The sequence below is a fragment of the Mercenaria mercenaria genome, unplaced genomic scaffold (genome assembly GCF_021730395.1).
Source record: "Mercenaria mercenaria strain notata unplaced genomic scaffold, MADL_Memer_1 contig_4439, whole genome shotgun sequence".
NCBI classification, from domain to species: domain Eukaryota; kingdom Metazoa; phylum Mollusca; class Bivalvia; order Venerida; family Veneridae; genus Mercenaria; species Mercenaria mercenaria.
The window spans coordinates 1-66,514 of NW_026462667.1; the positions used below are offsets into that span (position 1 = coordinate 1).

Sequence of the window (66,514 nt, forward strand, 5' to 3'; positions counted from 1 at the left end):
GATCAAAATTTAATCCATTACTATAGTTATTGAAAGTATTAGTGTCAACATTGGCCAGCTCCCTTTATGATTTATCTTAAGCTGATCTCAAGTCAAAAAATATTAATACTTAATGTCCGCTGAAGGTTGAATTTCATGTATGGTCTTGTAAAATCCTGCACAGACTTGCATTAGGTATCAAGAGTGCCACACACGTGTTGGTTCATTTTAGCGCGAGATATCGAGGAGTAGGTAATATCTTATCTTATAATTTAATTTTACGAATAGAATATCAATTATTCTCATATCGTTTTAATGCTCTTTATTTTAATGGTTGATCAAACCATAGACAGTACGTAATTATATCATTATTAAACATTTTGTCTCAAATGGATTTTTGTACAAAAAAGAGGTTAAAATGTTCTATTTTACGCATGAGTGATTTCACATGAGGTTTAAGTTTATTGCCCTATAGTATTTATCGAGACCTGATTAGACACCCTACATGCCTAGCTTTTGTTCAATAATGAAGGAGTCAGCAGGGTTTTAACGCTTGAAAGATTTTGGCTCATTATTTGGAAACATCGTCGACAAAAATATAATACTTTATTTTCAGTTAACGTTATTTCTAACGTAGCTATCTTAAATAAAGCTTAATGGTTTTAATTAAAAATATAATAAATATTTTGCTTTAAATTAACATTAATAACTTCTTTGATTACCATACAATGTATTTATTCATTTAGGTTATAGATAAATCTATATGTTCAAATATAATTAATATTTATTTGATTTTCTTGAAATATTTTGTTTTCGTGTTATCTCCCCGTCTAGGGCTGAGCACCTGACCCTCAATGTGCGCGAACACGCCCTAGATAGGTATATAAGTCAGCTCTATATACTTCTGGGAGATATAAATAGCAGAGTGAGGTCATTCTTAAAATAGGAAGATGATGTCATTCTAAACATAGAATTCAAAATGGCTGCCGCGCATGACGTCATTCTCGCGCATGCGCAGTCGTGGCGTTAAACCGATGCCTGTACTACTGAGAGTTATGGCAAGATTAACTAAAACAAAGAAGATATGTATAACTTTACAACGACAAAAGTTTCTAACTGATACTTATTTTGGCTGTATACCTAGTCATTTGATGAAATACATTGTTTCTTCTTCTGTCGAATGTATATCAAAGGTGATATTACACTCTGTTCAGTTTGAATCTTCAGTTTACCTCAATCTACCTCAAATCTAGTACATTTAAAACTCAATAAAACCAACACAAAACGCTTTAAAACGTTTAAAAAGTCTTTGTTTTAAATAAGTACCAGTAGATAATGAAATTCAAAACATATCCTAATGAAATTCATTAGGCAAGACGTTTAATGATAATATATAATAGTTATTTTTAGGAAATAATAAAGCTACAAGGTCCCTTGTTGATGTTTTATCCAACGAAGGTCTTTACACATTTCCTTTAATATTTCGTCATACAGTACAACCTCTCCTGAGCGGTCTTCTCTTAAGCAAAATCCTCTCTATAAAAACATCATTTAAATTTCCCTAAGCTGAAAGGGTGTTGCTCTACAGAGGTTGTATTGAAATAGTTATTGTTCATTAATGTGTTTAAACACTTAAAGCGCTATGCAGTAGAATCAGAATTCTAAGATGACTAACAATGCTTTAATCATCACAACGATGTTATGTTGACGTCACGTGAACGTGATATTTAGCGCCATGTACGCATCAAGAAATAGCGCTTTCAAATCATGAAATATTTTACATAAGAACATGTTTTAAACGAAATGTCACAATGCAAACATGTTTTGATTAATTTATACTCATACTGAATTAGTTATTTGCTTTGCTGAATAATTCGTAATCATTTTCGCTCGAACTGAATTCTGCCGCAAGACGTATTACCGTTTCCGGTCCTGACGTGTTTTAACAAATACCTATTTTTTTGTCATATCCGTATTTATTTCTCAATTTTATTTATTTCTCATGGGAGTCTAACAGATTTGCTTTTAATATATATCTTACTAATAGTTTGAAATTGTTCACATTACTTTTCTTTCAAAAGACAAATTTAAACAAGTAGCGACCTGTGCAATTTCCACTGTTTCTATTTTACAACTCACGTGTCTATCACGGGAAAGATAATGTGTTTTCCTTTCGCAAACAAGTCGTTATCAAATGCACTATATAGCCCTGTGTGCAATTCACAGATATATAAGGCGTACAAAAATGCTTGTTTCCGGTATCCCGACCTACCCTAAATTTTTGGCCATTGCCTTGGAGAATATTTTTTTCAACTTTTTAACAAAAAATTGCAAAACTGCACTTTTTAGGCTTTAAATATGGCCATGATGTTAGAAATCAACTTACTGATGCTCTAAAGGCATAACCCCATTATTTGTATTCATTTTTTGACACAAAAATAATTTCCGAAAAGTCTCCCTTAATAAAAACAAAATTTAAAAAAAAAAAAAAAAATTCCGACCTACCTTCCCTAATTTTTTAGCATGTTATCGGAAACAAAGAATATTTTGTTAGGCCTAATGACTTTTCCTTTCGTTAGCACATTAGTATCAAGTGAAATATATAGAGATTAGAGAATATTGAGTTACTTTCCCATAATTTAAATTTATTACACATTTAGGCGAGTTGTAGAAAATAAGCTAGGCGAAGCTCTTCCGAGCCTTATATTTTTTTCGTAGACGAACCTAATAATTTTTTTTTCAGACAGTAATCTAATATTCTATTTATCCTACCTGCTCAGAAAATGGGGGAAAAGTCGTTGGAAAGAGCAACAGCGTGCAGACTTGACGTCATATATGACGTTTGCGAGTGCAATTCAATTTATGGATAAAATTGAATTTTTTGTTTCTGGATAAAAAAAACTTTTGATACTACCACTTATTTTCTTAGTTAGAACAGTTCCAATACACCGATAACAGTTTCAATAAAAATAACAATGAAAAATTCGGGGGAAAAAATCAAAATTTCCGGCTGATGTGATGTAAAAGTGAAAAATCTAGCGATAACTTTTTTGTTTCAGGATAAAATAACCTTTGATTTGACCACTCATTTTCTAAGTTTAGACATTTCCAGTACAATGATGATGGTTTCAATGCAAAATTTTGATAAAATATGTGATTTCAAAAGTTCCCGCAAAAGTGATATCTTGACACTGACTAGATAAAGCAGGCCGATTTTGTGCTGTATCTTGTATGAGGGTAGAATAAAACACTCGGGCGCAAGTCAAAAAGTCAACAAGTGTAATATCATGCTTAAGTGCAATTCCCAGAAATTTAAATGACTTTTCGATAATGTGACATGATTGATCAATGACCATGCATTCAGGGTCTACCAAATGTGAGATGATCTTATTCTGAAAACAGATTCACGCATTCGTACGAACAATACACTGATCATGGCAGTAAGTTAGTTGCGGAAGTTTGATGAGAGAACATATATAATAAGCAATTTCCTAGTTTATTTCTAATTAAGAGTCTTTATGTAAAATATATTTCGCTTATTTCATACATGTATATTTATCTTAAGTTAAGTCAAACTCCTTTTTCTTTCCTAAATCGATATTTTATCACTATGTATATATTCAACCCTTTGAACAAACACTTTTTGTCATCTGTAAAGTTATAGAATATCATCATTATCATCATTACCGCCAATCACCTGACGCCTTCCTCGCGCATATGAGGTTTATTTAAGAAATAATTTATAGCAAAAGAGTGCTTTAACACTATTTATGCACGATCGGGCGTAATAATTTCCCGAGGGCGCAGCCCGAGTGATATTATTAGTACGACGTATTACCACTCGAGTGTATAAATAGTGTAAAAATACGTTTGTGCTATAAAATATTTCGATTCTAATATGCCCTTAATCTTAAACAGTAGATAAAACATAGAGGCGCTCTTTTTTGGCCGCAACAAAAACTTTGACGTCATTGCACGTTAACGTGACGTCATTCTAGCGTCAGAGTGTTTAAACGGAGACAAGCATATAAGAATTAAAAATACATATTGGAACTGAAGCAACGATCATTATACTGATTTCTGCAAGCGAAAATATCACAGTTTAAAGCATTTAATTTCATTATCAAGTTGCATGTAAAATTAAAAAATATAGGCAGAAGTAAGCAACTAAGGGCAGCTGATGTTGTTTTCAGGTATTAATTTAACTATTTATTTTGGGCAAAGTTTCGCTATAGATTTGTTTGCAAGAATAGGTTTTCTCGTTGTAAATGAACGAATAAACAAGATTCTATCTTTTAGATATGTTAAATAACATCTAATAATAATCTCTGTAAGCATATAATGCAACCCAGCACGAATTAAAAAATTCAATTTCATTAATTTAATGTGTCAACATCGCCTATGTCTCCTAGTACAGGCATTCTATTTTAAAATTACACTTAACAGAATGACCAGTAAACATAACAATGCTAAATCCAAGAACAATGTAAATATATCTGTGTAACAGGAAGCAAACCGTCGGTGGGTGTAAAAGAAATAGTCGTGTCCCTGTTTTAAAGCAGTTTTGTCATCAACTAGTTAATAAATATATACAGGAAATATCTTTTCCGACTTCTGAGAAATTCAGAGTTGCATGTTACATTTTTCGATGAAACTAAACCTGTTCTTACTTTACTTGGCTATGTCATATGCTGTTTCTGAGGGTATTGCGTTTTATAAGAAATGCTGTCGAATATGTTAACATAAAGTTATATTTATGTCGACTATTACAACAATCTATATTGAATATTTGTTTACTTACCACTTTGAAAATCCGATTCATTTTAAAATACAACTTGCTACCACGACCAAATTCACTTTTGTACAAAATGATCCTAAAGTATTAACCTGACAAATGTTTTAATTTAGCAGGAAGTGAAATATTAAAACCAATGATATTTCAAATATTATACAAACTGCATTTGTATGAAGATCAAGTTTAAAGACGACACGCGATTTCGATCTAGTTGAGCAATTTTGAATAGTATCATATTCATTACCGTCTTTCATAAAACGTACATGGCTATTCAAATCGACAAAATGAGGGGATCGCAGTATTTACAGTCAAAAACGTAAAATATGTACCCAAAACATTTATATTAACGAGACAAAATTAATAAACTACAACGTACAGTCCTTCTTCTACAAATAGATTGGACTAAATAGTGTGAGATAAATACTAGTAATTGTTTTCTGAAAATGTTAATTATTTAACATTCCCAAGTGTAAAAAATAACAGCTGTCCATTATATAGCGTTATTTATTCTGTCAGATTTCAATGCCTACAAAGGCCAAATTCAAAGATGACCAAACTAGTCGAAAACTATGACAAACTCTGTGCATTTCTCGTAATCCTAACATGCATTACTTTTTTACGGAACAATCCATAGTCAAATAAGTGAAATAATATAGATGTCAAAGCCGCTTACAAATGTGAAATATTTGTAAGTATAAGATATGTGAAGTACATTTGGCTACATATGAGCACTTTATTAAAAGCGGAGTAGAGTAAAGGCTTCATATCATGTCCGATCCCCACAGACCATTTCCATCCGACCGTATCTCAACACACAGACATATCCGTATGGGTGACTGTAGCTACGCCTAGACACGGATAGAAACGTAGTAATCCGTATCGATCCGTAACTGAGCTGTACCTCAAAGTAGTAATCCGTATCAAACCGTACCAAAACGTGGTCAAAACTTATTCAAAACTTGCAAGTTTCTCCAACTTTTGAACATGCACAAAAGTTTGAGCGAACCGTAGCCATTTGAGCGTGACTTTAGTCCAACTTGGCTGAAACTTATTCATCCGTAGTTAAACGTACTTAAACGTAGTTATCCGTGCTGTTACGTACTTCGTCGTAGCTGAACATAGTTATCCGAGGGTGCTCGTACTTAAGCATAGTTCAACGTAGTTTACCGCAGACCCGTCCGTGCGTTGGGCAAGTTACAAGGCGCAGTAAAACGTAATTCAACGTAGTACCTCGTACCTATCCGTACTTATTCGCGTCCTGTATTGTTTTGTTTGTTTCCTGTTTCTCACCATTTTTCCCTTACTAAGACGTACTGCTCCGTAGCTATACACTCACAGACTAAGCCTATCCGCACGTACCTTAACGCACGGACATATCCGTATGTGTGACTGTAGCTTTTCTAGACACGGATAGAAACGGAGTAATCCGTATCGATCCGTACCTAAGCCGTACGGATTGGTGCTGATTGATACGGATTACTACTTTAAGGTACGGCTCAGGTACGGATCGATACGTATTACTACGTTTCTATCCGTGGCTAGACGTAGCTATCCGCGCCGTATGTGTGACTGGTGTATTAGTACGGATAGGTACGGTGTACTACGTTTACCTACGATTTACTGCGCCTGGCAAATTGCCAAGCGCGTAGACGATATGCGGTGGACTACGTTGAACTATGCTTTAAAGCCCAGTCACACATACGGCGTAGACAGACACGGATAAAAACGTAGTAATCCGTATCGATCTGTACCTGAGCCGTACGGATTGGTACGGATTGATACGGATTACTACTTTTAGCCGCACCTTAAAGTAGTAATACGTATCAACCTGTACCAATCCGTACGGCTCAGGTACGGATCGATACGGATTGTTTCTTTTCTATCTTTGGCTAGACGTAGCTATCCGCGCCGTATTGTGACTGGGGTATAGTACGGGCAGGCTCGGATAACTACGTTCAGCTACGGATCAAAACGCTTGACTACGTTTGCATTAAGGTTTAGTAACGGGTCGATAAGTTTCTTACTCATAGGCCACGTGCAGCCAGAGTTTTCATTACGATTACCTTTGACATCATGTCAAACAACGTTAAGGTACGTTTCAGTACGGATAACTACGTTTTGTACGTTTAACTACGGATGAATAAGTTTCAACCAAGTTAGACTAAAGTCACGCTCAAATGGCTACGGATCGCTCAAACTTTTGTGCGTGTTCAAAAGCTGGAGAAACTTGCAAGTTTGGAATAAGTTTTGAATACGTTTTGATCACGTTTTGGTACGGATTAATACGAATGACTACTCTAAGGTACGGCTCAGGTACGGATCGATACGGATTACTACGTTTCTGTCCGTAGCTAGACGTAGCTATCCGCGCCGTATATGTGACTGGGGTATTAGCTTTCCGCGCCGTATGTGTGACTGGGGTATTATTCGCGTCCTGCATCTATTTGTTCCCCGTTTCTTACCATTTTTCTCGTACTAATTATACTCTGCAAGAACTTGCTAACAATTTAAATATTTACCTGATATTTATCTAAGAAAACCATGAAATAAAAATGACGTCACAAATACTTAGCAGTTGAATACTGGTCTAGCCTTACATTGGCCTAGCTGGTTGGGCAATCAGTTGAAGGCCTGTTTGTAGTGTCTTGATAATCATGCAACAAAATGTCCAATAAATTATAGTCCGGAAATATGGGCGGGGATAAATTTAACATACTTTTATATGATTCAAATGAATTAAGAAAGTTATCTAATCGCCATCAAAATAATCTACGACAATTCAAAACTTCATATACCATCAGAATGTTCAATATATTAGTACACTTAACCCTATAAATTAACAATATTGCGTAGTGTATGCTTATCTGGTGCGTTACGTTATTGGTCAGCTATCATTCAAATTACACGAGCGGTTTTGTGAGTTACTTATCGTTTGTTTGTTTTTTTGTTACAAGCACATAAAATGTGAAGTATAACTTCTGCAGAAACAGATATTTTGGTTGCTTTGAAGAGGTGTTGTTTTGAGGTTGTTGGTCTGAGGTACTAAATAAACTGTTCTAAAATATGTGTAACAAGTAGAAAAAGTACATTTGTACGAAAACCCCGGGGGGACTTCATAGTTTGCACTTCATACTTCGCAGTTCACACTTCACAAAGTAATTACATATATAATATATATATGAACTATGAAGTATGACCTGGTAACTGTGAAATATGGACTGTGAACATTGAGGTATGAACTGTGAAGTGTGAACTGTGAAGTATGAATTGTGAACCGTGAAGTATGAAGTGTGAACCGTGAAGTATGAAGTATGAACTGTTAACTGTGAAATATGAACTGTGAACATTAATGTATGAACTGTGAAGTGTGAACTGTGAAGTATAAATTGTGAACCGTGAATTATGAACTTTGAAGTGTGAACCGTGAAGTATGAACTGTGAAGTATGAAGTGTGAACCGTGAAGTATGAACTGTGAAGTATAAAGTATTAACTGTTTTGAATTTTAGATTCAGTAGAGATCAAGGAAAACTCTAATGCATGTATTGGAAAATTCAGTGTTGAATCAAAGAAAACTCTTTAGTAGGACTGTCCAGATAAAGCTTAGGTCAACTTTGATTATGATTTGATAAGAAAGGAACAAGGTCACATTTGAATTTTGGTCATTGATGTCACTTTATTATACATTCTCATAACACAAGCCAACTGGAAGCCAGATTAATTGAAAAAAAAAAATCAAATGTACTTAAAGAACCATAATTCTAGCTTGGCCCGTTATAGAATTTATAACCTTTATTACGACACAACATACTAGAGCATGTCTGGATCGACTTCATATATACATTATACACAAACCAAACGGGATATGCTTATAAATTATATTTGGACGTCACTGTTCTAACAGGATCTGTATGGGCAGGTGATGCGTTGTCTAGTGACGAGATCTCTGACGTAACTGAAACGTCATAAAGGTATCAACAAAGTTTGAAGTCTGAATTATGAGGTGTGAAGTTAACACTTCACTGTTCATAAGTCATAGTTCAAACTTGATAGTTCACTCTTCACAGCTCACAGTTCTGGTATGAACTATGGAATCATCTCCGACCTTCTGTACGTTTGCAATTATTTCTGTAATCTATAAATTGCAGAGAAAAAAATAATCTTCATCTATTTCACTTTATCATTTTTTTGGCCCGTAAGAAATTAAAGCTTTCTAACATGATACGACTTGTTATTGTTTCTGTATGATCATAGTAGCTACCCTGCAAATTTTGTTAAGATCAACATTGTTACACTGATTTGTTTAAAATAATAATTTGTTACAGTATAAAGCTAATGTATATATATATATATATTTGTTAAAGTTCGTATTCAATTGAGGATGCAAATCAACAAATCAATCTAGACTCTTCTCATCTACACCAGCGATATTTCCATTAATTCATTAGAAACTATAATGTCAGTCCTTGCAGTGCAAAATAAAGATGCATTTTATTATTATTATTATTATTATTATTATTATTATTATTATTATTATACCAGATTTGTTGAGCGCCCTTTTCATATGAAATATACGTTCAAGAGCAATTTACAATTAAAATGATTGTGACATATCACAGATATGTAGTAAAATCACAAAAACATAGATATGCAATATTAAGACTAAAACTGTAACTGAATAACTTGATTAAACACCCATTTTTATAAATGATTTATTCGAAGGCGTTGTACATAATAACAAAAATAATTATTATAAAATGATTAATAATCACAATGATAACAATTACAGCCATTTTGTAACTAACAGTCATGACTGCACCTCTCCCCTTGAGGTCATTTTACCCCTATTGCCAATACCAGTGCTTAAAGCATCTGGTACGCCCAGACGGGCTGCAAACAGAGGTTCAAACCCCACGGTTCATGGTGCCATCATATACTGTATTACATGAATTGTCTTCTTTATTTATATATGTTGAGGCAAGACTGTGTAGGACTTTTTTGTGAGGATTAGTACTTTGCGCTGTACTCTATCGAATTCACAGCCATGGACTAATTTATGACGATGATAACTCGTATGATGATAATTATGGTTAAATCTTTCGTGTTCTGTGCAAGTAATTTAGAAACACAACTGGCAAGCATGTAGCAACTCGTCTTGCGGTAACCAGGCAATTACTAAATTACTGTTCAGGTCTTATATGACTATTTTTTTGGAGTAGAGGTCCACTAGATGATGCTGCATACCAAATATCAAAGCCCTAGGCTCTGTTGTTTTGGACAAGTTATTTCCTATATAAATCTACGTAAATTATAAAAAAAAATAAACAAATGGCCATAACTTACTCAAAAATTGTTAAACCAGTCTGATTATCAGGGGGACACAACTAGGTTACCAATACATCATTCTGACAACGTTTGGTTAAAATCCCCCAGTAGTTTATGAGGAGATGCGATAACGAGAAATTGTTATCGGAAGGACGGACGGACGGAAGGACGACGAACCACGGACACAAGGTGATTTGATGATGGTGGTCTAAAAATCGAGCTACCAGTTGACTCTAACACACTTTATAACTGCATGGTACAACATGCGTCTTTCTATCGCTAAAGCGCGAAGCGCAAGGCCTTAGGTCTGGTCGGCTTCCGAGCCACCACGTGGTTGCTGCGTGAGCGTGCGTCTCTTTCAGTTCAGTACGACAATACACAATTTGCTTCCATATTTATACAGACTGGTTAAATACGCCATTTACATAACCAAAATTAATGAATTCTGGTACAAACCGAAAGTAATAAACATTAAAAATATTTCTCTTAAAATATAGATAAATAGTCACTCAAGATACACCCTATGTCAATCATTTTACTGCACTATAACACTTATATGACCTGACAAAATATTTTTAGAGGCACTTTATGTGCACTTCGTGAGAAAAACAACATGTTTTTCCATAGTGACGCACTATAAATTAACCTAGATTTTAATATGTTTAGTCTCGGCTTTCCGTAGGAAAAGTGTTTACATACTTTAATTTGAAAAAAAAAAATGTAAGGAGAGTGTGTTTTCTTTCCACAGAAAGAAATTATATCATTTTCTTTACAAGGAAGTTGAATTTTCTTTCAACTTGCTAGCCGTACATTTATATGTTAAGGTCTGTGAGCTCAGATTTCCGAAAGGTTTCTTTGTACATCGAAGAATATAAATGTTTCAAAACGCATTAATTAGGAAAAGCCACTCGGCCCTAGTTATTTAGATTTTTTTTTGTACGAACTTGGATTACGCAGATTTGAGTAACATCATTCAATCAATAGATGCATACAACAAATAAAACCGCTTTACGTCCACAAACCTTTCAGAAACATCCATATACACGAACTAGATATTTAGAAAAAAATTTAAACAATCCGTTTGAATATCAAGTGAGCCAGAGAAAATGTTGGCGAAATTTTAATCACTTTTTTTTTCAAACATGCAATTGTCACAAAATATTAAAATATTTTCAAACGGAGAACACTTCAATTCCAGCTCCGATATGTACTGCGTGTCATATATCTAGTAAGTGGCAGGTATTGTAATAACATACATTGTACAACCATTGCAGAGTTTGTGTCAGTGGTAGGTCTGGATATGGCTATTTCGTAAAGCAAAATGGTAATAATGAGTGAATTAAATCTGTAAGTGATACGTATGAGTTGGCATTGATAATATTACACTGAAAAGAAATAATGAATTGTCTAGACAAAATTCCGTTTACGATCGATTTTAACTGGTTTGTGGCACATATGCACATATGCCAATTATGTGATGATACATGATACGTATGAGGCTCGTAAGACAACGTTGTTTTTATTTATTTATTTTATTTTATTGTCTTTTTTCTTTGTTCCAATTTGTCCTTTTAAGAAATCTTCTCCTGTGACTCTCTCTACAGGCCAGTTTTCCAATTAATTTGGAAGAAATGTTACTTGTAAGACTCTCTGTTAGAAGAGTTACCAACCCTGAGCGTTGAAACTCGATAAGCTCTAAAATCATAATGGCTCTTTGGCATAAATTCTCCTAGCTGCTTATTTTTCGACAAAGCTTCACTGCTTCAATAGAATTTTTAAAAATTCATTTGATATGTTAGCAAAATTAAATCAGAACAACACATCAGTTTTGGCTGATAATTAAACGTACACTACACCATTTTTCTAATAAACCATCTCAGATCTAAAAACGTTATTTTGAAAGATTTTCAAGAAATCAGAAAATCTCTTGATAAAAATGGCTTATGTCGTGTTATTTGTACTGTTTAGTTTCTCAACAAGATCATTTCGGCCTGGGTGGTTCAAATACTCCCGCTTTCATAGCCGTAAGTATTGTATAATCACCCCTTGGATATGGTGCCTGCTTTTTAATTTTGTCTTTTGACAGTTCCTGTGATACGCAGGCTCCATAACCTCAGATCCCCTTCCTAAATTCCAGTTTGTTAAGTTCTGCCCATTGTTTTCTCGTTTGGGGCAAACCCATTATTTTATCTGGGGACAAAACGCCGCTCTTCATGGAATTACACGCCTCAACACGTGTATCATTGAAGGTTCCATGTTCACCGCCGTTTGAATACATCTGCGGATGTCTCTAAATTACTTTTTGTACTTTTAGCATGTGTAAATGTTGAGTTCTGCTCAACCCGGGGCTAGAAGGCGTGGACGGTAGCATGCATTTCCACTACCGTCCATGAACAGGCTCAATCAAACAGAGCCTGCAACAGTTTCGTTTTTGTCATGTTGAGCGACCTGTGAAGTTTCCACTTTTCTCTATTTGATCATATCTTGTAAAACGAGATATTAACAAAATTATAGACTTTAGGAGAAAATGCAACTACAGAAAATCCCACAAACTATTTCTGAACGTGAATTGTTTCAAATTCAGTTTTCAAAATATTCATAATTAGTTAAGATTTTAGATGCTTTGATAATTAATGTGCTATAGCAGGACTTCACCATACAGATATATTAAACACTTAATAATTGTCTCAAAACTAACTATCAACTATCAAGTTCTTTTAGTATGGATTTAGTAAATCATTGCATATACACACAGGTTTTTTCAGTATGTCATCTAAAAGTTCAATCACCATTTCCTTCAAAATGGGAGTTTAACATTTCAAAATGCTGAAGTAAAGTGTCCTAGTGTCAGGTTGGAGAACGGATATAAATTTCCAATATAATAACTGATTTTCTGATTAATCAAAAGGGTCATCAGTCCGCTAGTTGATGGCGAAAATATTTTATCTTGTTCTTTTTGTATATACAGATACATTAGTTTCGCGCTTATCCATTCGATGCAGATAATTGCACGATCTATTCTACCTTGTTATGAAAGATTATACTTTACAAGTAATAATGTAATAGCCTACGTAGTTGTCTCCCCTTACAGTAAAAAGGACAATTATAAATGTTGCGCTGGGAAGTTAGTTTAATAACAATCACCTAAATGCTGAATTGACAGTCAACGTGAAAAGCAAATCATTAAATAAACAAACAGATTAAAGTACTCCGGTAAACAATTAGTTTTTGTGTGTGAGTTAGACAATGACTGTTTAATATAATTGATAAAATTCAAATTATTCTTTATTAAAAAGAATAAATTAAATAATAATTATACATCTTTAACTGCTTGTTTCAATAGATAGTAAAGAAGGAAGTTATTATTATTACTGATACTATCTTTACGGTGGATACTATCCTCAATAATTTGTATTGTGTTTACAAATTGGAACGCAAAACAATTAGCAGAATGTTTAAAGTTTAAAAACCGGTGTTAGGTTAAGGTCTTTCAGTCTATCGGATTAAAAATCGATCAGGTGACATTGACATTAGAAAATATGTTGGATAAATGGTAAAGGGATATGCCCACTAGATTTGAATAAATTGTTTTAAGATTTGATTTGCACATTACTGCAGAGGCGTAGTAGTTTTTAAGTTTAAAGATACCCTGATTAATTTACAATCTTTTACAATACTTTATTATGCATATTGTTCTTTACTCTTCATTGTTCCTGGTTATTACAGAACAATATTAAGATACACTTCACAAATTAAAGCTCATTAAATATTAGCAACAATGTGATTTTTCGTGTTTTAATTAACATGTTTCTAAAACTATGAAATGTATAATACTATGATCAAAACAAATAAAACAACTTTACGTCGAATTTCAAAAAGTATATTTACTACAAACATAATTATATTAATTTTCCAAACGAAAACTAAACCATTTATTAAAAACAACAAGTCTTATTATAAATGAGAATACGTACACAGAAATGAGACGAAGTAAGTGTTATATATCGGTTGAATCGATTGTAAACTACACATCAATTTGAAAAATTTCTTTTTTTTCAAAAATGGACTGCAGATCTTTTCATTGCCAATGGCAAATGTCTTATTTTTATCTTTACCTCCTTTTGGAGATGTTTTCTTTTTTATTGTGTAACGTCAGTAGATCGTACATATTGCAAATAATGTAGAATTGGTGTTATTAAAGTCTGCGTTCGCTTTGTATAATGAAATCATATTAATTAAATAACTAGATACTAGTACTACATGGCATAAAAATGACTTTTCATAGGTTCCATTCCTTATAACATAAAAATATATTTAAGTACTTTTCTTCTTTTAAACCGTGCTTACTAACCGATCTCGATAATAACTTCAAGGTTTATATCCAACTTTGATATGTTAAAACTCATTAGCTGAAGGTGAAAAGACACAAGCGATACAATATGTAGTGCAACTAAACGTTGTTTTAACTGACTATTTGCGAAAGTGCTCAAAATCTCTTCAAATGTGCACTTCATAAATGAACAATCATTTTAGTATTGATGAATTCTTTCTTTGAAATGTTTTTTTTTATGCAGATTACACTGGGAATAGTTACAAAATAAGCATGAGCAGTCAAACGACAAAATGTAATTTAAAGTCAATTAAATCTGTCCAAAGATCCATTGGAAGCATACAATGCATCCAAGAAGAATAATAACAGACTTAAACGAGTCTATTCATGAGTGGTAATAAGATGAAGACTTACATGGCAATATGGCAATATGTTCAATTCATTTATGTTCTTTTACATACATGTTTTGATATATATCCATTTTTGTATACATTTTATGCAGAAATAAATCTATCTATCTATCTATAGATGTACAATTCCTCTTACACCCCATAGCAACCGCCTAAGCAGAATTCTATCAAAGCGGAACTCTATTAAACTTATGTTGAATGGACTCCATGATCCCAAAGAACAAGAAAACATAATTGAATCCAAGTACAGGGAGACTGTCAGGTCCTTTTTCGTGTTGTGTAGAAAACGACCTTGAATGAAGACTGGCATTTCATGGTTTTTGGATTTGAAGATTCAAATATTCTGTGATCCCAGAATTGACCGTACCTGAAATAAATGATAATCTTCAAATGATGTAAAGCTTATAGTACGAAATTTTGCATCAACATAATATATTGTAACCTATACAATGTATATAATTCACAATAACACATATCGGATCCAAATGGATTACCGAGTAAATGAAGGAGATGCCTCTGACTAATGGTAACTTTCATCGTTAAGGATGTACGAGCGAATTTTTTCTAACGTTAAGAATTTTTTCGTACCCTGTGAGCTTGAAGAACATTAGTTTCTAAGACAAACAAGAGCAGAAAAAACATAGGTCAACGAACTCGTTTTAATTTTATAGGGTATTTTCTTCACCCACTGTTTACGCATTTCTGAAATTTTGTAAAATTGAAAAAATGTTGGTACTTTATAAACATATAATATCCTACTTAATCTTATAGGGATTTCAGGTCTTACAGGTTAATATGAATATATGGTGATGTCAGTATTATATGAGCATAACTGTCACTAACAAATCTCTTTAAGTTTTACATGTTGACATAATTACCCCACCCACTTTATTTTCAATGGAAAAAACGTATTTAGATCTACAAAAAAAATTCTGACGTTAAGATTTTCAAAATATTTTGCAGCATTAATGACACACATAAATGCTTCAAAATGGAAAGAAAAAAAGTTGGGGTCACCGTGCATCTAAGAGATTTATTAAGATAAAACTGTTAAAAAGTGGTGGATTTTGATATGTTTTGTTCTCTTTGTTTTAATTTATATTTTCTAGATAATATGAAGTGCTATCTTGAAAACTTTTATTTTATTAATAGCTTAACATTATATGTATCAGTCTGAAAAATATCAAAACCAAACCTGGTCTACTTTAATAGATATTTAAAATTACCTACCCATACCCCATTGTAAATCTTACGTCAATTTTAGGCAAATGTCAGCCAAAAATAAGGGTGAAAAATTTTTTTCCGCAAAAACCATAATATATTTGGTTAAATGGTACATTATTAGCCATATTTTAATTATTTAGCCTTAATTTTTGGCATAACTTTTGTTAGAAAGCAATATTCGAAGAAACATTTTTCAAAATGGCGGATATCCTGAAAAAAACGCTCGTACATCCTTAAGTAATGAAGTTTATAATATACATGAGCGTGTTTCCCATTCCTGCATACTTGAGGCTTTTCTTGGTTCTCTAGTTGAAGTTCTGGCCTATGCCACCGATATCTTTAGTTCGTGTTCATCATTAAAACAAGGTGTCAACTAATTAGTGACGTTTCGCGAAAGATCTTCGTGAACCAATCAGAATCGTCCGTAAAAAGCACAACAAAGCCCTTTTTAATATCGAGGTAAAGGTTTTTCTAAAGGTGAATTTCTAAATGATGATTACTGGTCGGAGTAGCATATCATTATTAATCGCATTCATGTTGTATCGTTTTTAGTAATTCTTAGTTTCGATTTTACTTGCATTTTCAGTTTGACGGGCTGTGATTACGAAAACAATGAAATGGCTGAAATCTGTCCGGAAATAATAATCACAAGTGCATGTACTCACTAAAATACGACATAAATAAATTAGTGATTCGTTTCGGGATTATGATGAACTTCGTATATATGAGACTAATGTTTCTAAAGACGCTGTAATCATTTTTATGAAAAGGCTTCCTTAAGCTACTATTTATATTACAGGTTCGTTTTTTGTCATTATGCCATATAAGATATAACCCACGATAACATTTACCAACCATGTGTAAGTGTTTCTTTCTAGCATTTCGTTTACATTGACCTATCAATTAAGGGACAATCACTTTGTGCTGTCCAGGTATTCACAACAACCTCTATGTACAGACTCGTTGGTCATATCTCACCGAATAGAAAAGCAGTTACAGGAAGAGGTGAATTAAAGATTTGCTTAATGAATCCACCTTGGACTTCTGACAGTCAAGCACTAGCGTCTAATGAAGAAACGTCCTGACATATTCCGCTCTCACAAAGATGTGGGCTCGCGGCCTCTGTGTACGGAGTCAGGTACTCTACCCTACACCATTGCGCCTTTCAGGTTAGTGGCAATATAGATACATTTAACGATGACTTTTGTATGGAATGGCATTCTTAGGACAACTTAAGTAGAGGGAAAACCCAAGGAATATCCCTCTGAAGATTGGTTGCAACTTGCAATGTGGTTTATTGTAAGATATCGTTTGGAACATGACAGAAGGTGGCTCACCATACACGTTTGTTTTTTGTTTTGTTGTTGCTGTATTTTTTGTGGTTTAATTGAGATTATGATGTCAAGAATATTTTAATTCAGCATATTCAATATATTATATGTGAATGTGTTTTAATGTGTTATATGATCTTCTAAATAGTATATATCTTACTAAAGTATTATAGGAGTCGTCATTTATCATGTGAAAGTTTTTTGTTTGATAAAAGCGATACTTACTTTTTGGTGCGGTGGGAGAAGATGTTTCATACGTATGTTCTGGTGCTAAAATATATATTCAGCTCTAATACTATATCTATAAAATTGACTGGAATAAATGCAGACTGAATAAACAGAATTTGATAATATGTTTGCCTGCAACATTTTCATTTCTGTCGTGTTGAGCGACCTGTGAAGTTTCCACTTTTCTCTATTTTAAATGCGCATATAGTACAATTTCAATATAATCAGTATATTAAAAATAAAATCTGGAAAGTAGATCCCTCGGAAGCATCGAGATGAAGGCAAACAGTAAAAATTGAAGACTCGGTTTGATTGAATCTGTTCATGAGCAGTAATGGAAAATACAACACTGCCCACGCCCCCTAGCATCGGCTTAAGCAGTATTCAATCTTCAAATCTAAATGAGTTGAAATCAATGATCCCGAAGGACCAGAAAATATAACAACACTGAGATGAAGTCGGAGCGACTTTTTACGGCCGCCACACAGCACTTAACACCCGCTGTCGTGAAGTAAATAAAATCTGGAAAGTAGATCGTAGATCCCTCGGAAGCATCGAGAACAAGGCAAACAGTGAAAATTGCAGACTCGGTTTGGTTGTCTGTTTATCAGCAGCTGAATAATATTAGTGACTTTAAATGAGTGCAATTTAATTATTTGTTATTTTAAGTGTTTTTTCTGTTTTACAGAGTGATGTTATGCAAGTTTGATACACTTACCACCCTCAGTCCTATCGAGAACCTCATAGGCGGTATTATCTGCTTCAGACAGTCCAACAACACCTAAAATAAACATTATTTACTGATCTAGTAATACAGTCATCGTTCAAGTCGAAAATGGTTTACTTTAAGCAAGAAAAAGGGAATGATTTTTCAGCAGTTCATATTATATAAACTTGTAAAATTACAATTAAAAGAAAAGACTGCAAATGTAATAGGCTATCGTAACAGCAGCTTAACCTTGGTACTCTTTTTTCAGCTCGGCCGCTTTTGAAAGGTTTGATCAAACGAGACCTGCAGGCAAGCGCCTCTTGTGATCCGACCTGGAAAAATCCATGACAGCTGAATACAACATCACAGATTAAGCTACTTTAGATTGACGTTTTATTAAATACTTCAACATGTTTGTTGCTTTGTTTTTTACCCATACACATAGAATCGATGTTTAAAGGGTTTTTTTCTGCGCTATATTTATAGAACTATGCCAGGTCACCAATTCTGATTAATGAAAGTAGTCCGGCATTATGCATAATACAGGATTTATATACAACACCGAATTTCTTTTATGGCTGTTTGTACTTAATTGTGAAATACAAGCCATAAACAATTTATGTAGATATATGATAAAATGCATAAATAGAACTTTCAGTATTGTTTTGGGTGTTAAATATTCGATTATGAGTAAAGGTCTTTAGTGCACCCATGTATTCCCTATCAAAATGAACACAAAAAAAATACTAAAATCCCTATATGCCAGTGAAAACCTTAGTTACTTACGGGTGATAACTAAAGCAATAACACATACTTGTTAATAATGTTGCTGCAGTAAAAACAAACCTATTTCATTTTTAAATGTGCATGGAATCAAATAAGAAAAACAGTGTGATAATTTGACATCTTTTTATAAGAAACTTACTGCAGCTTGTTGTATGACTATTTGATATGCAGTAAAATATTTTGAAACACTTACTTCGGTTTTGTGAAGTTTGATTCATTGCCAAAGAATGTTCTGGAATTTGACACAATGAATCCCCGGTTTGCCTGCGATGGACAAAACATCTTTTGGTTAACAAAAAATACAGTATTGGGGAAAAGAAAGCAAACCTATATAGTGCTTTAGAAAGCAAAAAGAAAATGTTTTGTTTTACAAAACAGCTACTTTAACACTGAAGAGAGTCTATAACCTAGAAAATATAAACTAGACTGCCGATGGCAATGGTGCTACCAAAGCATTCAGTAAAAGACAAGCGAGTCATAAGCAACTGCGCTCAACCAATGCGTCTAATGATGAAGATTTTTGTTACAGATCAAATCAATATTGGTATGGAAATTAGGAACCCTAAGTAGGAGATAATGTTAAGTGTTTGGCAAAACACATCAAATATACAACAATTGTGGGTGCTCTATTAACTATGCTAGATAGAAGTGACTAGAATTCTAATCAAGCCGAGCTTAAACTTTTCTTGTTGGAAAGCTGGATCTATTGTATAGAAAATGATGAAAAGATAACGTCCATTCAATTCTTATTTATATAAAAAGGATACAGCGATTAACAAACTATTAGAAAAAAACTTACGACTCTAAACATTTAAGTTGTCTCAGCAAAATATTACAAATTACTGGTTTACGTTTATGTTCTTTGTTATATCACGGGCCAATCTTTATATTTCACCGTTTATTACTAGCAAGTTGTAAAATATTACCTGTCTGTAGATCGTGTTTTCCTTACTATTATCCATAAAATTAAGATACACAACGCAGTAGTAGTCAAAGCCAAGAGTGTTGCTAAAACAATATTTGTAGGTGTTGCTGTTGAATCGTCATCAGATTTTCCTGAATTAGATAAAGTATGTACAGATATGAGATCGACTATCAGATGAGGTTGATAAATCAGATGATATGAACTGAATCATTTTGTTTATTTACAAACAATCGATAAAATGATAAATAAATGCATTAAGTCTTTTTTTGACTTTCAAATATTAATGTATTTTGCACTATTAAATTAATTCTGAACATAAGGGTTGTTCCAAACTCTATGGTAAGAATAAAGTATATCACGACATCTTATCTCGTGCGCACGACATCTAATCTCGTGCCGCATTTTATCTTATCTCATGCTATCTCTAGCATAAGACATCTAATCTCGAATGCATGACATCTTCTTTCGAGCGCTCGACTTCTGACTATTTTGTGTTCAGAATGTAACTTCGCCGTAAAATACTTAATGATTTAGCAGATTTACTCAGAGAGGTGGATTCGAACAACATAAAATCGTATCTGTAAGGTTAATGTCACATTTGACCGACAGGGTTGAGCAAGGGTCATGCTGAAAGAATCCATCTCACTGAGGCAAGCAATTATTATTTGCAAAATGTACAAACATTAAATGGACGGATGGACAGGCAGGTGCACGCACACACGCATATTGCCCAATATCTATCTGTATGTCATAAACAATATTGTAATAAAAAATGTCACTGATGAACTCACTGAATGACAGACGGTTGGGTTTAGGTAACGGAGTGGTGTAAGAGGAAGACATTTCCTTTGATAACAAATATATCAAACATATTAAATCTTACTAACGTTTACCTTCAGCTGAATTAATACTATGTCATTCCGAAGTCAAAAAGACGTCGTTCGACTGAACGACATTCGGCGGGGCGACGTCGGGCGTGGTTGTATTCGGCGGCGCGACGTTTGTCCAGGCGCAATAATGAAGTTCGACAGGGCGACTTCTGGCTGGCGGCATTCGGCGGGGTAGTGTTTGCCGGAATACTGTTAAGCGGAGAACTATTACGACGTTTTGACGTTGAGTCGCTGTGACAGAAGGAAATGGTACAAATCAGCCACATAGATCGCAGTGGCATTCTAAATATTTATTTTTAGGCTATAATATCACACTGATACAATATTGGTCACATTGCGACAGCTTTTGATGATAGAGAAAACCCATGTACCCTATCTTGAATCATTAAAGGGAATAGATAAATTCTCGAGCGCTTGAGGAAAGATGTCGAACGCACGAGTTAAGATGTCGTGCGCACGAGAAAAGATGTCGAGTGAACGATATTAGATGTCTTGCGTTCAAGATGTTGTGCGCACTAGACAAGATGTCGGGCGCACGAAATAAGATGTCGTGCACTCGAGATATGATGTCCAGTGCGCAGAGCGAACGCACGTGATAGTATGTGGTGTGCCCTATATTATATGTCGTTCGCACGAGATAAGATGTCAGGCACACGAGATAAGATGTCGTGCTCTAAAGATAAGATGTCGTGCGCACGAGATAAGAGCAAACGCAGGAGATAAGATATCTTGCGCTCCAAATAATATGTCATGCGCACGAGATAGGATGTCGAGCGCTCGAAATAAGATGTCGTGCGCACGAGATAAGAGCGGACGCATGAGACTGGATGTGGTGCGCTTGAGATAACATTTATAGCGCACGTTATAATTTCATCGTAAAAAAAAAATAAATGCCTATCCTTAAGATACTAGCACGCATCTTTTTCTGTTATATAGTTGTACAAATATTGTTCACGTATAGATAAGTTGCATTTTAAATGTAATAGAATTTGTACCATATAGCTTAAATATCGTTTTCAATGAATACATTTGTTAATTTTCATCTTTGTACGTTACCCCTTGATCTATATATTTATTTTATAACGAGTCATAAGTACAGCATTTTGGAAGCATTGTTTTTCTAGTAAGTATCTTGTAGTTATACAACAACCCTTTACCCTGGATGATTAAAGTTTCTTTGTTTTTTAACGTCGTAGCTAGGTACCGATTTATTTAACACATCAACACAGGAAAATGTCTAAGAATTAGCAAAATATTTTATCCTAGAAAAAATCCATGACCCTTACAGCTATCATGTACATAGTGTTTTTTTCCATCCACTTCTACCACGTAAAAAGATTGATAATGAATCAAACAAGGGACCTTCCACGCCGAACGGTTAAGGATGCTGAGTTCGAATCACTTGCTCCTGGGCACAAGCTTCATTCGGGGAGCTGAGTTTTTCATGTGAGAAAGCCTTCCTGCTTGCTTAGAGAAGGTTAGTGGTTTTAGGTGCCCATGATGAAAAAATGTCAAGTGTACGGATGGGCACCTTGGGTCTTTGACCACCATTCAAGCAGGAAAGTGGCCAGTATGCCCTATAACGGTGTCGGTGCGACGCGCAACCCAACAAAATATAAAATTAACAACATTAAAATCTTATTAACGTTTTCTTATTTACAGACGGTAAAAAGTTTCTAGCATACCCGCCAGGGATAGATTATTGGTTCCTTACATATAATTATCTTACTTGCATGTGCTAACAGAAAGTTTGATTAGTTGTTCATGAATTCGTGTTCAAGCAACTATAGAGATGGAGATAGAGATCTTAAGGCTTTATACATAATTAAGCATTTCACAACAGCAGCCGAGACACATGATAAATGTATTGGCAAATAAAGCGTGTAAGGATTTCAAAACATATGTGATTATTTTCAGACTTTAAGCGTTGATATTCTTTAGCTTCACAGTACGTGAGTTCCTACAATATCAAATGGACAAAATCCGGATTTGCATTTGTCTACAAAATTCAGACAGTGGTGGAATAAGTACTAGTATGTTATTGTAAAAAATAGCGAATTTTTGTCCAGCTATCACGCTGCTGGATGCGATATCGGTCCTCGCCTAACCATTTAACCCTCTTAAATATCGTGTTTTTTCTTGGCAGTTTCTTGGAGGTAATGGTTAAATGAACACTGTAGTTTTATGATATTTTTAATTTCCTAATACGACGTAAGCTTTTTGGGGAACAATAGAAATATGAGAAACTGACAAATGATCAATGAAAATATGTATTCAATTAAGTAGTGCTATACTTTGGTATAAAGTATATCTTATTAACTAAATGTCAGATGATCGTATAAAGTCTACACAAAATCAAAAGAAGTACTGTCTTACCAAAGCTGAAAGCACATGCCGGATCCTCGTATGAGCCTGTACATCCTTTCACACATACACCACTGTCCTGTTTACACACATTGTCAATACAATAACAGCTGCATGTTTCATTACATGTACGACCAAAGAAGCCGATTTTACAACCATATATGCATGCCCCGTCGGATGAAGCACAATAACTTGAGTCACTATTTTGTGAAGCATTGCAATTTTTAGAACATATCTTACTACAGAGGGGTCCGTAATGATTTTTCATGCAGTCCCTACAATGTCCAGAATTTTCCCTAGATAAACAGGACATACAGTTAGGTGGACATTTTTTACTACATTCATTGCCTATGTCATAAAAGCCGATTTTACAAGTTGTACAGTGAATCCCACTACACACACAATTTGCTGGACAAAGAGCGTACGGGCACGTTGTCGAACCATCTTTGTTGTAATATCCATTCTTACAAGCAGTGCACATTATGTTAGAAGTGCAAGCTTTACAGTTGGTGGGACATTTCGATGTACAATCTTTATTTGATCCAGGATAAAAACCCTCGAAACATTCAGTGCATATATCCCTGTTATTGTTACATGTTGTGCAATTGTATGTACATAGCTCATAACATCTAACACCTCTGTGATGATCGATACATCCGTCTATGCAGACATTAGTCCAACCATAGTCAGAATGGCATTTATTATTCTTACAACAGTTACAGTTGTCGTAACATTCCCTGTCGGTGACAAAACCTACAAAACGATATATTTTTGTGGTGATGTTGTACATCTGAGTATTCTTACTATTCCCTTAAACGTTTAAACAAACGACAGAAGTTATAATACTAAAGTTTAAAGATATCAAATATTATCATCGGAAGTATATGTACCAACCGTCCAAAACTTCATTATGTATTGCACTAACGCAGCAAAGCAAACTAAATTTTTGTTTGAAATATTTTCATGAGAGATAATGGCATTTACAAAATCTAAACTATTCAAGCATTGAAATAAGAAGATAATTAACCTGACGCTTGAAATCTTGAACACAATAATATCCAACTCAGTATACAGAGGCTCCACACCTGCAAATAGATTATACACGTCATTTCTTTCATTGTATATACGTATTGTTTTCCTGATAGCATAAGTCCAGACACGAAACGTAAAGAACATTTTTGTTGATAAAATAGTTCATTAATAATACTATTTCAAATATTTCTACTGTTAACTCGATGAAAAAGTCTACCCTTTCCTTTTAACTTTCTTAGACCGAAAAACAAACAAATATCGTTCATAATAGTTTGTGTCTTGAAGAAAATTCGGACCTGGCAATATTTTCAATAATCATTTTAATATTTCGTAGTTTCCATATACAATGTATGTGTTTTATATTTAACTCACAAAACGGTTAGAAAATTGACGATTATAATTATTTTAGGTTGATAAGTACTGAAAACGTGATCAACATGGTTACTTTTAGTAGATTATATTATAGTCAATGTGATTAGTTGAGACAAGGGTCATAGCTATATTTGATTATTAATGAGTTGTTTATTTTTTATTGTCACATTTACCTTCATATAAGAAACAAATGATGAAAATTTAAATATTGTATTTCTTTCAATTTTAAGAAAATTCTTTTTTTACAATTTGATACACCTCGGCCCTTTTTTAGTCATGCTTGAAAATTTCTTTTTGAAAACATTCTTACAGTCTGTAAAATGGACTGATTATAGTTTCAAAACATGCATTACTATCGAATCATTTTGAATGTAGTGTATGTTTTATATCTTATAGAAATTGTTTTAAAAAGTTTTCAGTTTTTAAAACCCTCTTTTTCTTAAGTCTGTCAAGACCTATTGGTATCATTATTTTTTATAATTATTTTGGCGGGCATCTTGATTTTCAAATGGTCGTATCCAAGTATGTTTCTTCCATTTTCTTATCAACGAAAGGTTTTTCTAAAATGTACTGTATGCAATTTGTATAGAACATTTAATGCCTGATAAGCAATTTCAAATGTTGTATTAAATTCTATCTTGTGTCTTGATAGTGGAGGTGTTTATTCTTGAAGTGAGAAAATCGTGCAATTTTACAAGATCAGTTCTGGCATGATATAAAGAAAACATTCCTTTAACCAACATAAGTTTAAATCAATTATATTGTTGTCTTATGAAGCGAAAATTAGTATTTAAAGCACATTTATAAAACGATAAAGACAAAATAAAGGGTAAAAGAAACTAAAATATGCCTTTGCTTTTTTGCATCATATATTAATATTAAAATTAGTAAAATGAATGCATTTATTATATAAAATAATACAAAATCAGCTATATATGTTATTATCAGTATTTTCCTTTTAGGTAATGGGAGACAATTACAAAATGCCAAAGATTATGCAGATATATTAGAATGAACATTCACAATGTACCTTTTTATACGTCCGTTTTGAAAAACAAGCGAACGAATTATTTGATGGCTTATGCTTCTGAACGTCTGTCAGTCCGTCTGTCCGTCAAATTCGTGTCAGCATAACCCAGTAATTATTAAAGGTATTGACTTTAAACTTGGCATATTTAACCTTTAAAATGCTGTTGTCTACCATTCCGTGGTACCATAAGATGTCAAAGAAGTCATGGCCCAATTTTATTCTTTTATATATTCAACTAATGTCCAGACAGTAAAGTCGACACGTAAAGTAATTTTTATATCAAAACAGGTAACTTAATAAAGACGGGAGTAGATCTAAAACAAGAAAGATCTTTAAAAAGGATGGTCGGCGTGATGTAACTGAAGCACAAGTTATATATGGGCAGAAACCTGTATTTTAAATCTTTTAGCAATGTTGAAAGGGGCCTCTGTGAAGTTTTGTATAAATGAGCACAGTAGTTCTGAAGAAGACTGTGTTTAGAAATTGTGGAGGGACACATAACGGACACCAAACAACCACAAAAGCTCACTTTGAGCCTTTGGTGCTTAAAAGATGGTAACAGTAAGCAAACAATATTGAAATACGTTCTATACTTTTTTCTGGAATTGTTGGAAGTAACATGAACCCTTACCCTACTTCAGCTTATTATCAAATTTGTCTATCATTCAGAATATGTGCAGTACTGTTTTCACCGGAAAGATTAATTTAAAATTTAGAGTCTAAAATTTAACAGTATCGGACATGTTGTTGCAGGTTAGTAATGATTTGCACTGGTTTGAAATTGTTGCTATAATGCAAAATTAAAAACGCAGGCACCATATCAAAGAATGATTAAATAATACCGAAAGCTATGAAAGCGGGAGTACTGGGACCACCCAAATAGAAATGTTCAAGCTTAAAAAAATATTATATTGTAAATAAAACAACGTTAATGTTGTGCTAAACGATCTGAAAGGATTAAATATAATATCTATGTGCATAGAATGTAGGGAAAATGTAGGCTTTATTCCACGCACCCTTAACTCAACAATTACACTGAACGCAATCAAGACCGAGTATGCTATCATTCGTTTTTGGTTGCATTCTATGCTTCCAAGGGATCTATTTACAGATTTTATTAACTATCACAACAGCAATCTTTAAGTGCCGTGCTGCGGCTGTAAAAAGTCTCCCCGTACTTAGATTCAGTGTTGTTATATTTTCTGGTCCTTTGGGTCTTTTTACAGATTTTATTGTCTGTGTGTCCTTCTTCAGACTGACTAAGTTTTGCGTATACTTTTCAAACATTCTTGACCTACCGTGACCCCAAGAAACAGAACAGTTGTGTCTACTCAATTTTTGTCGCATTCTACTCAACAAACATAAGGCGTACACCCATGCTGTCATACTGATAAATCAAAAAATATTCAAGAGCCAAAACATGGATGAACTCATACAGGTGCACACTCTGTAGCATATACTGAATAACATTCCTCGAAAGTTTAATTAAGGTAGGCCCAATATAACTGAAGAAAGGTGTCATACATATTTTGTTTCTGTTTAAAAGTCAAATACATGTATGGGCTACTTATGTAGGTAGTTTAAGTTTTAATTTCTGTTCAAATGCAAAACGAAACATGCAAATAAGCAGCATGAAACTCGAAAAATAAAACTGTTGAAATAAAAATATGTGAAATTTCCAACAGCAATAGCCGTGTTCCATGAACGCATCCTACAAATTACAATGTCTTTGGAAGAAACCGCTAAGATACTCTAGGTTGCAATGTTCTCTAAATACTCACACCATCCATACTATCCAATTTATGTCATATACGGAATAACTTAAAAGCCGCCAAAAAGTGCGTAGTCATTTAAATTTGTTTCAACATTTGAGAAAACGACGTGGTATCTTTGAAGAAACACAACGATTATCTATCAAGCTCATAAAAGAAGCCTTACATGTTATACAACAACACACATTTTTTCTTTGAATTTTATTTACAATATTTGCAGTGCAAGGAGTAATTATTAAGTAATGATATCAATAGCAAATGATATGCATGATTTAGATGTAATTTAAGACCTGAATATTAAATGACTTTAGAAACATTCGCATGTTTACGTTACGAAGGTTCTCGACTGAACGGTTTCTCTAATCGTGTATAACAAGCCGAAATTCCAACTGAATATAGTATTCAGGTGATACATATAGCGTCTCCTCATTTATGTATACCTTATTAAATGTAACAATTTAGCAACTGGATAGTAGACACCGGCAACTGGCAAGGCTTCTTATTAAAACATTAATTAATGAATCTTAAATATAATAAAAATGTATTTGAAGTTGAATATTTTAAGAAGTCCATCTTATACATCTTTCCGCTACAGTTTCTACTTCTTACGGGCTTACTTTGCGAAACATGCTCTGGCCGTGTTTGCTGCGCTCTGTACTTCCGGGTAATCTACCCAGACCTTCTAGTTTTTAGTATATTAAAAAGGATTTTAATATTAAGATGTTGGTAACAATAAAACTACACATACTTGAAGGATTTTCGCATTTAACTGAAGTAATGGAATCCTTTTTAAAGTTTTTCGGTCACAATTAGGATGAAATTAATTACACAGACTCTGGAATTTAAAACAAAAATAAATGAAATATCGTATAAACTAAATTTCAAAACTCAGGTAAAATTTTATCATTTCTATGATTATTTCGAAAGCATTTTAGAAGCTTCACTGTTTTAATCATTAAGTTCAAAGGATCATTTTTCTAAAATTCATTCACCAAGAAGTGCTAATCTATGACCGCGTAATACACTAAAAGTGCATTCATATTTAACATGCTTAGTTTTGCCTAATTGTGCAATTATCAAATAATGTATATGCTAAGTATAAAAGAGCAATAAAATGTGAATGAAATATCTTTATATTAAGCAATCTGCTCTTTTTTTGACAGCAGACACCTTACTCCCTTACTGCTGGGGAATTCAAATTTGAAATTTGCGCGTTTCAATTCCTCTTATGAACTGATTGATTTACACCAGACAAGTTTTCAATTTACTTGGTCCTGTTCTACTCGAAATAACCAACCAATGTAGTATTACTGTTTATACGGGTACTGCAGTTTGAAGGAAATGATGTCAACAATGCAAACATATGTTAAATTAATGTCAACTGACACAAGGATTTACTAAGTTTCTGTTTTATTTACATACCATATTGTAAATCCGATTCATTCTTAAACACAACGTTCAGCTACGAACAATTTCACTCATTCAGCTTATTATCCTAAAGAATTAAATTTCTAAATTTAACAAGAAAAAGTAAAATATTTCAGCCAATGATATTTTAAACATACTACAAACTACGAAGATCAAATTTATAAATAGCGTTAATACAAGACAACATGCGATAATGATATGGCTGAGCAATTCTGAATAGTATCATATTCATAATTTTCGTAATGACCACGGTAGCAAGGTGGATGACTAATCAAATCTATAGAAAGTCATTTGCAATATTCATAGTACAGTATTGCCAAGTTAAATAATTATCCTTGAAAAAAAGATTACATATGCGTCTCCAAACCGATTTATATCAGTCAGACATTATTCATGAATTTGTTCCTTGTTCAAAACGATATGGCCATCTATTTTGTGATGAATAACAATTTTGTAAATATACTAATTATCTCAATTTCACAACAGTAAATAATTACAGCTTATGTAGAATTATAAATAAATCTTTCATTGCACAGATTCCCTTTAGTAAACACAAACAGAAAGCTTATGCTTAGTTAAACTTAGTAAAAATGGTCTAAGTGAATATGTTGATAAAAGACATATAAATATTGTTATACATGTAGGTCTACATCAAAACGGCCTTGAAGATGTATATAATATTCCGACCGAAGCCCGAGGTTTAAAGTCACATGATATCAGTAAAATATTTCACAGATTTGTTTCTTCAACTATATTCTGTTCACCAGATAACAAATAAAGTCACAGAATAAGCAGTCATTCCAAAAACTGTAAAATAATATCTTAATCATTATTTATTTAAAAGGCTTCATGTTTCATGTTTTATAATAAAGTTGACTTTCAACTGCTGAAAATCCAATAAAATGAAACAGTATACTTAAGACCTATAACAGAATTGAGAGTTACCTTGCAAACACGCATAAGCATTACAATGTACCTGATTAGAGATGTATCGGAAAGGGTGCTCAAAATACAATATGTTTTTTATTGATGAGGTGGTATACGTAACACCATCAACATTCATGTGCAAGACAACAAACAAACTATAAAAAACGGTATATATAAAAAGCAAGTTAAAACTTTGGACATTGCTTTGAAACGATCAGTTTGCTTTGTAAGGGCACTTCGGGTTTAAACTCGTTTGCTGCATTTAAACAGTGACCTTAAGTACAATAAGTCTCCGGCATCAATAGACCAATATACTAAATAATATATCTGGTTAAAGCACATGGTCGTAACATATAAAGACACTGCTAGGTAAACTGCAAGACAAAAGTCAAATCCATCCGTAGTAGAAAGTGTTTCATCGTGAACATTTCCCCACTTGAATATTTGTTATATTTAAAGAATAGTTATTAAAGATAAATTAATTTTTGTTTGTGTTCGGGTTTAACGTCTTTTTCAACAATTTTTCAGTCATATAAACGACGGTGTCTACTTGTAGCAGTGAGCACAATGTCCAACTTTATAGTGCTGCCTCACTGGAATATCATGCCGTAGACACGTGACATGATACCCCACCCAGTCACATTATACTGACACCGGGCTGACCAGTCCTAGCACTACACGCCAAGCGAGGAAGCTACTAGTACCACTTTTTTACGTCTTTGGTATGACGCGGTCGGGGATTGAACCCACGTAAATGAAATTACTCCCATTTGCTAAATTCATTATGTAACTTTTCAGTAAATGTGGAACGTATAAATGCAATAATCTGCATAGATATATTGGTAGAGAGTGATTACCCTTGATGTGGACTATAAATGTTAAATAATTATTTGTGCAAGCATCTTTGATATGTTCTCTTAAGCTCAGGCAAGTATAATCCCAATCATTGACTATTGTTCCCTCCCCTGAAGGTCCGTCCACAGGGTCACAAGCAACGGCTATTTTACATCGGCGTAGGTCTAAATGAGGTACTTTAGTCTTTCACTGTGTTCCCTTGTTTGTTCGTTTTGTCCTAATGAGTCGGCTTTGTGTGTGTGTGTGTGTGTGTGTGCGCGCGCGCGCGCGCGTGTGTGTGTGTGTGTGTGGTGCACTCGTCTGCGTGCTGTGGGTTTCGTTTTGGGGAGGCTGCGTTTTTGGTACGTGGCATTCCCTGTTTGATATTTGTCTTTGTTTTTCATACAAAATTGCTAGCACAATGACAGAAATATACTTTTTGAATTGCATACTTATTCTCGTACTTGTTTATGTGTAAAACGCGATATGTCATTCATGGGCACTTCGCTGTTACAGAAAGTCACCCACTGATCTATATTATCAATTTGTTTCTCGGCATTCGTGACGACACAGCTTTAATACGTCACTGTTGGCGAATTTCATTCACCGTAATGTACCGTTACCAGATAACATTTAATGGGATGCACAGTGTCTTAATTCTAAGTGTGTTAGCCAATACCATTTTATTTTACAAGGATCTAATATTGAATAACAGTATTTGAAAACAAAACCTGTTTCGGGAGAGATCTTTTTACATCTATTCTCGTGTTCTTGTTCCCCTTCATTCATGAACACTCGGGATTAAGTTTTGTGGACAAATGAGCACAACTTTGCAATGTGCTAAATGCCGTATGCTCATGCTTATATTTATTAGCATTGTCTGTAGGTTTAATGCAGAGCATGTTAAAGAAAGTTTCTGTTCACGAGATAAATGTATTGCCCACAGCAAATTAAAATATTTCTTTTGTTTTTCATACTCTGAAGCTTACAAGTTATTATCTGTAGGAAACCCTCATTATTGACGTGGCTGAGTTTGATGTAATACCAGACTTAATAAGTTACAGTATTTTACATACATTTTGCAGAGAATAAAGTTATTTCATATATTAGGCTAAAACATTGTGTTCATTGTTAATTTGCAATCACATTTAATACATAGTGTGCAATCTACTTTTTTGACAAACCAGAGCGACTTAATAAAAAAAATGTGGTTTCTTATTCCTTAAGACCAATGAGACTGTAGCAATAATTTTTGAAGAACAGCTCTACACACTGAAGAGCGTCGACTGAATGCGCATGCGTACCAGTGACCGACCCTTCATCGTATTTCAAAGGAAGCCGACACATGTTTGTTTGTCAAAGGTAGGCAGAGAATCCGACACGACTGACTGCAATTCTGATTGGTCAGACGTAGATTTCACACTATGTGAGATCACGGTGCACATCCATATCGGCGGACTCTTTGCGAAATCTGCTATACCGGCGGTTTCTTTGCGTCGGCACCGGCTATTCTTTACTATAAACAATGTCCAGATCGGTAAAGAAGTCGAAAAATCGAGCTGCCATCCATGATAATAGGTATGCTGCTCAAAAATAAGTAGAGCACGGAACATTAGAATGTCTTTATTATGTACTGTAGAGTTTACTTTTTAATTATCAGCCATTTTGCTCACAAACTCGATGAAAATAGTTGATGGTGTATTGACATGGAACACTAGCCCGACCTTTTCCACAGTCTTTAACGAGTTTTTGCTTTGATATCATACATGTCAAGCGCAATATTTGTATTCATTTTTCAATATTCTTCCAAAAAATACTGACAAACAGGCCGAAATGTAAATGGAATTATTCAAAACCCGTTACTTTCGGTTTTGTCGAGGGCACCGACGGTCTCTCTGCACACCACTTTTTGATGCACAGGCTTCAGGATTCCTGGTTAAATAAAAATAATTTAACATCTAAATAGAAAAATTGTCACTTCAACGCAAATCTTTTAAGTATTTTAATATAGTATTATTATGGGTCGATAGTAAACTCATTTTCAGCTTGGGTTTTGACGTTGTGAAATAAGGCATGAAGGTTGACAGTTATAATAAGTCAGATCTACACACCAAATTAATTAAGCTATAATATGTCCACATAGTCATTAGCATAGAGCCTGTCTACGTACTGCAGAGAGCCTGTCTGTGCAGCAAAAACTGGTGTGCAGAGAGGCCGCCGGTGCCCCGACAAAACCGAAAGTAACGGGTTTTAAAAAAAATCCTTTTACATTTCGGTCTATTTGTCAGTATTTTTGGAAGAATATTGAAAAATGAATACAAATAGTGCGCTTGATGTGTACGATATCAAAGCAAAAACTCGTTAAAGACTGTGGAAAAGGTCGGGCTAGTGTTCCATGTCAGTACACCATCAACTAATTTCATCGAGTTTGCGAGCAAAATGGCTGATAGTTAAAAAGTAAACACTACAATACATAGTAATGACATTCTTATGTTCCGTGCTCTACTTATATTTGAGCAGCATACCTATTATCATGGATGGCAGCCCGATTTTTCGACTCCTTTACCGACCTGGACATTGTTTATAGCAAAGAATAGCCGGTGCCGACGCAAAGAAACCGCCGACATAAAAGATTACGCAAAGAGTCCGCCGATATGGATTTGCACCGTGCAGATTGAGTCCATGAAGAGAATTCTTCGAGAAAATGAAAACTCGGTCGGTCACTCCGCTACGCTTCGTTTCCCTCCTTATCGGTTTCTTTTTCACGAAGAATTCACTTCATACTATCTTTAACATAAAAATATAAACTGAAGAAAGATAATCTAGTTTTATTAAGTTAAGTACTTATGTGTTAAATGTTTGAAATGCATAATAGGCAAACGTTTTACAAATGTCACCTAACAATAAGGCAAACCTAGCATTGCATTTTAAAGTATCCTTTCTCTATTATCTCAATGTAGGTTTCTGGCAGTCTGACCTTTAGCAATATCAGAACCATGGTCTTTCATGAGAGGTGGTTGATTGCATACCGTTGACTGTTTGTCCTTACAAAATACCGAAACTTAAACGTCATTTACGCATTTTGTACTTGCTAAATACATTGGCTACTTTAATGGATTCGGAGTACATTAATAATAAAACGCAACTCGGCTCTTATTATGTAGAAAGTTGACGAATGAACCAATGATTACATGGCTTTGAATAGCATATTCATGGAATGAATAAACCCCTCACATCAAACGATCTTTCAGAAAGCCCCAGAAACTCTCTTTGAACTTCAATTGAGCCAAATTACTTGTTAGCTCGTGTTTGAACGACCCTTTTAAGACATGCAACTGTTATACACTGTTAAAGAATTTTTAACAAAGTAAACTCCAGTTCCAGCTCCCGATGTGTATTCATATTCTCTTGAAAGTGGCATGTATGGTAATGTCTCTATATCGTACAGCAATCGCAGAATTGTTGTAAGTGGTATATAGTGATTGATAAGACAAGCAAATACACAAACTGTGTAATAACAAGTGCACAAAATGTGTAAATGACCCGCATGATGACTTTGAAAATGTTCCAAAGATTGCATGGACAGAAACGATGCAGTGACTAGGCAAAATTATATTTTCCGAGCGGTTTGTTAACGTGAGATGAGGGCACATATGAAAACATGAGGCTCGTTAGGCTGCATTTCTAAACGCGGTTGCTCCATTTTTTCCTTGACTTTATACCTCTTCTCCGACTGTGCAGACGTGTTTTCCTATTACTTAGGAAGAAATGTTTCTTGGCGACACTCTGTTATAAGTGTTACCACATTTAGATTTGAAGTTTAGGTAAGCGGTGTGGAGCTCTGGTCGATCTTTTATATATATTCTCGTAGCTGTTTCTCGTTCAACAAACTTTTACTGATATAAAAGGAAGTTTTAAAACGTCATTTAATTTGTTAGCAACATCATATCAGAAGGATACATCGGTCTTACGGACAAGTAAATGTGCACACAGCCACATTTCTAATAAACGACCTCCAGTAAGTTAAGAATGTTTAGATGTTTCAACGTTTATTTTGCATTACTTTTGTATTGTGAAATTGTAACAGATAAATCAAATCTAAAAACTATTTTAGAATGAATTTATTTTGATAGCAAATCATTACATTTACCTACGGTTTTTGCTGTACATCATCTGAATGTTCAAAATTCTTATTCAACAGTTTGAATGTTATGAAGGATAAATCTTACAAATGTTTATGTAATCGCCTACGTAGTTGTCTCCACTTACGGATGTAGAGCTAGCGGAGGTAATCTTAATGCTAAAATGGCAGTATACATGAAAAACAAAACATTATATATTAATACATATGAAAAGTTTACCTGCTACCAAATATAAATTTTTGTTTAAGAGTTAGGCTATTATCAATCTTTTTTTTTATCATTTTATTATTCAACCACACTTACAATATACAAACAAGCTTTCCATCCTTTTATCAACGGGACAAGTCCCTTAACATTTTTCTTTTTAATTAGAGAATACCTGTAAATGTACATAAGTAAGAAAAATATATATAGCACTGTATATACTTGTGAGCAAGAAGTTTTGATCGTACTATTCAATATAAAAAGGTTGGAATAAACCAAACCTTTTTTGCGACTTTAACAAAAACAGTAAATAAATGAACAAGCTAAGAATAATTACGAGGATATCTTGCATATATATCCATTTTACAAATCCATTTGCATACTTCTGTCCGATACTTCTCTGAATATAGATATAGGATAGTCTTAGGAATTTTAATCTTAATTTCAGGATAGGTAAATAATTGTGTGTCTTGCACGAAATTCGAAACGGCAAGACTCCACAATTTGGAAAGTTGAAAATGAAACACAAGATCACATCATACAAACAAGGAAGTTAACTTATAGGCATTTTCAATAATGTATTTAAAGGGTTTCTCTCCCTTGCACTGATACTTTATATCATAAGAAAACAAAACTAATATTTCAGGCTCCTTCCAATGTTCTAAGTAAATTGTATATGTGTTTTTTTGGCAAGTATAGTAATAAGTCACTATTATCTAAAATGTATGTTAAATTATAATATATAGAGGTACAAAGGTAGTCTTTGGTTAGTGTTTCAAAGACCAGCATTACAAAAGGGGAAATGGTGTATAATAGTAGGATTTATTTTACAACAAGGTTATTAATAATATGCCTTTTTATGTTAGTTGTCTTCTCCAAATAATACTGTATGACCGCCCCCATATTTTATTAAATTTAGTCATTGACATTGATTGCTTTACTTGAAACTTTTCCATGTTAAAAAGCAGTGTAATCTGTTTTATAAAAACCTGAATATCTGGGTCAGAAAAATTCATTTTACTTTGATAAATATGATATTTAGCTGTCATTATTATTTTATTTAAGGCAGTTTGGATTATTCTATTTCCTAACATGACATTTGTTTTTGACCAGTCTGATTCTATAATCTTATATTTTCTTCTTATCCAATTTTTGACACTTTGCCAAAACAATTGTGGTGTGTTACAGTCCCAAAATAAATGAGCTAGAGTTTCTGGCTGTTGTTTACAGAACGAACATAAATCATCTGGTTTAAGTCCCATTTTTTTAAATAAATAGTTTGTCCCCAGAATTCTATGGTTGATTCTGAATTGAAACCACTGGAGTTTTGAATCCTTAGTTATTTTAAATGGCAGTTTATAAGTATTTTTCCAGTCAAAATTATTATTCAAGTTCAGATCTGCAATCCATTTACTTTTGGAAGTTGGTGCTGTTTCATTTTTTAATATTGTGTCATATATTTTACAACAACCCTTTTCACTACTATTTATTAGCCTTAATAATAGTGGCTGGATTGGGTTAGGATCTTTAACTGCTAGGTGTGTAAAATGCAATCTGTCCAGCTCAGCTCTCAATGAATGTAGTATATTCTGATATTGTAGGAAATTGGTTTGAATATCATACATGTCTAACAAATTCTCATATGTGTAGAAGTTACCATTCCTATTCATAAAGTCATTTACAAATAGTATTCCTGCATTAACATAAAGTCTGTAACAGAAACTGGTCCCCGCTATTTTAAATCTATTGTTGTACCATATAGGCATGGAGAGAAATTCTTCCCATTTTTCAGGATCCTTTTTATTTGAAAGGAGAATAAAACCACTAAACATATCTTTCCAAAAAAAAGTTGTCTACTGTGGTTAGCCTCTGTTTTATATAATCACTACCATAAATTGTAAAATAAGATATCATTGGACACATCGCTTTAACCAATGTAAAATATTTTGTGTTCTTCTTTTGAAATATTCTTAATCATGTTATTTTCAATGAATTCATAAACTTTTCCACATCAATCATTCTTAAACCACCTTTACTATAATCTTGTGTTGTAATATTTCTTTTAATTTTGTCTGGAGCGCCATTCCATAAAAACTTGTAAAAAAAGGTTTTGTATTTGTTTAATGGTGTTTAAGTTAGGATTTGGTAGACTTACAGCTAAATGATTGATCTTTGATAATGCCAGAGTTTTTATCACTACTATTTTTCCAATCGGAGTAATAATTCTTTTTGTCCATTGCGTCAATAGGTTTTTAATTTCTTCAATTTTGGAGGCATAGTTTATTTCTAAAATTTCATTTAAATTTGTAGTAAAGGTCACACCTAATAGTTTAAAATTATTACTTTCCCACTTGATACCTAAATCTGGACATAAAGTAGTATTACTATTTTTTATAGATCCAATCCAAACTGCCTTTGTTTTATCAATGTTTATATTTAGCCCAGAAATATTTGCATAAAATTTTAAAACTTTCATTGTATTTCTTAATGCTTTTTCTGAACCATCTAGTAACAATGTTGTATCATCTGCATACTGAGAAACTAAAAATTCTGTATCATTTACTTTAATACCAACTACTTTCTTGTTCTGTTTGATAAGTATCGACAGTATTTCTGCGCATATTATAAAGATATAAGGAAACAAAGGGTCTCCTTGACGACAACCTCGATGTATGTTAAACCAGTCAGAAAGGTGACCATTAACAATAACACATGATTTAATATCTTTATAAAATAACTTTATCCATTTGATGAAGTTTTCCCCGAAGTTGAAGTATTTAAAAACTTTATACATTAATGACCATGACAAAGAATCGAAAGCTGTGGCAAAATCTATTAGCAAAAGCATTCCTGGAAGCTGGTGTTTTTCAGCATAGAACATTATGTCATAAATAAGTCTAATATTATCTCCTATAAACCGGCCTGGTAGAAAAGCACTTTGGTCTTTGCTGATCAAATTGGGTAACACTGATTTAAGCCGAGAGGCTATGGACGCCGAAGCTATTTTGTAAGAAACATTTAAAAGTGATATTGGGCGCCAATTTTTAAGAAACAATTTGTCTTTGTCACCTTTCGGAATGCAAGTAATCACCCCTTCCTTTTGTGTAACTGACAATTCCCCTGCATTAAAGGCTTGATTAACGGAACGTACTAAAAATATCCAATATCTATCCAAAAGAATTTGTAGAATGCTACTGTAAAATCGCTACTACCTGGTGAGGAGAAATTAGACATTTTCTTTAAACTAGCAAGCATTTCTTCAGTTGTAAGTTCACCTTCCATGTTTAATTTCTCATTTTCTGATAGTTTATAAACATTGTTATTGACTAATTTGGAGATCAAATTAACTTCACTGCTTTCTCTGTGTGAGTATAAAGTCTTATAATGGTTTTTAGTTTCATTTATTATTTCATTCTGATTGTTTAATAGTTCCCCTGTGTTAGAATATAATTTATTCATCATTTTTTAGGTAAAATTTCTATTTTCTAAGTTACAAAAACAATTGGAAGGTTTTTCTCCTTCAAATACCCACTTAGCTCTTGATCGAATAAGTTTACCTTCTAGTTTTTTGTTTCTTATTTCTCTTAACTCATTGTTTTTAACTTCCAATAATGTGATATCTATGTTATCTTGTAATTCAATGTTTTCTATTTCTTTAATAAGCTCTTCCTCTCTGTTTACTTCCTGTTTCTTTTTATAAGTAGCATATGCAATAGTTTTGCCCCTAGTCTCCATCAACAATGTTTCGAAAAAAAGTTGGTCACTTATACATGTATCTAAACGTATATCTTTATTTTCAATATTTTCCAGTGGTAAATTAATATCTTGATTTTCTGAGGCATATTGAATTTTAACCCGCTTAATCAATTGTTTAATTTGATTTACATATGCTGTGTCTTTTAGCAAAGAACTATTAAATTTCCAGTATGACTTGCCTTTGTGGAATTTACCTATTTCTATGGTTAAAGTAATCATCGAATGATCTGTCCTATAACCGGGAATAATTGATGAATTTTCTATGTCTGTGAACAAGGAACTAGAAATTAAAAAAAGTCAAGTCTGGCCTGTTTAACAGGATTTTTTTTCAACCAAGTGTATCTTTTGTCTTCAATATGTTCTTCACGCCAACAGTCAACTAAGTCTGCTTCTAAAATTATTTGTTGTACAACTTCTCTAGCATTTGGATTATTTATACTTACATAATTGTAGTAATCCATTTCTGGGTTTAAAACTAAATTAAAGTCACCCACAAGAATGCAGGCGTTTTCTTGTTTTAAAAGCTTATCTTTTATGTTACGATAAAATTGTGGGTTTTCCCAATTTGGTCCATATATGCAAAATATTGTAAGGTCTTTATTTTGTATGCTAGCTTGTAAAATTATTAAGTTCCCTTGATCATCCTTTTCGATATTTTTAAATTTATACTCAAAATTATTATTTAAAAGGATGGCTACTCCTCTTGATTGGCTGTTAAAATTACTAAAGTAACACTCATATCCCCATTGACTCCTTATAAATTTAATTTCTTTATCAGTAAAATGAGTATCCTGTAAACAGTATATATTAAAGATTTTACTTTTAATAAAGTTAAGGACATCTTTACGTTTTGACTTGTCACCTAGACCTTGCACATTCATGGAGGCTATTTTTAATTTTTCAGTCATCATTTTAAAGTTACTATGGGGCTAAAAAAATATATGGCTATCCCATGCAGCACTGGAGACACAGCCACTCCTAGGCATTCCCATGTAAACAAATTGTCAATGCATCTCTTAAAATTTTACCATACACCATTATTTAGAATAAAAAAGGGGGGCGGGGAGGGGGACTGAGAAAGAAAAAAAGAAAAAAACTCTATTCAAGAAAAAGAACAACTAAAACTAATAAATGTATCAAGCACACCGTCGTGGCCATGAGCTGTTTAGAGGTTTTAAGAATGTAGAAACCTTCATGTCCTTTGTCTCCGAATTTTAAACTAAGGTTACGTATCTTTAAAAATAGTGCAACTGCATGTGTATTGCATGTATTTAAAACATAAACATAGTGTTACCCGAAAACCAGATAACTTGGGTGTAAGAACTCATTTAAATAATTGACTCTTGTCACAGCCGTTACAAAGTATATACGCTCTATAACTCGTATAAAAGACTACATATACTATCATGTGTACTAGCAAGATGTTTTCTAACCACACAGCTTTAAAATAAGTCAAAATAAAAAAAGAATTACAGTAAACTGTTGTTGCTTCCGGGTTTCTAATTAAAAGCCGCTTACAACCGAACGAAAAATCGCTTAAATCGTTTAACAATCAAAAATACGTCACGCTCCACGCAGATACGTACAGCCAATGAGTGTTGCGATATCGGGCATGACCTGAAAACTAAACCAGATTTGCATATATAAATAAACATAAACACGTGTTTTCTTAGCCACAGCTATTATCAATCTTTAGTAACATTCGAATTATTCTTTGATAAAAGAAACCATAATTATTACGCATATTTACTTGCATGTTCCACTTATGAATACACTTGCATGTTTCATTTAATGAATATTGGATTTGACTACTCAAACGTTTTACAAATGGTAAAGAAGGAAGGTAATATCATAAACTGATACTATACAATCCGTAAAACTTTGTGTTATTTATCTTTAATATTTGCAACGCAAGACAGGTAGCTACCGTGAAGGTTAATGTATTTCAGTTTAAATTTTTTATTTGGATTAACAATAAATCAGAAGGGCGTATTGACATTGCGTTAAAAATCTTATAAAAAAACGATATGCCCTCGTAAAGGGACATGCCTCCAAGATTTAGGTCAAACGTTTTAAGATTTGCATATTACTCCCGAGGCGGTAGTAAATTTTAACTTTAGAGATACCCTGATTACTTTAAAATATTTTAGAATACTTTATTATGCATTTGTTTCTCGAGTGCTTAAGGTGAGGTATTGGAACCAGTCATTGTCCGGCGTCCGTCGGCGTCCATATCCGTCGTGCGTCGTCCGTCAACATTTGTCTTGTGAACACTCTAAAGGCCACAGTTGTGTGATAATCATTATGCAACTTGGTCAGAATGTTTGTCTTAATAATTTCTAGGTAAAGTTTGAATCTGGGTCATGTGGGATCAGAACCCGAACATAGGAAAAGGTTGTGAATACACTATAGGCCACAATTGTGACTCAGTCTTTATGCAACTTGGCCAGAATGTTTGTCTCGATTATCTCTAGTTTTTTTTTTTTTCAAATTTGAAACAAAGTTATGTGGGGACAAAAACTAGGTCACTAGGCCAGAACAAAGGAAAATCTTGTTAACACTCTAAAGACCACAGTTTAAGTCCCAAGCTCATGAGAATTGGTCAAAATGTGTGTCTTGATGACCTGAGGTAAAGTTTAAATATAGGTCATGTGGGGTCAAAAACTAGGTAACCCGATCAAATTAAAGGAAAAGCTTGTTAACACTGTAGAGGCCAAAGTTGTGAATCAATCTTAATGAAACTTTATCAGAATAGTTGTACTGAATGTCTCTGGGTCAAGTTTGAATCTGGGTCATGTTGAGTGAAAAACGAGGTCACCAGGCTAAATCAAAGGAAAAGTTTGTGAACACTCTATAGGCCACATTTATAATTCAATCTTTATGAAACTTAGTCAGAATATTTGTCTTTATGATATCTAGGTCAAATATGAAACTTGGTCATGTGGGATTAAAAACTAGGTCTTTAGGCTAGATCAAAGGAAAAGCTTGTTAACACTCTAGAGGCAACAGTTAAGACTCACTCTTTATGAAACTTAATCAGAATGTTTGTCTTTATAATCTAGTTCAGATTCTTATTTGGTCATATTGGGTCAAAAACTAGGTCAGTAGGCCAGATCATAGGAAAAGCTTGTGAACACTCTAAAGGCCACCGTTGTGACTCAGGCTGTATGAAACTTCGTTAGAATGTTTTAATGTTCCGTGCTTCCGAGACATCTACCCTTGCCTATTATTTTTTGATGATCTCTCGGCCGACTTTGAAACTGGGTTACGTAGGATCAAAAAGTAGGTCAAAGGCAAATCTTGTTTACATTCTAGAGACCACAATTTTAGCTTCAAACACATGAGCATTAGAATGTTTGTCTTGATGATCTCTGGGTCAAGTTCAAATCTAAGTTATTTAGGGTCAAACAATAGGTCACCCGGTCAAATCAAAGAAAAAGATTATGAACACTCTAGAAGCCAAAGTTGTAACTCAATCATTATGAAACTTGGTCAGAATATTTGCCTAAATGACCTCTAGGTCAAGTTTGAAACTGGTTATGTGAGGTCACAAACTAGGTCACTAGGTCAGACCTAAGGACAATCTTGTTAACACTCTAGAGTCCACATTTCAAGTGGAATTGGTCAGAATGTATTCTTGATGACTTCTAGGTCACTTTGAATCTGGGTTATGTGGGGTCAAGACCTAGGTCATCCGGACAAATCAAAGGAAGGGCTTGATAACACTCCAGAGGCCACGTTTATGACCATATCTTCATGAAACTTGGTCAAAAAGTTTTCTCGCTGTTGTGCATGCAATAGAGCTGCATTGTTTTATTAAGTGCATGGAACTTGGTCAGAATGTTTGTCTGAATAAAATCTTGAAGGATTTATTATTTTGGTCAGGTGGGGTGAAAAACTAGGTCACCAGGTCAAATCAAAGAATACGCTTATTAAACACCCTAGGGGACACCTTTTTGATTCTAACTTCATAAGTCTTGGTCAGAATGTATGATATCATAACGTCTTGGATGATTTTAAATCTGGGTTACGTGGGGTAAATTACTAGGTCAAATCAAAGGAAAAGTTTGTATACACTCTAGAGGCCACTTCGTTGCCCCAGTCTTCCCGAATCTTTGTCAGAATGTTTGTTTTTTATGAAAGTTTGGATAAGTTTGAATCTGGGTCATTTTGGGTAATAAAAGTTCTCCACTAGGTCAAATCAAAGAAAATGCTTGTCACAATATTTGTCTCTGTGTAATCGCTTGGTAAAACATGTTTACACTGTTATGGTGTGTTACTCAGGTGAGCGACCTAGGACCATATTGGCCTTCTTGTTTTTGGCTACTCTTAATTTGTTCTGGTTGTTAAAATATAACAATATTAAGATACACTTCACATATTAAAGCTCATTGAATATTAACAACAACGTGAGTCTTCGTAATTTAATTCCCGTATATTTAAAACTACTATTTACATTTAAATCTAATATTATAACATGTAACAGCACAAATATGACAACTAAAAAGTCACATGTCAAAAGTAAAATTCGCTATAGACATATATCATTTTTAGAACTCACACAAAACAATTAATTAAGAGAACAACAAGGGCGTTTGTCTTAATACAAATAAGAATATGTACACAGAAATGATACGAAGTGAGTGTCATATATATTTTCAGTCTAAGTTTTGAAAAATATCTGCGAAGCATTGTCGTCAATTGATCTTCGGCATCGGTGCCGCCGTTTGTTAAAACGTTTGGTTAGAATGTTCGTCTTAATCATTTCTATGTTAAGTTTGAATCTGGATCATGTGGGGTCAAAATCTAGGTCACTAGGTCTGATCAAAGGAAAATATTTTCAACACTCTAGAGAGCACAATTTAAGTTTGAAACTCATTAGAATTAATCAGAATGTTTGTTTTGATAATCTGTAGGTCAAGTTCGAATCTGGGTCACGTGGGGTCAAAAACTAGGTTACCCAGTCAAATCAAAGGAAACGCTTGTGAAATCTCTAGAGGCCACAGTTGTAACCAAATCTTAATGAAATTTAATCAGAATGTTTGTCTTGATAATCTTTAGGTCAAGTTCAACTCTTGGTCATGTGGGGTCAAAAACTAGGTCAGTAGGCCAGATCAACTCTGGTGAGTGATAAATAGGGCCATCATGGCCATCTTGTTTAAATAACGTTTATAACTTCTGCTTTGAAACTTTACTCACTTGTTTAGTTTTGTCATTAGTTGTCTACGTAGTCCAATAACGTAACCTCTGATATGCATTTTATCAGAATTATGGCTCTTTTTGTACTAGAAAAATTTGTTTTGATGATTAAACTTTTAATTTAGGTCCATTTGCCCTAAATAAAATAACAGCTACAGTTTTAACTTCACTTTTTGGATACTTAGTATAGGCCAATATCTTTAACTCTTTTGTTACATATTGCCAAGCACTTGCAGAGGAGCGGTGGCACAACCAGTCTTCTCGTCTGATCTGATCAGTTGATCGATTGTAGACTACATTTAATTAAGACAATTTTTTTAAATGGAGGGCTGCAGATCTAAAACAATGCCAAGGGCAAAAGTCTTCTTTCAATATTTTCCTTTCATATATAATGTAAATAATTTGGTATTGGTACAATAGTACACTGCGTCAGGTTAGTAAAACTATAGTTTCTAGAAAAAAGTATTAATCAAGTACTTCTGATAACTCGTAGTTACTATCCTTTCTCTACTAAATATACTATTCAAATAGATTGAACACACTGGATAACCGGATATCTTGACATCTACTGGACAAACAAAAACACACTGGGAAAATAACCGCGATGTAAATGGGTAGGTAGAGACTATCATTTACTTCTATCTTTACGAATCCAGTTATGACAATTCTACTTGACAGTTTTGTTAAGGAATGTACAATGTCATGGCTAACAGTTATACCTTTTGACCTGAAAACGATTGTTATATTTTTTTATAAATCCCGTAACAATTTCTCCAGTCTGAAAAATCTAACAAGATTCCAAAGTATGCAAAGGTCTTTGTTTATGAGCAATCTGTGAACATGTATGGATGAAAAGATATGACTGTCGAAAACGGCCGGTGATACTGTACTCGGCTATTAACGTTTATGGATTATCCGCTTATCCAGTGTGTTAAAGGACATCACAAAACATTTATGTGTTCCAAATCGTTTTCTTAAGTTAAATAGAAAATGTTGTACCAAGTGCAATACAAATAATATAATTCATTTTGACTACACGTCGACGAAATTAGTAAATATCTCTTCAAATGTACATATCACTACAGAATCTTTTAAATATTTTATGTAGTATTGATGAATTCTTTTTTCTTCATTTTTAAAAATTAATTTATCCCGAAAATATAGGGAATATTTATAAAATACGTATTAAATAGTCAAACGACAAATGTAATGAATATTCATGTTTAATATGTGTTTTGTAGAGAAACGTCGGCCGGAAACTTGCAATTCATGATTTTTCTGTTTGCAGATTCATATACTCTGTGTTTCCACGATTGACTATACCTGAAACAAATGAAAATATTTAATTATTATTGAGAGTATGAAACATTATTTCAGTACGATATAATGTAGACAATACAATGTATATGACAAATTGCCACATATAGGGTCCTAATGAAGCACGCAACATTTCGTGCTGAAAATGTTCTACCTTCAGCGTTTCGCAGTTTACGTTGTTTTAATTACTTCTCCTTGATGAAAACGCACGAATTACGACCAACTATAATCAGAGTTGTTTATTCGATATGCTGAATACAAGAAGCAGATGTGTCTGACTACTGGTAACTTTTATCGTTTATTAATCAATTTGTTAGTGCATATGCAGATGTGTTCTGACAGAGACCATAAAATGTGCGGGTTCTCAAGTATGTGAATCAGCTGGCTCATTGTATCAATAGTGCAGCAAAATAAAAAACCTGTAAGAAATATCTTCAAATATAAATTGATATAAGTCAACGCTTTACCAATTGTTTTCCAAACAGTCTCCCCTATACGTCTGCATCTCTTAGGTCTTTTTATACGCCCGAAGGGACGTATTATGTTATGGGCCCGGTGTGCGTCTGTCCGTCCGTTAGCAATTTCGTGTCCGCTCTGTAACTCTTGAACCCCTTGAAGGATTTCAAAGAAACTTGACACAAATGTTCACTACACCAGGACGACGTGCAGAGCGCATGTTTTGGATGTGTCATTTCAAGGTCAAGGTCACACTTAGGGGTCAAAGGTCATATGAGTGTGTTTCGTGTCCGCTCTGATACTCCTGAACTGCTTGGAGGATTTCAAAGAAACTTGGCACAAATGTTCGCCACACTAAGGCGACGTGCACAGCGCATGTTTGGGATGACTCGCTTCAAGGTCAAGGTCACATTTAGGGGTCAAAAGTCATATATGACTTTGCTTTGTGTATATTGCTCTGCACTGCAGTGCTGTTGTTTTTATTTGGCAGATCCCTTTTTGTTCTCTTACATTATTTTTTTTTTGAATTACTTCCCTTTTTTTGTTTCTATAAATAGCTTATTTTGAAACTTTTTTTATTATTGGCTGTAGGGAAAAACCGAGACCACTTTTCTGTGGTACAACATGGATGGTACATCCAATTTTTAGATGTATTTTGACATAACTTTACCTGGTAAGAATAATTTTATGGACTAAGAGATTTTTTTTTTTTTTTTTTTTTGGATTTTTTTCTTTTTTGTTGTTCCTGTCCTTTGGGCTTCAACAGTCAAGTTCTTCAAATTTTGCTCCCATCCTCTGATGTTACCCTTCGGACGTATATTGCCCCGTCGCTCTTGTTCATTATGCCATATAAATATAAAACACATTTAATATTTACTACCCATGCGATATTGGTTTCTTCCAGCATTTCTTTTACACAAGAATTATCAAAGCATGCACATTTCGTTTCTACTCTTCAGGTATTCAGTCCCGCTTTCTCAACATTTAATATAGCAGTAACCCTACATATATCAACGAATCCTTATATCTGAATCATCGGAAAATTATCTTTGAATGCATGTGCTACATTCAAAGTAGTGTCCGTTAATTTGCAAATACACAAATGCGTCAATACATGCAATTTTTGGAACTTCAAAAATTACTAAATGCCTCAACCACAAGATAAATTGTGCGACAAAAACCTGAGCAACTGCAGAGACTAGTGAAAAAATACTAAATTACTGTAGTACGAGGTTGACCTGCGACCTCCATGGATTCTGTACTCTTCCTTCACCTCATTGCCTCTCTCACAGAATTGACCATCGATACTAGCGTGACCAGTTTTAACCCTATAGGGTAAATGACCCATCCCCATCATTAAAAACTTAGTATCTAAGCTGTTGGAGAAGAAGATTTTAACGCGTTTTCTGTTAGTTGAAAGAGCAAATTTTATACGGCATGAAATGGACGTTTTTGAACAACTGTTATATAAGACAACCGGAGGAACATTCCTGTGAAGCAATTTAGGAGTAGACATCAGTCGATTGTTAAAGCTAACCTCGAGTAACACATGTAAAGTATATTATTAAAGGTCTGTGTGGGTATTTTGATTAAACTGAGGTTATGATGTGTAGAAATGTTTGAATCAGCTTTATCTTATTATATATATATATCTTGACTGATGTCTTTAAGAAGTTAATAGTCATATGGAAAAGTATTTTGTAAGGATACGAGCGATACTTACGTTTTGGTGAACTAGTAGAAGCTGTGTCATACGTGTGTTCAGGGGCTAAAAATATATTTATATTGATAAAATCTGTAAAGAGCTTTATCATAATACCATATATCTATAACATTGAATGTAATAAATGCAGACTGAAAAAAACAAGATTGATTCCATAATTTGATTAAAAGGCGCCATTAAAAAGATATTTTGATAAAATCAGTATAACTGTTATGATCCTGAGTAGTTTTATTGACCTATTTAATTGAATTTAGTGCAGTAATTATTGTACGTTTTTAAAGTGTCCATCTTAGATTGAAATACGTGTGATAATGAGCTTTGTAATTCAAGAATGACAGCCTTACCACCTCGGGTTCTATCCAGAATCTCATAAGCGAAATTTTCTGCTTCAGAAACTGAAATAAACAGGATTTATCTAACTGAACTAGTTATGCAGTCATCATTTCGAGCAAGCAAATAAAGAATGTTTATTCAGCAATGCAGTTTAACAAATATTGAAATTACGATAAAAATAGAAAAGACAAATCTGTAAATATAAGATAGTAATGGCGTTTAAAATCACTTTTATGTGGGGAATATATGATTTGTGTCCACCACTTGTAGCCATGTATTAATTAAACTTGGCAAATTTGTATATTCATTCTTTCATACGCTTCCTTCTCCTTGGAATCTCACGATCAGAAATGAGTTCACATTTATACTTTATCTGCATATGTTATATGACCATGTTGCTGACACATTTTTGTATTGTACACACATATTCCTAATTAGAAGAATACATACGTTTTTTAATTCATTTATGTGCATGTAAACTGTCATATGTGCAGTTTTGGAGATAAAACACTATCTAAACAAACTGTAGACATTGGAAAAGTTATAATTCGCTTTAATTTGCAGTAAATCGAAATTTGTAAAGCACCCATGTGTCGGCCATTATTCTATAAAATATCAACAAAAATAATGCTATCATATTATATATCAGATAGTCTGAACTTACCTTCGTTGTGTGGAGTTTGATTAACTACCAACGAATGATCTAACGGAATTTGAAACAAAGAACTATCGGTTTGCCTGAAAAGGAATAAAATATCTGTTCGTAATTTAGACAGTTATATTGAGATACATGAATACACAAATAATCGTTAGTGAAAGAAATAATATTTGTCTGTTTGTTTTTTCCGCTTAAACCGGTGCTAGGGGGCGTGAGAGGTGTTGCACATTTCATTACCTCTCATGAACAGACTCAATCAAACCGAGTCTGCTTTTGTTCTTCTTGGTTGCATTCTTTGCTTCCAAAGGATCTTTTTACAGATTTTATTAACTATCACAACAACAATCTTCAAGTGCCGTGTGGCGGCTGTAAAAAGTCTCCCCGTACTTGGATTCAGTGTTGTTATATTTTCTGGTCCATTTGGATCATGGAGTCCATTCAACATATGTATAATAGAGTTCCGCTTAAACCGGTGCTAATGGGACGTGAGAGGTGTTGCACATTTCATTACCTCTCATGAACAGACTCAATCAATCCGAGTCTGCTATTATTCTTCTTGGTTGCATTCTTTGCTTCCAAAGAATCTTTTTACATATTTTTTTAACCACTTACCTATCAAAGACAAGCAATAATGAATAGACTACACAGTGCCGATAGTAATGGTCCTAGCAAACAAGTTTCTAAAATACAAACATGTCATAAGAAACTCCAATAACAGTCCTGATGAGGAAGTCGTCTGTTACAGAGCAAATTAATACAGGTATCTAATATAGAAACCCTAAATAGGAGTCAAGCGTTTGACAAAATACATCAAATATACATAATTAGCAGTGACTTGTATACAAGTCATGTCGAACTAAACGTTTCGTGTTGGTAAACCGGATCTATTGTATTGAATATGATAGCTAATGTTGAAAAGTCAGACAGTAAAGTATCGATGTCGAAGAAAAACAACTTTGGGGTAATATACTTTAGTAAGATGTTGCAGCAAAATATAACAAAACTATTGGTGCACGTTCCAATGGCTCATTCTGATATTCTACCTTTTATTACAAGCAATTTGTGAACGATTACCTGTCTGCAGATCGTATCTTCCTTACTATTATCCATAAAATTAAGGCAAATAATGCAATAGTAGTCAAAGCCAAGAATGTTGCTAAAATAATAATTGTAGTTGTTGCATTATCATCTGATGTGACTTCCGGTTTCTCTGAAATGGATAAAGTACGTACAGACTGGAGATCGTCTGCTAAATAGGTTCCATGGATCAAATGAATTGAACTGAGTGATTTTGATTATTTACATACAATAGATAAGACTATCAAACAATGGCATCAATTAAAACTACTGTCTCAAAAGACGTTTTTCTTCATAAAAATAATTCTGAATAAATACAGTATGCATACGAAATACAGATAAATGTAACTGCACCTTTACTAATCCTACCTACCTGCCCTGTATTAAAAGCATGTTCTATTGTGACATTTTATATAAACATACCTGTATAATCTTCACCATTAGCTAATTAGTGAAATTTAATTTTATTATTTGTTTTCTCAAAATAAAAAAGCTGTTTTATAAGGGTACATCAAAAGCATATGAATCCATTCTAGCTGTTTTTGTTACGCTTACTAGTATCTGCTATTATATATCTGCTTGTTAATACTTGCCTAAGGCAAGAGTTGTCATTCTTTGCGGATCACGGCTTTGATAGAACCATTGTTTGATTATAAGAAGGACTTGGAAATCAATCCCTACAATTTATTTGATGTCTTTATATCTTTAAAAAAATATCTAATGTCTCTAAATACAGAAATACTTCTAAACAACTTATAACGAACCACTGGCGCTAAATATCACGTCGACGTCACGACAACATGATATCGTTGTGATTGTTTAAGGAGGTAAGTTACCTTAATACTTGTATGAGCACATGCCTAACAGGAAGCTAACGTGACGATTTACGACGACGTTTACGACAAACTAAATGTGTTTGTATATTCATTCTTCGGAAAAAAATCATGAACCTTTCGCAGATCTGATGCTTAATGGTTTAATAATGCAGAAATAATGAATAAATTGCCGCAGAAACGCTTCAAAACATTGTTGCCTTAAACTGACGTCACTGACGTCATGGCGTTACGTGTCTGTTACCGCGCAAAATTAATGGCTTTTATTTTGAAAGAACGTAATTCTGCTGTGCATTTTCTTTGTTTGAACTATTTTAAACAGCCATTATTTGCTGAAATATTTTTGATGAGTCTTCCGCTCTGAATAATAATCAATATTTTGCTTCTTTTATGTAGTTATATAGAAATGTAATGCCGAATGTAAGAAAATGGATGATGGTAACCAATGTTATTGGGAATGTAGTTTGATGAAAGGTTACTTATTACGGCTTTTTTCAAATAAAAATGGAGCAGTTTGATTTGTAATACATATTTTTCAGTTTCCCTTGATAATTTGTTACTTATATACTAAAACTAAGCTCTAAAGTTGTTCAAATTTTATTAGAAAATTGTGGTATCTTGAATTAAATTGATGTTACCATGGAAACGAAGCCCGTGACCTATACATCTAAATGTAAAATTCAAAAGCGTTGACACTGGTCTATGTAAGGAACACAGCTTCGGCTTTTTATTTTCATTTCAACAATTTCCATGAGAATAACAGCAGCATGCAGAACGATTTTTCCATAAAAAATGTCAGACGAGGGGTACTGCTCTAAGTATTTTAAGCTGTGAAATTTGTTTAAATAGAAGCAAATAACACAAAAATAATACTTACGTTAGAAATAAGACGTTTTAACATTAACAAAAAAAGATAATTTTAGTTAATATTTTTTATAAGAAGCAACGATAAAAAGCAAGATATAAGCTATTTTAAACATCTCTGTTGCCATGGTTACTTTAAACTTGAAGAAAAATAGGGTACCATGTAAAGTGCTTGGTATTTTGCTAATAATATTACCCTAGTATACCATGTTGGTCATTAACCAACAGAATGGCACTGAGGCCGCCGAAAAACCCGTTTTCATAAATAGCTGTTTAAAAATGAGAGAAACTGCGTTACCATGGAAACAGGAGCCTTGCGACATATACATTTTAAGCTTATATTAGAAAACTAACGCGCATACTAGTAAAATTTTCAATTATGCAGACTTTTACGGATAACAGTGAAACCAAAATATACTGAAAAGTGTTAAATATACGTATTTTCCTTCTTCTTTCAATATAAAATACCTTTGGAGGGTCATGTTCTTCAAACCTGGATAAAAATTGTATTTGAAGGGACAAGGATAAACGAAATTGAGATTGTAGCAGTTAAAACATTAAATTACACGAAATAGAAAAATTGCTGCTGTTCAACTAATTTGAATTTACCCTGGTAACAAGGTAACCTACCTCCTTAAGCGGATCCGGTTGAGTTATAATATTTATATTACCAAACAAATACTAAAGGCAATATACAGTACTTTCACTTTTGCATATTCGTATTGCAAAAAAAGTTTGGGTGAAAATGCTGGCGCATTATTCTGCAAAGCGAATAACCAACTCGGTATTGGTATAATGCAGCAGTAGTCAAAGCCAAGATCGTTGCTATAACAATAATTGTAGTTGTTGCTGTTGAATTATCTTCAGATGTGACTTCCGGTTTCCCTGAATTGGATAAAGTACGCACAGACTGGGGATCGCATGCGCATACTAATCCACCGACTATTTTTGATAGTGACGTGATTTTGTCAACAAACTATATATCCCCAAATGAATGTATACTTATAATAGATAGAAATATGTCCTTATTGTATTAGAAGCTCTAAGTAAGTAATGGCCCAGTGGATGTGTTAGCTACTTGTCACGCAGGCGATGTAAGTTCGAAACAAGTGGTAGGCGAGGTATATTTTAAGTATTTTTGTAGCAAAAATATATCATTTGAAAGACCAGTTACATATTTTGCTTTCCTTAATTTGGAAAAATGTTGCTTTTATGTGATTTTCTAGTTAGTTTTTTTTCTAATTATCAATCATTTATTTTATAGTTAGTTTAGTTTAAACATATTTTATTGCTTATAATACATGTATTTATATCATTACATCAACATATGGATATTAACAATCGATTGATTTATAGCAATAGGGTCGGACCACAAGTTCTGCCAACATTAGTAAACGGCCCTTCCTTCGAAAATTAACTATTGCATAAAATTAATTACTTTTACGAAATAAACAATTATAACATGTATTACAAAAGTTTGAATGAAGAAAAGACCAAAGTATGACTGAAACTAAAATAGAAAAAAATAGCTGGTTTAATGCTATATATGATGTTGATATTGCTATTTTTCATCATGGATCTGTTTCCCAGAAGCTAAGCAAGGGCAGGAGAAACTGTATTCGTTTGCAATAAGTTGAGGTTTGATTAATAATCAATATCAAATGTTAGGTACTGGTAGAAATTACAAGTCCAAGCTATTCTCACTGAAAACGATTAGAATTTATGATAAATTTATGCACCGCCAAAGTAATTATTGTATTGGTTTCGTCTGAGTACATGTCAGATCCAAATAATAGCAGTGTGTCATTTAAAGGATGAAAAGTTCTGGTTTCGTGAAATAGGTCGATTCTTTGTTCTCTAAATTTCATACACTGAAAGAAATAATGTTCAGCATTCTCGATGGGATACCCACAGTCACAACTGGGATTATCTCTTAAATGATTCCTGTATAAATCGTTATTCAGATTACTGCATCGGTTTCTTAACCTTGCATGTAATATTGAGGGCAGTCTTTTACCAATCAAAAAGTGTTTGGGGATTGTTGGTGCTTTGAACAAATCTTTTAGCCTTGATTTAAATATATTAAGGGATTCAGAATTTCTAATATTTATATCAAGTGAATTCCATAGATCGGTAGATGACGGTATAAATGAGTTACTATAAATCTGAGTTCTTCGAGCTATTGTTACATAGTTATCATTATTTCTCAAAGGGTAATTAGATATATCTGCTACAACAGGAGGAAAAATATTTGACAAGAATTCAGGGAGTAGACTATTTTTAGCTTTATAAACTGTAATAAGCTTTTGAATATTTCGTCTGTCCTCTAAGGAGACCCATCCTATTTCTTGAACTAAATTTTGTATTGAGACAGACCTGGTTAATCCTGTAACTATACGCGCCGCTTCATATTGTCATTTTTCTAAGGATTGTTTTTGTTGTACAGTGCATCCATCCCAAACGATAGATGCATACTCTAATATAGGCCTAATATATGAAATATAAATTTGATTTAGAGTAGATCTTTTTAACTTGAATTTTAGTGCTCTCATAGAACTCAAAACTTTCGATGCAGACTTTTCTATGTGGCTAATATGCTCGTGCCATTTAAGATCAGACGATAAAGTTAAACCTAAATGTTTATGAAAATCAACATAATCTAGTAAAATACCATTAAAATAAAGAGATGGCTTTACTTGTAGATTAGAAAAAATTAAAATCAACTAACCACTGTTTGGACCACTGGAAAATTGTGGTTAGATCACTATTTAATACAGATTCTATGTAATTCACATCATAAGAAGTTACAGCTAAGGAGCTGTCATCTGCAAACAAACGGGTAATGCTCAAAAGATTTTCAGCTATGTCGTTTTCATAGATTAAAAAAAGTAGAGGTCCAAGGACCGAGCCCTGTGGAACGCCAGCATTTAGTGGGAGTATCCTCGAGGTTTCACTACCAACAAAGACAGACTGTTTGCGATTCAAAAGATAACTCTCAAACCAACTAAGTAGAGTATTATCTAGGCCGTATTGCTTAAGTTTAAAAAGAAGACCACGGTGCCAAACTCTATCAAATGCCTTAGATATATCACAGAAAACAATGCAAGTTGATTTTCTCTCGTCAAAAGATTCACATAGTTGGTGATACATATCTACTAGCTGAAAGACAGTTGAATGACCAGGTAAAAAGCCAGATTGTAGGGAATAGATCATATTATTGGAGTATAAATGGTTATAGATATGTTTAAAAATTACTCTTTCTATTTATTTTATTATGAAGTATACCAAATGTTAGTGCAACATATGCCTGTCTCACAGTCTGTCCATTGTGTTTTAGAATAGACATTGCTTTCTCGTTATTCTCCAAAGGCTCGTTACAGTTATAAACGTGTTCATAGCCACTTTTATTTAGCCATTTTATGTGGAGTGAAATGATGAACGTTTTCTGCACAATTTATTCTGTACGCATAATTCGTGAAGCACTAGAAAATCAAGATAAATATATAGTTGAATAAGAATATAGCATGCGGGAAAAAAGTTCCGTCGACCGGATTCGAACTCGGTACTTTTCGGTTTCTACAACTGCGCCGTTATCCTCTGGGCTACGCATCCATGCAGGCTGTAGGTAAAGAAACATAATGATAATCCAGTACAATATAAGGTAAACATTGGAAAGTAAACACAATATGACTTCGCTGTCAGGTAGCACATGCTTATAGGGATGCGTTTGTGTGCCTGTGAGTCTAAGGCGTCGCCTTACTGCGTTCTTGTATCTTACTTGTCTGTCTTTCTATGTTAGTTAGTTTGGTGTGGTTGTGTGTTTACTTTTTGGTATATGCATGTCTGCGCTATTGTGGTTTACGTTGCAGTGTAACTGTGATTATGGAACGTAGGATTCCCTTTGTATATATATTTATCCTTGTTCTATTTTCCCCTTGAACTTCCTCCCCACCCCCACCACGTTTTACCCCTTTCTACTTCCTTCCCACCCCTATATTTATATTTGTGTCAGGATATGAGTTATATGACCCAGTGAAGTGCCCACGCCTTTACTATCTTGAAAAATGAAATTGGTCCAATCGCTAAGGTGACTGTCTTAGACTAGCTGACAAACGATATAGAATGTCCTTTGTTTAAACGTATAGCTGGTGAGACCAAATAGCTCATACATCAATTTTTCCACTGGCTACCTAGCCTAAATATGTCGTGTACCAATGATTTGTAAATTATTTCAATTACGAGCTAGATAATTTTAGAGATCAGGCATAAATCGTTCAATGTTTCAACTCAGACTTAGCTTAAACTCCTATAGGCTGGAGACTTTTTACTTGACTGGGCTTTTTGTCGAAGTTCCTGTCAGACAATGTCTTTGAATCAACAACATACGAGTCCTATCGCATAGATACTCGGCCTCTGTTCTCTTAATTGAAGTTGCAACTCTATATGATTTGCCCTGATTCCTGGATGTTCAGCGCCAATATGATTCACATGCAGTTTTCAACTACCACATAGGTATATCTCCGATGCCTTGGCTGTACTTCGTCAATAACGCTGAACCGTCAATAAGCTGGAACTTTCCTACTACCTCAGTAGATTACCAATATCTGGGTTTATGTCTCAGCATTCCAATGCTCAGCCTATATTTGCTATCGTCTTTAGCATTCAGTCACTCTTACGGTAAAACTCCTATGCGCTGACCCTATCGCTGGAAACCTTAATGAAATTCTGAACTTAAAACGCCTTATTTTTTAAATAACTTATTCCCCCTGACAGGTTAGTTGCAATAACTTCCTAATCAAGGTACTGGGATAAATTATTAATTCAATCCTCGATGTGTCTTCTTCTATCGCTGGATACAGAATGAACTCTTTGTCATCCATTTACCTATTTATACCTAAGCAGACGTTGGCTTTGATTGGTGCTATTTATAGAACTTGTGTCTGATTGGTCTAAATTTATACATAAGTTAAAAAGTCGCCCCGACTTCATCTCAGTGTTGTTATATTTTCTGGTCCTTCGGGATCATTGATTTCAACTCATTTAGATTTGAAGATTGAATACTGCTTAAGCCGGTGCTAGGGGGCGTGGGCAGTGTTGCATTTTCCATTACTGCTCATGAACAGACTCAATCAAACCGAGTCTGCAATTTTCACTGTTTGCCTTGTTCTCGGTGCTTCCGAGGGATCTACTTTCCAGATTTTATAACGAGTACTTGCTCTAACAAATATCTGGTTCCCTTCAACTATTATATATGACATAATGTGTGATGGTGGGATCAAGCTATCAACACAATGAACCCAAATCAGCCACAAATGACACCAAATCCTATTATAAACACAATTTAAGCAATGAGTATAGCAATGACACCATGATAAGGGAGTCAAGCACTATCTGTGCTTAGGTGTTTCGTTATTAATATATCAGATACTAGTATACAAATTATTCTGACAATTTGGCATAAGTTTATACATGTATGTACTTGTTAGATGTTTGAAGCAACCCGTCTGTAATATTTTTCCATTATAGCTTATTTTTTTGTTGTGGGCCTTCTTTGCAAAAACGTGGAACTAAGGTTGTGTTTTTGGTGCTCTTTGCTTCCGAGAAGTCTATCCTTGCCTATTATCTTTGGCAGAAATAACCACATAAATGAAACAGAAAATTTGCTACAGGACACTCTCCCTTCAGCTGCATTTATTTGTTTATATTTAATTAGCTAATGTGTTTGGAATTGAGCTTGTATGTCAACAAATACCGGGCTCGACATTGTTGCTCTTTGGGCATACAAAATTGTATCATTAAATATAAGTTAATACGTCTTCTTCATTGTGTTTAATATAAATCTTGCTTGGTTCATAAATGTTATGTTATAGGAATACTGAGAGAAGAAAGGCCTTGCTATGCTGGAATATATTATATAAGTTTATTTATGATATGTGTGAAATTAATTGGTGCTAATAAAATAAACATGAAGATTTTTAATTTTTTTTCCTATATGTCTATGTAAAATTTGGGACCCCCGGGGCAGGGCCTCTTTTCATCTCAGGGTCTTCATTTGAACACTCTTTATAGAGGACGATTAGATGATGTCACATGCCAAGTATTGAGGCTCTATGCATTGTTGTTTTTTGACAAGAAGATATTCAAATTTTCCCCTGTATACGTCTATGTAAACCATATGAACCACAGATAGGGGCCATATTTGACCATGCGAAAAAAATTGAACAACCTTGGAAGAGGACCACTAAATGATGCCACATACCAAATATAAAAGCCCTAAGACCTGTGGCTTTGGACAATAAGATTTTAAAAAGTATTTCTTTCAGACGCCATTTCAACCAGAGTTCTATATGGACTCTACTTCTTTAAACACATTTTAAAGAAGACCATCTAAGAAACATTCCTGGGAAGTTTCATCGAAATTGGCATGATCGATTAGGAGGAGGTGTTGTTTAAAGGAAAGTGTGGAGGGCGGACGGACGCCGGACGGTGAGCGATCACAATAGCTTACACTGAGCCTTTGGCTCAGATGAGCTAAAACTAAAAAAAAAATATATTAGTTGTTTTCTCTATAATTCATACTTAAATAGAATAAGACAGACATTGTCACCCACATAATTATCTTTTGTGTAAAATTTAATTATTAACAAAGCAAAATATATATTTACAGATGATTAACAATAATAATCACTGTTGATTGGTACTAATATCATTCAAATTCATTATTCTATGATACGATATCATATCGTGTCCACGGACAATCGCTTTTACAGTCAGGAGAAACTCACTTACCTAAATCTAGAACACACACTGGGTCGTCGCTTGAACCACCACATCCTTTTTCACATATGCCACTTTCCTGTTCACAAATATTGCCAATACAACGGTCGCTGCATGTTTCATTACACGTAAAGCCATAGAAACCATCTTTACAAGCAAAGATGCATCTTCCGTTAGTTGACGTACAATCACGCGTGTCTCCGCTTCGTGAAGAATTGCAATTTTCAGAACACGTTCTGTTGCAGATGGGTCCAAAATGATTCATAATGCAATCGCGACAAACGCCTGTAGAGACGTCACAGGAATCAAGACAGTTAAAAGGGCACGATGTTTTACATGAATGACTGAAATAACCAGGTTTACATTCTTTGCATTCAGTTTTAGAAGCGCAGTGTACACAGTTTCCGCTGGACACACAACACATGTCACCTGAATAGGTATCTGTGCAACCATAATCGCAAACACCGGAATTGATGCCACATGTAGTATTGAAGCAGTGAATAGAACAACTTTCATTGCAATTCTGCCCGTGGAAGCCAGATTGACAGGTTTCAAAAGTCTCCCCATCAAAATTGCCAGGTTTACACTCAGTACATAGTTCTGTGGATGTACAAGCTCTACAGTTAGTTGGACATTTTAATGTACAATCTTTATTCGGTCCCAGGTGAAAACCATCGAAACACTCAGTACATACATCTACGTTTTCATTACACGATACACAGTTGTATGTACATAGCTCATAACATCTTCCACCTCTGTGACGATCGATGCATCCGTCAAAGCAGACATTAGTCCAACCATAGTCAGAATTAGTATAGCAGCTATTTTTTTTACAACAGTTACAATTGTGGTAACATTCCTTATCATGTTCACCTTTACCTGTAAACATATGAAGTACACTACACTTGTAGCATCAAATATATTTATTTTGTATTTATTATGACTGCCTTTGACGAAAGTTATATAACATTAAAAATCTTTTGCAAATCAAATTTCTTAATCATTGATAGAATATTTACAGTATCACCTATGCTTATAAATACAAGTACAAGTTTATGAGTACAATAATAATCGGGAGTTGAAGCTGCTGTTTGAATCGAAATGTTAATATTTTGGCAGTATTAGACGTTTCGAAACTATGATTTTAAAGTTATAGAATTGTTTTATAAATTGGAATTCAGACGAAATATGCATTTTTGCGTTTGAAATTATCTATAATTATCTATTTCGAAATTTAAAGTAATGAAGGCATTAAATATAAATAATTCACCTGCCACCAGAAGAGCAAAGCAAAACCATATCCACCTTATTATCCGGAGAGTCCATATCTGTAAACGTAAAGACAGACATAATTTTTGCTTGAAACTGTGGCGAAATTGTAAACAATACAATCAGATGTCAGATGATTGAATTAAAGATGACGTGATCAACTTAAAATAAAGCACACTAAAAAAGGGAAGACAGTATCATTTCGTGTTTTGTATGGAAATAAAGCATTGCAACATATGTAAACAGATGAACGATGTTGCAAATAGTTACAATAAAATACAAGTTCTACTGAAAAATAAATGTCAAACTTATTTTAAAATCTAAGTTTAACAATTCAAAATAATGTTTTGATATGTTTAAATACGATAGAAAGGTTAAACGCCTGCAGAATTATTTCTGCTGGGCTGAGCCGATATGAATTTTTGCACACGGTTTATAACAACTTTGGACTGTTTAAATTCATCAAGAAACGGTTCTGTCATATGTTATTTTATTCTAAAGTATCACTTATATAAAATGGATGACATGGAGAAGTATTAATTCTTGGCGCATGTATGGCCCAAAACAGAAGGTCGATTTGACATCCACGTAAAAATAGGAAAACACAGCAAAAAAGTTACACGTCCCGCGGAATAAGTTAGGAGAGAATTTTCATTCTGAAAAGACTTATACAAAATAGCTGATCAAATATTTAAGCAGTATCTCTCGGTACTTATAAGGCCCCAAACAACATGCTTACATGATTACAATATCACCTTCTAAAATTGAAAGTTAATCTCTAACGTAAGTGTATAGAATATAATCTGAAAAGTAGATCCCTCAGAACCACAGAGAACAACACAAACAGAGAAAATTGCAGACTCGGTTTAACTGTGTCTGTTCATGAGCAGTAATGGAAAATGCAACACTGCCCACGTCCCCTAGCACCGGCTTAAGCAATATTCAATCTTCAAATCTAAATGAGTTGAAATCAATGATCCCGAAGGACCAGAAAATATAAAAACACTGAGATGAAGTCGGGGCGCGCGACTTTTTACGGCCGCAACACATCACTAGACAGCCGCTGTTGTGAAAGAAAATATAATCTGAAATATTGATCCCTCCCTCGGAAGCACTGAGAACAACACAAACAATGAAAATTGCCGACTCGGTTTGACTCGAGTCTGTTCATGAGCAGTAATGGAAAATGCAACACTGCCCACACTCCCTAGCACTGGCTTAAGCAGTAATCAATCTTCAAAACTAAATGAGTTGAACTCAATGATCCCGAAGGATCAGAAAATACAAGAACACTGAGATGAAGTCGAGGCGACTTCTTACAGCCGCCACACATCACTAAACACCCGCTATTGTGAAGTAAATATAATCTGAAAAGTAGATCCCCCGGAAGCAACGAGAACAACACAAACAGTGAAAACTGCAGACCCAGTTTGATTGAGTCTGTTTATGAGCAGTAATGGAAACAATTCCCACGCCCTCTAGCACCGGCTTAAGCAGTATTCAATTTTCAAATCTAAATGAGTTGAAATCAATGATCCCGAAGGACCAGAAAATATAACAACACTGAGATGAAGTCGGGTGGGCGACAATTTGACTAAAGTACATCGCCTATTACGCTACGCCTAGGATCTGAGAACGAGCTATTGATGGCCTCGTTCTGACGGCCCTTTCGCTAACCAATCAGAGCTTAACTTACATCATTTTGCAAATCTATAGTTAGCCTTTTAATATTTACAATTCTTATGTCGTAATGTGTCAGATAACCAGTTAGCTCAGTTGGTAGGCCACTTGCTCTGTACGCGAGGGGTCTCGGATTCGAGCCCTGGATTGACTACACAGTTTTCTTACTCTTTGGGATTCGAACAAGTCGTCTGATTGGTTCAAATAAATATAGATTTGCGAAAATAAAAATAGCAATATTGGAAATCCAAAATATACAGAAGACGAATGTGAATGGGTCATTCTCAGATCTTCGTTTAGAACATCAAGTACTCTAGTTAGATTTGAGCGGGCGACTTTTTACGGCCACCACACAGCATTTAATACCCGCTGTTGTGAAGTAAATATAGTCCATTAAATACACATACATAAATAACATATAAGGTTAAAAAGTCTGCCCGTTTGACTTATTGTTGTTAAATTTTTAGATCCCTTGGAAAACATTCTTATTTTTTGTAGTAGAATTCAGTTTTAAACGTTGCTTGGGCGTGAGGGTTGTCGCACATTTCATTACCTCTCATGAACGGACGCAATCAAACCGAGTGTGCTACTATTTTGCTTGGTTAAGTTCTATGCTTCCAAACGGTCTTAACACAGATATTATTTCAAAAGGGTCTTTTATATACTCTGCTAGTAACTTTGATTGTTTCGCGCCGAATGATCTCTACTAAACAACATGCACAGCAGATCCTACCTAACAGTATGTAAATGTTTTAGCACTTTTATGTTAAAAGATATGGAAAGATCTTTTGAAAGCATAGTACTCAGATGCGTGTTGGTGTGATACATTCTGATCAAGAAAAGGCATAACAGGTACCTTGTAGATGCATGGCTCTATGGCTGTGTCTGGAGGTGATCTGTGGTTCCGTGAAATCTACCATTACCTTTTATCTTTTACCAATTGTTGTTAAAGGATAGCATGGCTTGATAATAGGTTTACGTTTTTTTCACACCTTGGTTAAATTTTTCGTACCAGTCCATATTTTAACAAAGTCTTTTGAGATAAAGCTTTGAAACTTTTAACACTTGATTACTATTACCACGTCCAGCATAAGGTAAAAGTACTTAACTCCATCAAGAATGTTTGCTAAATTATGGCCCCTTTTAACTCACAAATTTTGGTTAAGTTTTTCGAACCAGTTTAATTTTTGTGTAGTTTTTGACATATGGCTTTGAGACTTTTATCACTTGTGTATTATAACCATCTCTATTTGTAGGCAAGAGCACATAACTATGTCAGCTACTGTTGCTGAATAAAGGCTTTTTTGGACTTGGAAATCAATTAAATTTTTCATATTAGTCCATAATTTGCATTACCTGTTCGTAAATTGGCTTTATAACTTTTACCACTTGTTAACCATCGTAGTCTACATATATAGGCAAGACTACATAAGTTGGACAAGGACTTTAGCTCAGTGATAGCCCTTTTTTGACATAGAAATTAGCTGAGTTTCGCATACCATTCCATATTCTGTCTAAACTGTTTGATACTGCTGATTTCAGAAAAGCTCACCAAATTGGCGTTTACATCAAACGCTGGTAGTAAATGACGTAGGTGTCACTCTAGTTATCGGTGAGAGGTTAAGTTGATCACGCTTGTAGTTTGCTCCGCCCTAAAGTATTTTTCTATTTATCGTTACGGGTTAGTTGCAAAAGCAAAACATCACAGGTATTTATTTCAATATAGCTCTAATTCTGCATAATAAATACATTCATGTGCAGCATATACACTTAAATCTATGTAGATTATAGATTTGAACATTTATGTGTATACAGTCATGTATTTATATAGCAACTCTCGACGAAATAAAACAAAACTGTTACCGCAGATTTTGTCTCGAAGGTTTCATATATTTATTTTAAATAGATGTACATGTATCCAGTCTTCGTAAAATGTCCATGGATGTCAGTCATAGAAAAAATCGCATACTCGATGTTGTTTTTACACATTGAACTATAGGGTTTGTTTGTCAATTTTGCTTTCAATTTTTGTGAGAAAACAAACTCGGTAATATTCATCCATTTATTTATTTAAACCTACATGCAGTTTCTTGTCGAAATATAACTGGACGTTTTGTCCCTAGACTCATGAACGTCTGGTAATACCTAGAATTAGTCAAAATAATTCACGTTGAGATTGTTTTATATTTGTGACGGGCAATCTATGCGCCAAACTTTGAAGGACCAAAATAATGGAGGATAAATCACAGTACACAGTCATGTAAATTTATTGGTTTTATATCTCGTTTGTGTATATTAGCGTGTCAACACGGTAAACAGCAATACATAGGTTTAAATCACCAGAACAGTTGTAATGTTGGATATTCTTTGATAATTTTTACATAAGTGAATCAGGAATTGAATCCCCTTTTGATGCATGTAAGTTTTATTTGAATTTATGGCCAGTTCGTGAAATAATCGGCATTTAAACTTATAGCATGTAAGCATCGGCAGCGATGAAAATTTCATCGGATATTGTTCAATTATTTTGGTATTTCAAGTGTTTGACGCGAGTGGGGATATTGCCCATATGAAAAATATATCTCAATATTTCCTAGGATTGCGTCTAATTAGTTGGACTAAAGTATGTGTGGTGCCTTTCTGTTTTAAAAGGCACATAGTTCTGTCGCAGCTTGTTGCAAATAATAAAACATTTGGCTCGTGTTACATAGAGAATAAAAATCTATGAGCATGCACACGTATTTGTAATAAAGAGTTTATTGCACAGGCGCAAATCGATGTTTTTTGACATGTTGATTGCTATTTTAACTAATATTACTTTACTGAATATGCTTTCAGGTTACTATAATACAATAGCACTAAGTCTTGTTCAGTAAGTCATTTCTTCTACACACGTGTATCGGACCACAACGCACGCTGAGTGCGACCAGGTAAATCGCGTGCAGTCTTGGCACTTTTGAATTTTAGGCTGCTTCAAAAAATTGCTAAATGGTGCAGATAAACACGCAGCAAATTTTCATTAAACATATACGCGGTTTCTTTCCTACGGGGTATGAAGTTACGTATCAATTGTCGGTAAAAATACAAAATGATGCGGTCATTATAATCATACGTCCATCTGAGTCTGATTACTACTTCCAGTCTTCCAATTTTACCGATATTTTCTCTCAAACTTATAAATACCAAACCAAGGAATTAACATCGATAAGAAAATATTCCATATGAAAAGATATACATTGTTTCATAGAAATCCGTCAAATAATTACTGCATACTGAAGACATGTGGTATGCGATGTCATGAAAACTTTAGTCAAACGAAAAAAAGTAGAGATAAAAATAAGCTGTTAGTCCATCTCGTCGACATAAATCAATATTGGAGTTCTATGTCGCCTTCAGTCTGCCATTATTGCAACTATGTACCGATGTGGTTTCTGGATTCCGAATTGTAGTAACCATCCATCGTTTGATTGCCTCTGTACTCGAGTGGATAGTCGCTGACTTGAAATCACTGTAACCTGTGGGGGATGGGTTCGAGCCTTGCTACCGGCCATATCTATGTGAGAACGGTTGGCAGATTCTTACGGAGGACGGGAGTCTTGTACTGGTTCTTCCCAGGAGCGATGGTTAGGTAAACTGCCCACCCGACATACAGGAAGAACTGTTGAAAACGGGCGTTAAACCCAAGAAAAAAAGATTTTTCCGTCGTGAGCAAGTTTCTTTTCAAGGAAACTTACTTAGTCGTGAATCCCGAATCAAGTTTTAATTTGCTGTTATATAAAGTTAAATGATGGAGTCTTGCACTAATTTTTGTTTTGGTTTAACGTTGCATCGACACATTTATAGGTCATATGGCGACTTTCAAGCTTTGATGGTAGAGAAGACCCTAGGTGCCCCGCCATGCAGTTTTTTTCTTCACGAGCGGACACCTGGATAGAACCACCGACTTTCCGTACGTAATTAAGCCAGTTGGATGGCTTCCTCACATGAAGAATTCAACGCCTCTCAACCACCCGTCCCCGTGAGACTTCGATAAGGGGGATGTGATTTGAAGTTGGCGAGCTTAACCACTCGGCGATTCCAGCACTTAAGGCGTTTGATTTCATGTTCAACGGCTACAGGACCGAAAGTTGAATCGATGATTAGGTTTAAATACACGTTCAATGTACCGGTAAGAAAAGAAATGATTCCTGTTGATTCAATCGCATGTTTACTAGATTCTCAAACACATTAACTCAACTTTATTACCTTTATAACTTGAGTTACGTATATAAACAGCCCATTTATGTTTAAATCAAATATTGTATTTTCATCACGAAAAGTGCTAGGCCTAACGACAAAATACACATGTTGTTTAGGACATATGTTATTTTACATGTATAAACACATCTTGTGATCTTAAAACTTTATGCATCCGCTGACTAAATTTGCATTTTGTAGTGAGTGATTTGTTTTATCAATTTGTCACAAGGAAATCGATGAAAGAAAAATATATTGATGAAATAAAGTGAGATAATGCGACGTAAAGCAACAGCTATCGAATGGGTCAGTTGTACCCACATAATGTAATCGGGTCCAGTGGTTGATGTCTATTCTGTACCGTTCTAGATAGAGATTATAAAAAAAATGTTTGACTTGAAACGGATAATGAGACACGGCTAAAAACTGCTATATCATTAGTTTTTAAAATCGGTAAATACATTGTATGACTGACTTTTTAGTTTATGTTTTGTTTAGACAATTTACGGGAAAACCCCACAGCAGTGTGCCCAATCACGTGATCGCGCTACGTAGTTTTGAGCTCGAATGTAAAATTAGAAAGGTGATCGAAAACTATAAATCAGGGCGTATGTTTTTTGTTCAATATATTGTGTTAATAACATGCACATGATTCGAAACATATTTGAAAGTGCTATCCCCGGTACTACGGTTTCCCCACCATAACTTTCTCGTTTTAACGCTATTCCTGTTCAACCACTTTCGACATTGCGCGCTCTGAGATGTTCTCACTGCAAGTCAATTGAACAGGCATGATATTAATACAATATATTGAATAAAAAACTGAGCCCTGATTTTTTTTTTTTTACTTTTCCACTTTCACTTTCGAGCTCAAAATTACGTAGCGCGATCACGTGATTGGACACACTGCACAAAACATGAAATGTACATAACTTGTCTCGCGTCTTGGGCAGAGTTTATGTAAATGGTTGTTACAAAAATAGCCATTAACGATAAGAAAATCGATATTAGTCAATCACTACATGTGTAAATACTGTATCGGCACACTTTTCTGAAATCAGCAGAATATCGCTTTGAAAATTTGAACACTTGCATAACATCATGGTCACACATTGCAATATAGTGCAAGACTTGTTCAAATCGACAAATACAGGCACATTGTCTTCTCTATTATTGTTTTTGTCTGAAATCTCTGGTAATATTTTGACCCCATACTTCCATCAATTCTTCGAACAGAAGAGCGCGCTGTAAACAAACAGCTCTTGTTTGTACTGTACTCATTTTACATGAAGCTGTATAAT

At 34.1% G+C, this 66,514-nt stretch overlaps 1 protein-coding gene across 2 annotated transcripts; it reads right to left on the bottom strand.

The window, feature by feature from the left end:
• Positions 1 to 13,429: 13,429 nt before the first annotated feature.
• Positions 13,430 to 29,080, bottom strand: LOC123527966 (multiple epidermal growth factor-like domains protein 10). 2 transcript variants are annotated; one of them, XM_053535074.1, is made up of 8 exons: positions 28,923 to 29,079; positions 24,322 to 24,379; positions 23,307 to 24,047; positions 20,042 to 20,171; positions 19,309 to 19,379; positions 18,339 to 18,401; positions 17,618 to 17,662; positions 13,431 to 15,204 (listed from the first exon to the last, which is right to left on the bottom strand). In XM_053535074.1, the coding sequence occupies exons 1-8, from the start codon at positions 28,941 to 28,943 to the stop codon at positions 15,149 to 15,151; spliced, it is 1,185 nt and encodes a 394-aa protein (XP_053391049.1). In that variant the 5' UTR covers positions 28,944 to 29,079; the 3' UTR covers positions 13,431 to 15,148. The 2 variants fall into 2 exon arrangements, with proteins under 2 accessions (XP_053391051.1, XP_053391049.1); XM_053535076.1 differs by lacking the exon at positions 17,618 to 17,662 and having other exon boundaries at positions 13,430 to 15,204; positions 28,923 to 29,080.
• Positions 29,081 to 66,514: the final 37,434 nt, after the last annotated feature.

Excerpts from the sequence above, each read along its gene's own strand:
- LOC123527966 (XM_053535074.1), bottom strand. The coding sequence starts at position 28,943 with ATGAATCGGATTTACAATATG. Across the intron at positions 24,380-28,922 it reads TGAATCGGATTTACAATATG|GTGTGGAGCCTCTGTATACT; the intron begins GTATGTAAATAA and ends ATCTATTTGCAG. Across the intron at positions 17,663-18,338 it reads TCTCGATAGGACTGAGGGTG|CACCAGAACATACGTATGAA; the intron begins GTAAGTGTATCA and ends TATATATTTTAG.